The sequence below is a fragment of the Pipistrellus kuhlii genome, unplaced genomic scaffold (genome assembly GCF_014108245.1).
Source record: "Pipistrellus kuhlii isolate mPipKuh1 unplaced genomic scaffold, mPipKuh1.p scaffold_m20_p_3, whole genome shotgun sequence".
NCBI lineage: Eukaryota > Metazoa > Chordata > Mammalia > Chiroptera > Vespertilionidae > Pipistrellus > Pipistrellus kuhlii.
The window spans coordinates 9,901,270-9,965,452 of record NW_023425529.1 but is presented as its reverse complement, the minus strand read 5'-3'; the positions used below and the strand labels follow the sequence as shown (position 1 = coordinate 9,965,452).

At 42.0% G+C, this 64,183-nt stretch overlaps 1 protein-coding gene across 1 annotated transcript; it reads left to right on the top strand.

Moving 5' to 3' along the window:
• Window positions 1-25,280: 25,280 nt before the first annotated feature.
• On the top strand, window positions 25,281-63,052 carry DRAM1 (DNA damage regulated autophagy modulator 1). The gene is made up of 7 exons (XM_036457724.2): window positions 25,281-25,784; window positions 43,737-43,804; window positions 45,677-45,819; window positions 51,943-52,120; window positions 56,404-56,462; window positions 60,130-60,222; window positions 61,155-63,052. Exons 1-7 carry the CDS (start codon window positions 25,654-25,656, stop codon window positions 61,197-61,199), a joined length of 717 nt encoding a protein of 238 aa, XP_036313617.1. The 5' UTR covers window positions 25,281-25,653; the 3' UTR covers window positions 61,200-63,052.
• Window positions 63,053-64,183: the final 1,131 nt, after the last annotated feature.

Here is a 64,183-nt window from a genome sequence, read left to right as displayed (position 1 = left end):
TATAGTGTAGAAGTATGCAATATAGGTTCAGTGTGGGTGCATGGGTTGGTCAAGTGGAGGGGAGGGCATGAGTAGGTCAAGGGAGGAAAGTTCAGAGGTTGGTCAAGTGAAGGGGGTTCATCTTATCTTGCTTCTGCAGGCGCCAGCCATCTGTCTAAGGCTTAGACTCTAAGCTACGGAAAAAGGTTATAACAATATCTATTCCTGAAAACATGTCCAAGCAGGAGAGATTAGGGGTAGTTCATCCTAACACTTTTCACATTAACATGAAAGCTTCAGCTCTAGCTGGCTTGGTGCAGTGGATAGAGCAATGGCATGTGGACGGAAGGGTCTTGGGTTTGATTGCAGTCAAGAGCACACACCTTGGTTGCAGGCTCCATCCCAGCGCTAGGTACGGGAGGCAACCAATAGATGAATCCCTCTTGAATTGATGTTTCTCTCTGTCTCTCCCCCTCCCTTCTAGTCTCTCTAAAAATCAATGGAAAAATATCCTCAGGTGAGGATTAACCAAAAACAAAATGAAAACTTTAAATATAACAACAGCTTTCTGATTTGTTTTTAAAGTTAATCTTTCGCTAGAGCATAAAAAAAGAGTAATTTAAACATAAATCACACATAATAAACTGTAGACTAAGGAAAGTTCTTTTTTTGGCTGGAAAGAGGAATCCTATAAAAGTTATTTCTGTCCCTTCATCAGCAGGATCTTTAAAATATTTTAAAATTGTGAGATTTCACTAAAAATCCTAACCCTAATATCCATTTTTGTATTTGTTTGTTTGTTTGTTTGTTTACTATTTGATTGAATTTAGATAGGAAGAGAAAGAGAGAGAAGCTTCAATTTGCTGTTTCACTTATGCATTCATTGGTTGAACCTGCACAAATTGGCACATGGGACAACACTGCAACTGGCCAATGACTGTTGTGTTATTGTTTCTTTAATAAATGGAAAATCTAGTTATACTGGGACCACATATCCACATGGCAACAATCTGCTGTGGCTAAGTAGGGACTGCCTGCCCACTTTGTAGGCCAGTGATTCATCTCAACGTTTCACCTCCCCATCCTTGATGTTTAGGGTCAGCTGACGTTTATCATAGTGGTTGCCCTGTAATTTACAGGTCAGGAATGTTTCTTCACACACACTTTATCAAAAGGTAAATAGAAGGCGGAGAGAGCCCTATGATTCAAGCAAAAAGGGACGTGGTTTTGCACTCATGTAGAAATGAAAATATTCATCTGTGTATTTGGGGCACCCAGCCTGAGTCACCCAGTTACGTTACCTGCGTCAATGACATTATCTGCCTGATACTTGAGTATGTGATGATACTTGAGTATGTGATGCCCTAATTAAAGCAACAGCTAGAACTGTTGACTGACGGGTTGAATTTTGTTGAGATTAAAACCAAGGTAAGATTGGTTATAAACAAGATTTATTCTTTCTTCTCCATTCCTCTGCACTTTAAGTACCTTACTTCCAGAAGATAAATCGTGAGAGGATGAGTAGAATCTTGTCAAAATCAGTTAGAATGCTACAAGAGTCCCTCAGAAATGTTAATAGCCCACTTGCAACAAAGAGACAAACTGTAGCGTACTTCAGGGCCTTCCGGTAGGAGAGGGTATTTGGACAGTATCACCTGATGGAATAAAACCAGAGGGCTTTTGTCTCAAAGGCTTTGCAGAGACTACATTCCATTTCAAGAAGCACTTTTTTCTTTCAATATTTTTAAAAATATGCTTTTATTGATTTCAGAGAGAGGAAGGGATAGGGAAAGGAAGCTAGAAACATCAATGATGAGAATTATCCATCAGCGCCTCCTGCACGCCCCACACTAGGGATCGAGCCTACAACCCCAGGCATGTGCCCTTGACCAGAATTGAACTGTGACCTCCTGGTTCATAGCTCAACATTCAACGACTGAGCCACACTCAATATTTTATTGACACTCCTGTTCTGTCTTGCCACCTCTCACGCCAGCAGATGAGGAATGTACCTGATGGGTGAGGTGGAGAGGAACTGAGCAGGTCTGAGGGAGGTAGGAGTTCTGATACTCTCTCTCTACCTTCCAAGCACAGGAGAATCAACACCGCGGGCCTGGGCAGGGCCAGGGCTGGAAAGTCTGTCTCACTCAGGGATGAAATATAACGGCCCACTTGCTCCCAGAAGTCAAACATTCTCCATTTCACTTTATCAGCATAAAAGCTGACGCTTTGATCTCCATCTGTCTGTATCTTGAATAGCTTTTTCAATTGGTTCAGAACTCAGAAGTCAAGGAGAAATGCTTTTATTGGGCCCTAAAACATCAACCATGTGTGGGTCTCCTTTTGCTCAGCCTAGATGAGAAAAATGAATACCCAAAGCAAATAGTCCAGCACAAAAAGGAACCTGCAACCTGGCCTACAAAACATATGCTGTGTATAGAGATGGTGGAAGGCCGAACCATGAGCTGATAAGAAAATTGAACTTAAACCAAGAGCTTTAACTCGTAGAGTAAGCAAAGTTAAAATAACTCCCGACACATCTCTATTTAGCTGACCTTGCTTTATTCAAGGTAAAAGGAAAGAATGTCCATATTGTGAAATGCTTTTGCTTTTCAGCTTTAGGCTCGAAAAACTTGCTTGTTGCCAAGAAGCATATTTTGATTTTGTCCCCCACATTTTTTAAGATAAACACTTCATAATATGCCTGTTGCAAGTGACCTCATCCCTTTCTTTCTTAATTCTAAAGAAAGCAAGGAGAGCTTTTAATTTTTTCAAAAATAGCACATAAAACAGAATTATTAAGAAATTTGATTCCTTCTGATAGAATGCCAAAACATAACATATCCTACTATTTACCTACTATTTATATTTATTTATTTACTTATAGGAAAAGATAGAAATTTATTGAGAAACAAGCACTGACTCCCACATAGGGAGGAGGAGAGAATCCACTGTCCTAGTCTTTATTTAAAAAAGTTTTTTAAAATATATTTTTATTAGGAGATATATGTAATATTTTCAACAATAAAGATTATATATATATATATATATATCATATATATATATATATATTGATTTCAAAGAGAAAGAGAGAGAGAGAGAGAGAGAGAGAGAGAGAGAGAGAGAGAGAAAGAGAAGCATGAAGCATGAATAATGAGGGAAGAATCATTGATCAGCTGCCTTCTGCACACCCCCTACTGGGGATCAGGTCCACAACCTGGGCAGGTGCCCTGACCAGGATTGAACTGTGACCTCCTGGTTCATAGGTTGACCCTCAACCAGGGAACCACATTGGCCAGGCTTTATTTTGTTGTGATTTCAAAGACATCATGCATGTATAAACAAATATACATATCTTACATACTTTATTCATTTGATACTTATTTGTCGGCGTTTTTTTTTTTTAAATCATTGAATTTTACATTTTATTTTATTTATTTTTAATCCTCACCAGAGGATATTTTTTCCACTGATTTTTAGAAAGTGAGTGGAAGAGACTTTTGAAAGAAACCAAGATGGCGGCATAGGGTAGACACCCGAATGCAGCCTACCACAACAAATTTGAATTTAGAACTGAAAAACAGGGGAGGCATTGCCCTGAAGTGCCAGACGGCTGGCTGAGAGGAGGCTCTGCCATCTGGGAAGGAGAGAGAAGGCACGCTGAACCTCAGGAACTGTGAAGGTACGGAGAACTGTGTACGCGAAAAGGCGCTGGCTTAATCCCGGTGCGGAGAGGAAGGGCCGGACCGAGATTGCTGCTGGCTTACTCCCTGCACGCAGAGAGGGCGGGCCAGGCTGAGTTCGCTACTGGCTTACTCCTGGCGCGGAGAGGGCGAACAGCTAACGCAGCTGGCTTTCTTGTCCGAGAGGAAAACAGAATCAGCCTATTGCTCTGATAAACGGCCCCAGGCAGGGAGAGGCCAGACTGTCAGGCAGTGGGCAGAGATCTCTTGGAGGTGTGTGAAGCCAGAGGCCATTACTGCAGAACTTGGGGAGGAGCCGAAGGGAAAACAAAGTTTGTCTGCACCAACCCGAGACTCCGCCCTACCTGTGGCTGAGCACAGAAGCTCTCCCAGAGGCTGGCTTTCTCTAAGGAGGGACTTGTAGGAATCCAAAGCTTGTCTGTGCCTTTACCAAAGAGGTGCACGCGCGCCTGCAACGAATCTTCCAAAATTCTCCACGAACAGGACTTTTCTAAGGTGAGACTGACAGGGAACCAAAGATTGTCTGCGCCACCCGGAGACCCCGCCCTATTCAAGCAGAGTACGGAAACCCTCCTAGCTGAGACACTGCTGATCCTCACAGCCAATTGGCTTGGAGATCAATGCTTCCCAGTGATACCAACAATAAGCAAGGCTTAACAACAAGACTGCACACACAGCCCACAAAGGGCTACACCAAGACTGTCCACTGCAGGTAACTGGGAAGGCTGTGCTACTGGGCTCTACCAGAACACCTAACACACAAAGCTATTCCATCAAATCAGGGAAACAACTAAAATGCAGACAAGAAGAAGGACACAAAGGAAGGAGATGGAGGAAAAGAAAAGATTGGACATTGAGTTCAAAACTACAGTTATAAGGTTATTCAACAATATCCTAAAAAAGGCCGATAAAATAAATGAGACCTATGAGGATATGAAAAGGGAGCAACTAGAAATAATAAGGGATCAACAAGAAATGAAGAAAACATTGTCTGAAATAAAAAATATTATACAAAGTCCTAAAAACAGACTGGAAGATCGCAAGAATCAAGACAAAGATTTAGAACAAAAAGAGCCAGAGGACACTCCTCTGCAGAAGGGAGAAGATAAGAGAATCCAGAAAGTTGAAGATAGTGTAAGAAACCTCTGGGACAATTTCAAGCGAACCAACATCAGAATTATGGGGATTCCAGAAGAGAGAGAGCAAGATACCGAAAGAGTACTAGAAGAAATAGTGACAGAAAACTTCCCCCACCTGAGGACAGAAATAGACTTACAAGTCCAGGAAGCCCGCAGAACCCCAAACAAAAGGAATCCAAGGAGGACCACACCAAGACATATCATAATTAAAATTCCAAGAGCAAAAGACAAAGAGAGAATATTAAAAGCAGCAAGAGAAAAGCAGGTAGTGACCTATAAAGGAGCACCCATAAGATTGTCAGCTGATTTCTCAACAGAAACCATGCAGGCCAGGCGGGAATGGCAAGAAATATTCAAGGTGATGAATAACAAGAACCTACAGCCAAAAATAATCTACCCAGCAAAGCTATCACTCAGAATCAAAGGACAGATAAAGAGCTTCACAAATAAAAAAAAGCTAAAAGAGTTCATCACCATCAAACCAGAATTATATGAATTGCTGAAGGAGGTTATTTAGGAAGAGGAAGAAGATAAAGATAAAAATTATGATCAACAAATAGGTAGCTATCAACAATTGAATCTAAAAACCAAGGGAATTTAAAAATCTGATGAACAATATTAACTGGTGAATATAATAGAATCAGAGGTATGGAAGGGGAGTGGACTGACGATTCTCAGGGAAAAGGGGAGTGGGGGTGCGGGAAGAGACTGAACAAAAACTGTGCACCTAGGGATGAGGACAATGGGGGATGGGGAAAGGACAGAGGGTGGGGTGGGAACCTGGTGAAGGGGAGCAATTGAGGGGGGGAAGAGGATCACATTTGTAATAATCTGAACAATAAAGATTTATTTAAAAAAAAGAAAAAAAGAAAGTGAGTGGAAGAGCCGAAGCCGGTTTGGCTCAGCGGTAGAGTGTCGGTCTAACTGAAAGATCCCAGGTTCGATTCTGGTCAGGATGTACATTGGTTGCGGGCACATCCCCGGTGGGGGGTGTGCAGGAGGCAGCTGGTTGATGTTTCTCTCCCATCGACGTTTCTAGCTCTCTATCTCTCTCCCTTCCTCTCTGTAAAAAAATCAATAAAATATATTTTTAAAAAAAAGAAAAGACAGAGAGAAATATTGATGTGATAGAACACATCAATCCTTTGCCTCCTGCACAAGTCCTGCCCAGAACTCAGGCCAGGAAGGAGCCTGCAACCGAGGTATAGGCTGGAATCAAACCTGGGACCCTTCAGTCCGCAGGCCAATGTTCTATCTACTGAGCCAAGCAGGCTAGGGCATTTTTTGTTTGTTTGTCTGTTTTTTTTCTATCTTTTAGCTGCAGACTATAGATATCATAAAGGAGGAGACTTGCCCATCTTATTCATAACTTGTTCATATTCCCACCTTTAGCATTGTTCTTGACTATAATAGCCCATGGATTAAAAAAAAAGTATTACATAAATGAATATCTTTTACACTGATAAAAATACTAAAATATGTAGTTGGCAACTACTGAAGTTTTGGTGAACTGAATTATAATATATTTGTAAAGAAAACGACATGGAGAATAACTAAATTTTGAAGTGGAACTCACTTTGAATACTGTCTGGACATGAATCAAGTATTTTGGCTTGGGGGATTTCCATAAAAGTAGTTAAGTCATGTAGGTTTTAAAATCTCTGTCGTGGTTATTGCTATTTACTCTCTGTTTGTTTCACTTTTTGCATTACTTCTTTGTATCTTCTTAACTTTTTTCTAAACAATTTTTTTTCTTGCTTAATCTTTGGCTTATTCTATTTTCCTGTGTTTTTTTTTTCTTCATTTCATTAATTTGTGTCTTTATCTTTGTAACTTCCTTTCCTCTTATTCTCTGAATTTTCTCTGCTTTTCTTGTACTAGTTTCTCAAAGTTACATTTAGCTCAATTAGTTGTCTTTATTGCTTTTCATAAATGTTTCAAATCTATAAACTTTCCTCTAGGTGCTAATTTTATTGCATCTCCTAAATGTTGGAATGGGATGCAGGTGCACATTGGGAGTCTCTGTTGGAGACGCCCGGTCTGGGCACATGGTGTCCACATTCAGGCCTAGAGCAGGGTGGTAACTGTGCTCTCTGGGTGTGCATGGCTAAGGCAGAGCACAGCGAATATTCTCACCTACTGGCACACTAACCCACCAGGCAGCAGAAAGAATGAAAACCCCTTTATTCCTGTAAAATCGCTCTGTCGCCCTCTACTGGCAAAGCCTAACATCGTGCTCACTGCAAAGGAAAAATGCTTGGGTGTCTAGTCTGTTGTTATTACAGAGCAGATTCTGAAGGGGTGAATTCGGAACCAAGAGACAACAGCTGATAACAGACCCATCTGCAAAACGAGGTTTGCGGACGAGGTTTGGATTTTCCTCATCGTGTAAATGTACAGGTTTTAATCTGGATGTGTGTGACATGGGGAGAGAGACGGGGGAAAGGGCACCTAATGTAGCTAGTGAGTCGGTGCGAGGGTGTAGTTCCGAAGCCAGTGGCGAAGTCAGCAGCGTCCTTGGCCGCTCAGCTCAGCTGAGGCTCTCGGAGCCCTTTCTACAAATTCAACCCAAAGTCTCTTTGTTCAGCCCTCCTCATGGTTCATGGATGAACCAACTGAATCTCCTTCTGCTTAAACCAGTGAGAGGATTCTTTAATCTACAAATAATTACTCTGACCGAAACATGCTAAGGAACATATGGATGATACTAACTCTTTAGAATTTAATGAGGCTTCCTTTGTTGCCTAGTACCTGGCCAAATTTTGTGAATGTTTCAGGTATGCTCAACAAGAATATATATATTTTCCATCTCTCTCTCCTGCCATCCATTTAACAAGAGACTTCAAATAGTTCCCAGGGTCAATATCAAGCCCACCATAAGATACTTTGCAGAATCTACTTATTTGCAAAAGCTAATTCTTATCCCTATGTTTGAGAGTTGAATCAGTTTCCTGATTACCAAGCCTTTGGAACTTCATGATCTCTGTGATTTTTATTTTTTTAATCCTCACCTGAGGATATTTTTCCCCCCATTGATATTTTAGAAAAAAAAAAAAGGGAGAGAGAGGGAGAGAGAGAAACACTGAGGAAGACACATCGATAAGTTGCCTCCTGCACGCACCCCAAAAGGGGCCAGGGATGGAACCTTGCAACACAGGTACGTGTTCTTAACTGATGTGTAGGCCAATGCTATAACCACTCAGCAACACCGGCCAGGGCTTCGTAATTTTTTTTTTTTTTTTTTTTTTTTTTTTTAGTTTTCTGCTCCTTAGAGCCAAAGCAATGAGCAATCAATATATATATGTTGAGCCCAGCTTGGCATGGCTCAGTGGTTGAACATCAACCTCTGAACCAGGAGTTTGAGGTTCAATTCCTGGTCAGGGCACATGCCCAGGTTGCAGGCTTGATCTCCGGTGTGGGCTGTACAGGAGGCAGCTAATCATTGATTCTCTCTCATGGTTAATGTTTTTTTGTTTTTTTTTTATCTCTCCTTCTCCCTTCCTCTCTGAAATCAATAAAAAAATATTTTTAAAAGACATAAATATGTTGATAATCCAACTGATTGTCCAGCTCATTGCAATGTTAAATGTATAATTAAGTAGGAAGACTTTTGCATCTTGCACAGTCTGCCTTCTTAGAGACTGTCAGGGGTAAGTCTGATATTTGACTATAATAATCTTTTTGACGTACTTTAATTTTATAATAACCATTGTAACCAATCGAAAGGGAACAGTATAAATCCAAATGATGCCAACTAATTTAGTAAGGGCACCAAATTCCAGAGTAAGTTTATCTAAAATACAGGCTTTTCAGGCTAAAAGAGTGGGGAAATGACTACAGTAAGACTCTCTAGAAGGTACCAAGGGGAAGGGTTAGTAAATCTTAGGGTTAGTGTGAATAAAGGGAAACTCATGAAAAATAAAATCCGATTTTCTTCTGTCTTTTCTTCTGCCATCAAGTACAAACTAGCCATAGGGTTCGCCAAATTGCTCCACTGTGAGGAACATACAAAACAAACAAACAAATTTTAAAAGCTGCAATATGAGTTCCCTTGCAATGTGGACCATTCCATTCCTTTCTAGGGCTCATATACCCTTTGAGTTCTTAACTTAGAGCAGCATCATTACAGTTGCACTTGAGATGACATAGAAGTGCTTTTACTCATGTTTTCCATCTCACTTCACATTGATCACTTCATACTTGAAATAGGTAAAATCATACTTTTTGACTTTATTTTCACTTCACAGTGTACAGATTCACTGCTAATTAATTTGGGAACATTTCCTGTAGATAAACTGGAAACATTCTTTTTATATTAAAACAAATTTTTCTCAAATCTATATATATAAAAACCTAAGTGACTGACTGACTGTTCAACTGATAGCCATGACACTCACTGAACACCAGGGGGCAGACACTCAATGCACAGGCATGGAAACATGGAAGAGACTGATGAATCTCAGAAGGAAGGGGGAAGAAATAAGAGTGGGAAGAGATTAACCAAATATCTTATATGCATACTATAGGCCTGGGGTACCCTCAGTCTGGCCTGCAGGGATCAGGCAAAACTGGCTCAGTGCACAAAAACGGGGTCCCTCAGCCTGGCCTGTGAGAATCAGGCTGAAACCAACTGTTCAACATCCCCTGAGGGGTCCTGGATTGGGAGAGGGTGCAGGCCAGGCTGAGTGACCCCATTGGTGCATGTATCCCTGCACTGGACCTCTAGTATTATATAAACAAAAAGTCATGGGTCAACACCTCAGTATCCATTGAGCAATCATGCAATGTATTTGTTTCTATTTCCATTTTCTATCCTAATTCTTTTTCAATTTCTTTCAATATTCTCTAGCATTTAAAAAAAAAAAACACACAACTTCTTTGAGGTATAATTTTACATATCATAAAGTTGATTTAGTAAATATGTAGAGTTGTTCAAAATTGCCATACCCAAAATTAGAATTTAAAATACTATTTCCATCACTCTAAAAGTGCCTTTATAACTGCTTGCAGTTAGTTCCTCCTCCCACCTCCAGCTCTAGGCAACTACAGATCTGCTTTTTGTCTCTCTAAATTTGTCTTTTATAGAAACTGGATTGGAATCATACAGTGTCTAGAATATCTAGTCTCTTGTGACTGGCTTCTGTCACTTAGCATGAAGCTCTAGATTCATTCATGTTGTAGCATGTATCAGCAGTTCACTCCTTTTCATTGCTGTGTAGTATTCTATTGTATGCTTAAAACATTTTTGTTTATCCATTCACTGGTTGATAGATATTTGAATTGTTTTCAGTTTGGGGCTATTATGTATCATGTTGCCCTGATAAATTCTATACATATCTTTAAGTGGATGTATATTTTTATTTCTCTCAGGTAAACATGGAGGAATGGAATTACTGGGATGTATAGTAAGTTTATGTCAACTTTTTAAGTAACTTTAAACCATTTCCAAAGCGATTCTGCCATTTTACATTCCCACCAACAATGCAGGAGGTTTCCAGTTTCATCTCTTCCTCTCCAGCACTTGGCACCATCTGTCATTTTCATCCTAGTCACTCAGTGTAGTTTTGACTTGCATTTCCTTCCTTTACATAATGACTAATGATATTAGCATCTTTTCAGATCTTTATTAGCCTTTTGTATGTCATCTCTACTCAAACATTTATTCAAACCCTTTGTTCATTTTTTATGTTATTTTTTTAAATATATTTTATTGATTTTGTACAGAGAGGAAGGGAGAGAGATAGAAAGCTAGAATCATCGATGAGAGAGAAACATCTATCAGCTGCCTCTTGCACAGCCCCCACTGGGGATGTGCCCGCAACCAAGGTACATGCCCTTGACCGGAATCGAACCCGGGTACCTTCAGTCCCCAAGCTGACGCTCTCTCCATTGAGCCAAACCGGTTTCAGCTGTCCATTTTTATTTTTATTTTTATTTTATTTTTTTCTGGTTACCTCACAATTTTTTTAAAATTTTAAATTATTATTATTATTATTATTTACATATGTGTCCTTATTCCCCCATTATCCCTCACCACCCACTCCTGCCCCACCTCCCTGTTGTCTGTGTCCATTGATTAGGCTCATAAGCATGCATATAAGTCCTTTGGTTGATCTCTCCCTTTTACCCCCATTTCCATTTTTAAATTGGGTTCCTTCTTTAATCTCTAGCAACCTGATTGCTATCCTTACTCTGTTAAAACTGCCCTTTAAAATAATGAAATACCACTTAAATAATGAATCCTAACAAATACAGTACTATTTTTTAATTCATCTTCTCCTGACCTTTTGGTAGTACTTGATAGTGTCTTCAATAGCCCCTTCTGAAATGTTGTCTTACTTTGAGAACTCACATTTTCAGGTAATAGTTCTCTTCCTGGTCTCTCCAGTCCAAACTCTGCTCTTCTCCTTCTAACTTTAATTCAATGGCAGTTATAGTTTCTTTAAACGAGATATCTAACCATGTCTTCAGGGAAATAGTGCAATCAGAACCTGGTGAGAGCTGGAGCTGGGGGAGGGGCTGCCTGGTGGGAGTTGTAGTTATGCCATTGGAAATGCAGCTGCTGTGAGAAAGGATGCAGGGAGGCAGAGAGAGCAGAGAAATACCCCAGACTTTTATCTACAATATTTCCACCCCTTGATTTCCTAATGGTGCCTATGGTTGGTTGAAGCCAGAGGCTAAAAGAGGAAGGAAGGGTAAAGCCAAAGGAATCACCAAAGGGGAAGGGAATTAATCTGGGAGAGATGAAGAATAGCCAACAGAAGACCCTGTTGTGCCTTCCCATTCAGTGTCTAAAACAGATCTCATCTCAGTGGCTAAGTCATCTCCCTGTTTTGATGTCTGTGTCTCTGTCAATGGTACCGTTACTCTTCTAGTCTCCCGGGCTGGAGCCTTCAGAAAGCACTCCAACCCCCATTAAGTGAGCTGCTCTGTTCATAAATGCTCCACTCTGTATTTGACATTAACTATCTCATGAGGTTGTACTTGATGACTGCTATGATCCTCTATCAATGTGAGATTCCATGGTTTTATGGTACACAGAATTGTACCATGATTTCATTGAAAAACCCTCCAGTGTGAACTTGTCCCTTGAACAAGACTGCAAGCATTTTTTAGGGCAGGGTCTGTTCGTCTTATTTCTTCAAATCCTTTTTGTGCCCATCAGTGTTACGGCCTCAGCAAATGTTTGTAAAATGAATAAACGAATGATTCAGACATGGACCTAAAACTCGCCCCACAATGACAGATTTTGACAGCAAGTAGTCAACACATGTCACCACTAAGTGGCAGCATCCGCAGTGATAATTTCCAAAGATGGCCCAATTCAGGCAAGCACATTGCGGGACTTCACTCATTCAAGCAATAGCAGTATGGATAAGAACAGAACCAGTTAGTCAAACTGTTCTTTCTGGTGAAAAAATACCAATGAATTACTTTCTCTGCAGATAATTCCTAGTACATATAGTTAAGAACCAAAAGTGTCTGTGTGCTTAGCAAATATTTACTTTCATGTATTATTTACATGGATATTAATATTCTTTTTAACTAAGTTTAGTTTTCTTATTATGAAAGTGTTATATGCTTAATATAGAATAGGTCAATGGAGATAAAAATCTTTCTGTTCTTTTCCTCTGTAAATGTTTCACCTTGCCTTTTACTTTTGCAAACTGACCTGTAAATTATATTGTCCCAAAACAAATCATGCTCATAAAAAATAAAAACAATACCCCGGGGCCAGTGGGGCTTGGTTGGTTGAGCATTGTTCCATGCACTGAAGGGTCTCTGGTTCAATTCCCACTCAGGGCATATACCCAGGTTACAGGTTCAATTTCTGGAGACAACTGCTCCATGTTTAACCCTATTTAAAAAGAACAACTGTAATTTTGCAGATGAGACACAGAGAAATTAAATAACTTGCCCAAGATCATAAAGCTAGTAAATGACAGAGTGGGAGAAAAACACAGGCGGCCAAGCACCAAAGTCCACAGGTTGTACCATTATACTACTTCCTCTCCTTTATGCCCATAATATATGGTCTACCCTATTCCTTTTACAGGTGCATGATATTCCACAGAATTATTTTAATGCAATATATTTAATGATGCCCTTACTGTTCTTATTCTTTTCTTAAACTCATTGTTTATTTTTCATATTAATTTTTTTATAAAAATTTTAAAAATATATATTTTATTGATTTTTACAGAGAGGAAGGGAGAGGGATAGAGAGTTAGAAACATCAGTGAGAGAGAATCATCGATCAGCTGCCTCTTGTACACCCCCCACTGGGGATGTGCCCGCAATCAAGGTATCGATACATGTCCTTGACCGGATTCGAACCTGGGACCTTTCAGTCCACAGGCCGATGTTCTATCCACTGAGCCAAACCGGTTTTGGCGATTTTTCATATTAATTTTTATTTATTGATTTGAGAGTGTGAAGAAGGGGGAGAGATAGGGAGAAACATCAGTTTATTGGTCCATTTATTTATGTATTCATTGCTTGATTCTTATATGTGTGCTGACTGGGGATCAAACCCTCAACTTTGGCTTATTGGGATGATGCTCTAACCAACTGAACTACCCAACTGGGGCTGACTATTCTTACCTTAAATTTTTGTGCATGTTTATAAATATTTGTGTCAAGCGCTAACTAGTGTGCTCAATGGGTAGAGCATTGTCTTGCAGACTGAAGGGTCCTGGATTTGATTCTGGTCAAGTGAACCTATTTGCATCTCTATCCCTGTAGAGGAGGCAACCAATCAATGTGTCTTTCTCATATCAATGTTTCTCTCTCTGTGTCTCTTCCCCTCCATTCTCTCAAATCTTAAGAGTAGACTTGAGTCCAAAAGCTATGTATATTTTAATTTTGATAAATATTGTTGCATCCCTGCAGCACCCTGAATAGGCCTAGAAACACCCTGTAGAGTGGTGTTTTCTTTGTTTCCAAGCAAATAGCCAGGCCCAAGCCCCCTTTGCATGTGGTTCATCTCTCCATTGCAAACTGTAGTTTTCCCCTTTTCTGATGAAGCCTCTTGAGTTTCAATAGGGAACAGAGGCTAGGTGCAAAGCAAAGATCTTCATCTATAATTTCTTCCCCATATCTTCCTCACCCTGTACCACAAGGCCAGAGGAAGGCTTCTTAAAGGGTACCAGAAAATGCCACCCCAAAATATGCCTTTTTGGCACTTGGATTATTTTGAGCTAATGGGCATTGAGAACCGGCAGATACAGGAAAAGCTTTAGAAATTGGGCACAATTTTTCCATCTGTAACGGAAATTTACAGAGTGTTACCAGAAAGGGGACCTGGCCCTTGACGGGTCTGCCTCGGGCCGGTGGGTAGTGTTCTGGATTTCACGCAGGAGAAAAATGTAGCAACACAAGTCCAGGTGAATTTTCGAGGCTGTGCATTAAAGCCGGGGACAGTGAAACAAGAAAGGGCTGGGGAAATGAGCCGAGGCTGGTCTGCTTTGGCTCACTCCGAAGGCAGAGAAAAGGGGGCCTTGGGGACAGGTTCAGGGGGTTTGCCTTGGATGAACTGCTGCTGCTCATTGCTGACCCGGTTGCAAGTCTCATGGGGTCCCTTAAGTTTAGGAGATGTGTACCTGTGGGGGGAGAAAAAAAGGGGGAACTTGCCCTAGGATCTTCATTTTGAGGGTTTTTTAAAAATATATATATATATTTTTATTGATTTTTAAAAAATATATATTTTATTGATTTTTTTACAGAGAGGAAGAGAGAGGGATAAAGAGTTAGAAACATCAATGAGAGACTCACTGATCAGCTGCCTCCTGCACACCCCCCACTGGGGATATGCCCCAACTAAGGTACATGCCCTTGACCGGAATCGAACCCGGGACCCTTCAGTCTGAAGGCCAGCGTTCTATCCACTGAGCCCAACCAGTCTCGGCTATTTTATTGATTTTTTAGAGAAGAGAGAGGGTTAGAGAGGTAGAAACATCGATCAGCTGCCTCCTGCACACACACACACACACACACACACACACACACACACACACACACACCTCTTACTGGGGATGTGCCTGGAACCAGAGTACATGCTCTTGTCTGGAATCGAACCTGAGACCTTTCAGTCCACAGGCTGATGCTCTATCCACTGAGCCAAACTGGTTTTGGCCATTTTGGGGGGCTTTAAAGGCTGGGCGTTTAGGGGGGTTCATGAGGGAGGATCTCAGTAGAATACTCATCAGCCTCATGCTGATGTACCAAAGTGAGATTTATTCTTTTAACTCATCTGTCCTTGGATGCTTTTAGCAAAGGCATTAATTAGATTTCTGCTATCTGTCTCCCTGAGTAGGGTGATTTAAGCTTTTACCCTCTGGTTGGGGAGGAGAAGTGCAAACCATTTACTCTTAAGTGTCCTTGGTTTAGGAAAGATAGGACTTACCAGATGTCTGAAAACTGCTTGGCATCTAGATTTTCTAGATGGCAGCTAGTTGCTGTGTATCTGCCTCAGTTTCCCTACGCCACTGTCCTGGTTTACTAGCCTGTCTCAAAAGGACTTTTACATTTGTAAAAGGTGACTCTCCCTAGCAGGAAGAGAAGGAGTCTGAATAACACAAGTCTTACTAAACAACCTTAGTTACCATATTTTTCCTGCTCACCTTCCCATAACCTGCTTTCCTCCTCCCCTCCCACAATGCAGGCGGCCAAAACTCTGTTTTCCTTGTTTAGCCTAAGATGGTATATAAGCCCAAGATCTAAGTAGCACCTTGGGTTTCTCATGAGTGAGTGCTCCCATGGTTTTGCACGATGCACATGTTGATAAACTTGTTTTCCTCTTGTTGATCTGTCTTTTGCGGTTTCATTTATAAGGCCCCAGCCAGAGAACCTAAAATGAAGAGGAAAAAGTGTTTTTTCCTTCCTTATATTCTGTAATCTAAAGCTAGTTCTTTTCTTCTCTTTCTCTGAGGCCATAAACACTTCTCAGCCCTAAAGTTAAGAATGTTTATAAAAGAAGAAAATAGAGTACAGAGGGGAAAAAAAAAAGTATTTGGGAGAGGTGTTTCCGTAGTAGGCGATGGGAATAGCACCAGGTGTCTGACTGGTGCGGTCAGTCCAAACCTGGATTCAGCAACCTCAGGACTTGAGTTCTGGCTAAGAAAAGAATTCAGAGTCTCTAAAACCCTGTCTCCCCACAAGGGCCTTTGGGCCTAGGCATGTGGCAGCTGGCCTTGGTGTATGCCGAGACTTTTGCTGAATAGCCCCAGAGCCAGCCCTGGTGCTGAGTTTGAATTTCTATCAACCTAGTGAACACACCTCTGTCTGGTGACTCACTGAGAACCAGCTTCATGCAACTTGTTTACCACCAGAGGCTCTTACAGTGACTGAGCCTAATAGGTAGCCAGCAAGTAGAGGCAGGTCTCAAGGGACCTTGGGCCTCTTGCTGACCTGCCCCTGGGCTTGTTGCTGGTGAAAGCTGGTCTTGGTCCATAACTAGGCTCCTCCCATGAACCACTCAGGCCCAGAAGAGGCAGCTACAAGCTATGCAATGCTTTGTAGCTCTCTAAACAGATAGCCCAGGGCTGGTCACAGGCAGCATCTGACTTTGACCTGCACCAGTGTCCCTTCCAAGAGGCTCCAGAATGAACACACCAAGTGGCAGGATGCAGAACAGATGAGAGCATGACCCAATTAGCTCCACAAGTGGCACAGTCAAAGGAAATCTCGGCCAGTACCAGACCCTGCTGGGGCAAATTTCGCTTTGTGGGATCAGTCCCCCTGCCCCATGCCCCCTAGCAACTTGTGCACTGTTGATGAGGCCAATCTTCATAGTCAGCCAGTCTGAGGGTTAACCCCCACCCACAAATGGGCCAACAGCAATCAAGACTCAACCACAATAAAAGGGCTCATACAACTCACACAAGGGACATTCCTGGAGCACCTAGTTCAGTTTATCCGGGAGACTGTGTCACTGAATTCCACAGGACACCTACTACATAAGTCCACCATACCAAGAGTAGGAGAACAGCAGATCCAGCTAATATCTAGAAACAAATACAAAGAGGAAGCCCAAATGGGGAGACAAAGAAATATGCCCCAAATAAAAGAACAGGAGAAATCCCCCCAAAAAAGAGCTAAATGAAATGGAGGCAAGCAATCTATCAGATATAGAGGTTAAAACAAAGGTTATTGCCTGGCTTGTGTGATTCAGTGGTTGAACATCAGCTTATAAACTAGGAGGTCATGGTTCAATTTCTGGTCAGGACATATGCCCATGTTGTGGGCTCAATCCCTGATCATGCAGGAGGCAGCCAATCAAAGATTCTCTCTTATTATTGATGTTTCTATCTCTATCTCCCTCTCCCTTACTGAAATCAATAAAGATATATATACATATTTAAAAGTAATCTGCATACTACAGAGACATGTCTTGGGTGACTCATTTTGAAACCCCATGAGATTATGAAACCTAGATTATGGTCATTGAGATGGAAACTCTGCCACCAAAGAGCCATGTCAATTTGACATTACTCTCTGGTTTTAATTTTTTTATACATACAAAGGATAAAACCAGGTGACCTCTAAGGACCTTAACTTAGGATCTGTGATTTTTCCTGGAATACTGAGATGGTTTATTTTCTTGAAATGTGTTGCTGAGCTGTTCTTCATGGGTCACATGTTAATCCCTTACTGGAAACAGAACATATCACACAGCTATTATGTGCTCTTAAGAATGGGGTTATTAAAGTTAGCCAGAATGTTCGGCCCAGACACATAAATTGCATGACTGAGATTGGTAAACAAAAATTTCCGGTAAAGGAAACACATTTTTGCTTCTATTTATGTCCTCCTCCTCTCCCTCTTGCTCCATGACCTTATTTTATCACTTACTTCCTCTGCTAGAGTCTTCAAATCCTACCCCAGAGAAGATTCTGTCCTAACTCAGAAATGTGAGCATTTTGTATTCTTGTAATACTCTCTATCTATGATCTTAGAACTGCTTTCACTCCTCAGTCCAATGTCCCACTCTACTGAGATGTTTCTCAGAAAGATTGTGGAGTACTACTTATCTGCCCAAACTACTTTTCTTGTTCTTAATTTCACTGCAGCATTTACTCCATCAGTGATTTTAATGGTATCCATCAAATAATGTCCATCGCTGTTCATCAATGCTTTCCAAGTCAGTTTCCAACTGCCCAGCAGTTGGGTATACTGCATGCATATTACACAATTTATTACATTGATGTATATCTAAAAATGAACTCATAATCCTCCAGACTTATTCTGTTTCCTGGCTCAATTAATGATTAATATGCACTGAGCTTCTGAAGCAGGAAATCAATGCCATCTTAATTTTTCTATCTTTCCACTCATCCAATTGGCTACCATAATTCTTTTCTCCATCCACAATCTGCTGACTTAGGCTAGGTCATTAGCATTCATATATATATGAGTTTATTTGGACCAAACTGAGGACATATGCTGGGGAGTATGATCTCAAATGCTCTTCATTAGCATTTCTTAAAAAGAACCACCCATCATCAATCCCTAGTGTTAGCTCTAGTCCATCTCCTCTGAGACCTGTTGGAGTTTTCACCACAGATAATAATTCTGATAAAATTTCACTTCTTGAAGCCTGTTTCCAAGTTACATCCAAACTCCTTAGCATATTGATGCAATGCGTTTCACAGAGTCTTCACCATAATCTCTCCAGCCGTATTTTCATGTATTCCAGTCACAATGGACCACTTTTCATCTCCTAAGCAAACCAAGTTCATTTGAACATCATGACCTTAATGAAATTAAGGCACTGGCTTTTCTCTTTTCTAAATGTATCATTTTCTTTTTTTTTTGTTTTAACATATTTTATTGGTATCAGAGAGGAAGGGAGAGGGAGAGAGAGAAACATCAATGATGAGAGAGAATCATTGCCTCCTGCACAGCCCTTACTGGGAATCAAGTTTGCAACCCAGGCATGTGCCCTGACCAGGAGTTAAACTGTGACCTCCTGGTTCGTAGGTTGCTACTCAACCACCTAGCCATGCTGGCCGGGCCTGGGTGTTCTCTTTATGTATGCTCAGTCACAAAACACAAGGTCTGACAAATTGTATATCCTCAAACAACATTTGTCAAATAAATTAATCATGAATCCTAGAAGGTTGGTTCTTCAATAAGACATTATTTAAAAAGTAAAAGAATTATAAAAAAAAAAAAATGCCTCCTTCAAAAATTTACTCCTGGTGGTGAACACACAATACAATATGCAGATAATGTCTTATAGAATTATACCCAATATAATTTTATTCATCAATGTCACCCTAATGAATTCAATTTAAAAATTACTTTTTTTTTTAAGACAGGGAAAGCAAACAATTGCCTGCTGGCCTGCAGTTTCTGTCATTATCCTGTCCATTTTCAAATCTTACCCAATTCATGCCAAAAGAAGAACAACTGACAAAACCTTTCCCCCATTTCTGTAATATCTTTACTAGGTTGAGAAATAAACTCATGAGATTACTGTAAACCTGAGCACCATACTTCAGTTTTTCCATAGATAATGACCACTACAGCATGAGCTGTACCTCATAAGAAAACCCTATGAAGGATGGTCGAAGAATATAGAGATTTAAGGTTAGCTAAACTGAGAAAGACAGATCATGTGAGTTCCCATATTTGCAAATTAATTTAGAAACTATTCATATGGGGAAGGAGGGAAAAAAACCCATCTCTTAAAATTTTAAAGGAAATTTTCACTCTCATGATCATAATGGAAATCCCCCAAAATTCTCTGCAGCGTTGTCTTCTTCATCTCTGGTAACATAAAAACTTCTGGCAAAAATATTATGAAGAAGAAGTATTTGGTGTCGCTGCCCAAACTTATAACTTGTAACAATCAGGTCAGCCACTTGAAAAAGCATCACTCCCATTAAGGGCTCTGATTTCTCCCCCTTTACATAACAGAAATGTCTAAACCTTTACTGTTGTGTCTTTCTCATTTCTGTACTCAATGATATGGAGTTAATTGTGCCTCCTATGAGATGCTAATATGGTTATGGTATGCACTATTGTATAAAGACCAGATTCTCTAGGTAATAGTATTAAATAGTATTAACTAGTTTCAAGTATTCATTTATTTTTTAATAAATATGTATCAACCATTTATGTTGTGCTAGTGGTTGGCACTGGGATAGAAATATAGGAGATTCAGTTCCTTTTCGCAAAGAGTTTAGAGTCTAGTAGATAGGCTGACAAGTTAACATTGTGAAATACATAACAGAAATAGCCCAGGATGCTGTGGGGTAGAGAGGAGTGGAACAGATGTCAGATCTTGGGGGTTTTATGGAAGACTTCCTGAAAAAGGTCATTGCTGAGGCAAATTCATTCAGCATATCTTATCTAATAAAAGGGTAATATGCAAATCAACCAAATGGTGGAACTACCGGTCATTATGATGCACACTGACTATCTGGGGGCAGATGCTCAACAAAGGAGCTGCCCCCTGCTGGTCAGTGTGCTCCCATCAGCCACAAAACAGGCTGATGGCTGGCTGGCCTCAGCCATCAATCCAGCCATCAATCGTACATCCCCCGAGGGCTCCTGGACTGCAAAAGGGGGCAGGCTGGGCTGAGGGAACCCCAAACTCCTGCCCAGCACGATGTCGGGCACCGGGGCTCTAGGAGTTAATAAGCACCTGAGTGAAGCCCTGTCCACGCCTGGAACATAGCAGAGAAGAAAGCAAAGCCCTGCCCTCGTTGAGCTCACATTCTAGAATGCCCTAAAGAAAGTCCAACAGGGGAACAACCAAAAAAGAAAATGAACAATTTGTCTTTAAAGGTGAATTCTGTACAAGTGAGGATGACTGAGGCACCGGAAAAAAAATCTGGCTCATTGTGTCACCTCTGTTCTATTCAAAGCATGTCGAGGGTTTGTTGAAATTTCCTGCCTTTGTGGATAGTGGGGACTGCTCTCCAACCCTGGGAACAGGGCCCAGAATACATCACAGCTCAGGGGTCCCTACCATAATAAAGACACACACACACACACACACACACACACACACACACGGGGTGGGCCATTCACATGGTGACAGATACCTCAAATCATAACATCCATTTTGTGACAATGCCCCTTTTCCAAAAGCAGGAATATGCAGGGAAGAGATTCTATCTAACCTCTACCCTGCAAGAGCATATTTTAAGTGTATTCTCACCACTAAAGGGAGAGTAGACCTTACGCACATTACTTTTTTTTAAAAATATATTTTATTGATTTTTTACAGAGAGGAAGGGAGAGAGATAGAGAGCTAGCTAGAAATGTCGATGAGAGAGAAACATCGACCAGCTGCCTCTTGCACACCCCCTACTGGAGATGTGCCCGCAACCAATGTACATGCCCTTGACCAGAATCGAACCTGGGACCTTTCAGTCCGCAGACCAATGCTCTACCACTGAGCCATACCGGGTTTCGGCCTGCACATTACTTCTAAAGAGATGGTACGCATTACTATGTTTGCCATTTTTTTTTCGGAGCAGTGGTTACTCACATTCACTCATCAATTCACTTGGCTGTTTCTAAGGACTCAGAAAGAGGAGGATGCTGACATGCCATCTAGAATGATCCCCGTGACCCTGCCATTCACTGAATAGTATACTATTTTGATTTAACTCTAAGTATATTGAATTACAATCATCTTTCATTCACGTTAGTTCTCCTATATTTGTTTGTTGTGCACAGAAGTGTTAACATCTGGCTGACCCTCTCTGTAAAACAGGAAATAACACGTCAACTCACTATAGATGAGTTAGATAAGGTGGGAGAGTCAAGTGAGGTGACTTAGGTTGACAGTCTCTATCCATAATACGTGGAGTGCAAGGTCATCACAGGCATTGGTATCCAGCCAGCTGATAGGGGTAGATAGAGAGAGAAGGGATACTCATTTATTCACTGCCCACACTGGGTCCCGCGTTCTATTCCGGTCAAAGACATGTACTTTTGTTGCAGGCTTCTCCCTCGGCCAGGCCCTGGTCTGGGAGTGTGCAAGAGGCAGCTAATCAACGTGTTTCTCTCACATCGATATTTCTGTCTCTCCCTCTCTCTTCCACTCTCTGTAGAAGTCAATGAAAAAACATTCTTGGGTGAGGATAAAAACAACAACAACGAATTTGTATAGAAATGACATGACAAAGAAAAATGGTTTTAGGCTCCAAGGGAGAGCTGGGGAGGGGCAGGGGCGGTTGGGAAGGTAAACAAATGTGGGGAACACTAATGGAGCAAGGTTTGCAGGTTCCTCTGGTGCCTTCTCTGGGCTAAGAGTCTGGAGCAGTCTCCAGTAAAGGAAATACACACCCTACTTTTAGACAGAAAGGCAGATAGAGAGAATTCTTCCTGCTTTTCCTGCTTCTGAATTGCTTTCAGCCCCAAAACATTCTTATGTCAAAGTTGCATACTTTGGGGTGATATATTCTCGTTTCCTTCACCAGTTTTCTAGAGCTTTAACATTTCGTACCATATGAACTTTTCTATTCTGAGGTGAAGGTGTTAATAAGGTCTACAGTATGGAAAGCTTTTAGAAGCAGCAGCTCTGTGCCTCCCAGGGCTGTTTGATACCATATGTACGTGTATACAGTTATAGTTATCTTATTTTTTAATATGTTTATATTGGTTTTAGAGAGAGAGAAGAAGAGAGAGGGAGAGAGAGAAACAGCATTGGCTGCCTCCCACTTGCCCTCTACTGGGGATGAAGCAGAAACCTGGACATGTGCCCTCGCCAGGAATCTACTAATCTAACCTCTGGGTGGATGGGTTGACGCTTAGCCACATGGGCCAAAGCTATCTACCTGTTTTAAATACATACACTGCATCCATACTTATTTTAAACAACAAAATACCGATTGCCATTATAGTCACACAATTCTTGTAATTGTGTGAAAAGTGATGAGTCAATTCGATTACCTGTGAATTATGTAGGCAACAGAAAGATAAGATGAATGGGTGAATTCCATTTGATGACATAATTCCTCTGCCTCAGGGAGGGTTTTTAAAATCAGGTGAGTCTAGTAGAGCAGGAAAAGAGAAATGCAAGGGGAGGGCAAGGCCAGGGAAGAGTGGTTTTCAGAACACACAAACCATCGGCTAGTGAGGCTAAAGAGTTGAGCGTTGACCCATGAACCCAGGTTCAATTCCTGTGCCTGGGTTGCAGCTCAATCTTTGGTGAGGAGCAGGGAGGAGACAGCTGATCCATGCCTTCCTCATGGAGGTTTCTATCTCTCTATCCCTCTCCCCTCCCCTCTCTCTACAAAAATCAATAAAGACACATTTTAAAATAATAATGCAAAAAACACACAAGCCTAGGTAGAGATGTACAATGAATCACCATGAACGACAGCTTTTGTGGTTTCTACGCTTATTTTTCAATTATATTTGACAATTGACATTCAATGTTATTTTACATTATTTGCAGGTTTACAGCACATGACCCCCTCTGATTATTCTAATAGCCACCTGCCACCATACACAGTTATGGGCTCTTGTGATATTTTTTCTTTTTGTCGATTCTTTTCCAGCTTGTGTGATTTTTAAAAAGCCTTAATTTGAAGCTTCTGTGTTATTCAATATGGTGCTCATTCCCCTCACAGCCACAATGATCTCCTTAAATACGAGTCTGTCCATATTCCTACACTCTCCTCACTACCAAAACCCAAACCAAATCAAAAACAAAAACACAGCCTGACTGGTGTGGCTCAGTGGTTGAGTGTCGACCTATGAACCAGAAGGTCACGGTTCAATTCCCAGTCAGGGCAAGTGCCCAGGTTGAGAGGCAGCTGATCAATGATTCTCTCTCATCATTGATGCTTCTATCTCTTTCTCCCTGTCCCTTCCTCTCGGAAATCAGTAAAATATACATAAAACACCACACACCAAAGACTCTTAGCAGGGCTCTGCTGACTTGGTCTCTGTCCACCCCTCCATTCCCTGCCTACACTTCTTTGAGTGCTTTTCTTTAGTTTCAGGAAAACTAGCAACTTCACATTCTGCTTTTTTCTCCTGTTTCTTTGGCCTAGAATGCTAGTCTCACCTTTCTTTGCCTGGAGAACAATCCTTTACTTTCAAAAACTCTAATATCTGCCAGCAAACCTTCCCAGGTTCTTCATCGTAGCTCTGTCCCTGCCTCTCATCTCTCTGCATATTTCTTTTTAAAAAAAATCATCTCCAATCTACTCAATATCCCATACAATTTTATTTTATTCTGAACGTCTGTTTTCTTAAACCTCATAGGACTAATCTTTGTATCCCATCCCCTGGCAGGGTGGGGCGCCCGAGAAATGTGTATGCAGCTGAAATGAACCCACGTTTGCTCGCCGATGACCCAGTGACCCAATGACCTCCGCCCTGGGCTCAGAATCCCTAAACACCACCTCCAACACTCCACGCTTGTCAGTGCCTGCCGGACACGAATCCCTATCGCCAGGTCTGACATGTATGAAGTCACCATTACTCATCTCACTTAGGTCACGGCTACGCGCTGGGGCTAACCCTGATCCGTGAGGGGAGAAAGGGAACTGTCATTTTTAGGAAACCAATAGTCCGAGCCCGCGCGGGTTTAAACAGAACCAGCTGCACCATACTCCTACCTGCCCCACACTCTCTAGGTTTTCGTGGGGACACCATCCGGGTGGCTGTCACTTCTGAAGCGCTTGGCCTGGCAAAGCCCTCACCCAGCGGCAGGAGCAGGAGCAGGGGCAGGAGCAGGGGCAGGGGAAGGAGCAGGGGCAGGGGCAGGAGAAGCAGCAGGAGAAGCGGCAGGAGCAGCAGCAGGAGCAGGAGCAGGAGCAGGGGCAGGAGAAGCGTCAGGAGCAGGAGCTGGAGCAGCAGCAGGAGCTGGAGCAGCAGCAGGAGCTGGAGCAGGGGCAGGGGCAGGGGCAGGAGAAGCAGCAGGAGAAGCGGCAAGAGCAGCAGCAGCAGGAGCTGGAGCAGCAGTAGGAGCAGGAGCAGGGCAGGAGCAGGAGAAGCGTCAGGAGCAGGGGCAGGGGCAGGGGTAGGAGCAGGGGCAGGAGCAGGGGCAGGGGCAGGGGCAGGAGAAGCAGCAGGAGAAGCGGCAGGAGCAGCAGTAGGAGTAGGAGCAGGAGCAGCGGCAGGAGCAGGAGAAGCATCAGGAGCAGGAGCTGGAGCAGCAGTAGGAGCAGGGGCAGGGGCAGGGGCAGGAGAAGCAGCAGGAGAAGCGGCAAGAGCAGCAGCAGGAGCAGGGCAGGAGCAGGGAGCAGCAGCAGGAGCTGGAGCAGCAGCGCTGCGGGATGGGGCAGGTGTCCGCCCTGGGGCTCCCCCCCTTCCCCCCCTCCCCCGCGGGTGAGGCGCCCGGGAGGAGAAGCCCAGGTGCTCCAGGCCGGTACCCGGAAACCCCGAGGGAAGGAGGAGGGAAGGAGGGGCGGGCGGGAGGAGATCGGGCTCTCTGGAGTTGGGAGTTGTGCAACCGCGGAGCAAAGAGCCAGACATTTCCGCCCGCATCCCCCGCGCAGCCCGCCCGCCCGCGCCCACCCCGCCGCCTCCGAACCAAAAGCGAAAGGAGCCGCGTCCCGGGGTGGCGTCGGGGGAGGTCCGCGCGCTCCCAATTCGGCTGGACGCTTTGTGACTTCACTCGCTTCGCAACAAGCCCGGGCCGCCGGCGCCCCACCCACTCACCCACCCTGGCCCGCTGCCCCGCCGCCCGCAGCCGCCTCCGCTCCCGCGTCTCCCTTCCCTTCCCTGCCCTCCGGCCCGGAGGCTCCATCGCTCCCCGCCGCGCGGTGGCCGCCCAGAGGGCCCGCACGTGGCGCCCCCGCCCCCGGAGCAGCCCGACGCCCGCCGGCTGAGCGCAGCGCACCCAGGGCAGCGCGATGCCCCGCTTCCTTAAGGGAATGGCCTTCGTCCCCTTCCTGCTGGTGACCTGGTCCTCCGCCGCCTTCATCATCTCCTACGTGGTCGCTGTGCTCTCCGGGCACGTCAACCCCTTCCTCCCCTACATCAGGTAGGCTGGGCGCAGGGTGGACCCGGCAGAGGCGCCCCTGGGTGCCACTGAGGCAGAGGCTGGGACCCAGACCGAATGAATGGGATCTGACTGCGAGGACAGGAGAGGCTGCCCCCTGGCAGATGGATAGAGGCAGGGGGTGGGCAGCTGAGCAGCCAGAGGGGTTCGGGATAGACAGAACTTTCAGACTGGGGATGGGACAGAAATCTCAGGAAGACACTTTATTTTTTAAAAGAAATTTTTTAAAAATATATATTTCATTGATTTTTTAAATTATTTTTTTATTTTACAAAGAGGAAGGGAGAGGGATAGAGAGCTAGAAACATCGATGAGAGAGATACATCGATCAGCTGCCTCCTGCACACCCCCTATCAGGGATGTGCCCGCAACCAAGGTACATGCCCTTGACCGGAATCAAAACTGGGACCTTTCAGGCTCTATCCACTGAGCCAAACCGGTTTTGGCAAGAACAAGACGCTTTATTTATTTATTTATTTATTTATTTATTTATTCATTTATTTTTAGGGGGGGGGGGTCATCAATGGATGCCATTTATTGAGAGGGCAAGTTGGAGATCCAGGTGTGAGCTAAAACCGCTCGATATATTTCACTTCTGCTTCCCAGCATCCTCGTGAACTGGATGTCTGGTTCATGGTTTCAAGAAAGGAAACTTAAAGTTTAAGCAGATGTTGAAATACCGTCAGTGTGACACTGATGTCACAGCTAAGAAATGGTGGAAGCAGAATTCACACCCAAATGGCATCCCGTGCCCAAAGTAACACTCCAGGTCTTTTGGGAGTTGGCTTAAGCTCCCCTGGATGGAGCTGGCCAAGACCCCCACCCCACCTCCCCTGGGTTCTGTGCCCCCAGAGTCAGAGCCCTCAAGCTGTCAACAACTTGTGACATCTCCTGTGTTGTCATGATGCTGTTACAATTTTCCTGAGTTTTGGGCTCCACCTTGTTAAGGTCAAGTCTTCATTGCCCAGGACACAGGTCCCGATTCTCTTCCTGTGACTCCCAACTCCGTGTCTTGTCCACAGCAGTCTTTTTTTAGAACAATTCATCTCTATCCTAGAGGTGTGGCTTCTCTGGGTCTGTATTGGCTGGTGAGGAGATCATAAAGCTGGTGACACCAAAGTTTGTAGAGATGATACAGATTATAGGGGCTTTCTCTCCTGCAGCCCTCTGCCTCCTGTGCAATATTCTGTAATATTTTCTTTGTGGGTGAGGAAGGGGAAATGAAGGTGAGGCAAGAGGGGAATAGGGACTAGGGTTTAGAGATGCAAGGAAGAGAGCATTAAGGAGATAGGGCAAATCTGCAGTCATTGGAGGGGAGAAGGGTGTTTCCTATACAGAAAGAGGCTCCATGCCTCAAGCAAACTCTAATCTGGCCTTGTGCTCCCAAAGAAACCTGGGCTTGGTGTCTCATGGCTCATCTCAGTCCCAGTGCCATTGTCTTGCTCCTTAAAAAAGAAAAAAGCTTATTGATCTCAGAGAGAGGTAGGGTGAGAGAGAGAACATTAGTGATGAGAGAGAATCATTGATCAGCTGCCTCCTTCTTGCCCCACACTGGGGATCCAGCTGCAACCCGGGAATCAAATTGTGACCTTCTGCCGGACTGTCTAATTCCTGTTGATTCTGAAGCAGGATAGATCTTCTTAGACCTGTGCAAAAAGCTTTTCTCACTGCAATGGTTTAAGTGTGTGTGTGTTTAAAAATTTTTTAAGTAGGAATTATTTGAGCCAAACTGAAGACATGCTCTGGAGCAAGATCTCAGATGCTCCCCTCCCTGCAGTGCTGTGTGTGTCCTGGACCTGAAGGTCAGGAACAGATACACATTGGCCAGGCAGCCAGAGGCAGGGTTTGAGTCTTTGTAGACATGTCTGAAATAGTTGTGATTAATACCATCACAAGGTGAATTTGAAATGGAAGACGTTCAGAAATGGGGAAATGATGCCTGCCGAAACCGGTTTAGAGCTTCGGCCTGCGGACTGAAGGGTTCTGGTTCGATTCCGGTCAAGGGCATGTACCTTGGTTGCGGGCACATCCCCAGTAGTGCAAGAAGCAGCTGATCGATGATGCTCTCTCATCAATGTTTCTAATTCTCTATCCCTCTCTCTTCCTCTCTGTAAAAAAAAAAAGAAAAAGAAAAAAAAAAAAGAAAGAAATGGGGAAATCAGCTGACAAGGCGAACCACTTGTGAGATGCTTAAATCACAGACTTGCCGGGAAAGAGGTTGTACGTTTAACAAGGAAAAGAAGCCTTTAGGAAGAGCAGAATGACTGGAGAAAAAGGCGTGAGATTGTTCCGTTGTTGCCAGGATTCATCAGCCTACACACACAGAGCAAACATGTGAATTGTGTGCCCACATGTGCCTGGGGCTTTTGGTTGCCAGAGCTCTCTGTCTCCTAGAAAACCAAGTCATTGAGGAAAAGGCAAGATGTACGCAAGAACTAGACACCAGGGCCTGATTGGGCATGCCTGAGTGATCAGCTTTGTCTAGAAATGTTCAGCTTTGTCTTCTATGATTCATCTCTGCTGTCAATACCTCTTACTCTTCCTCATCCCCCTCCCTCCATTTCCTCCAACCACACTGGCTTCCTTTCTGTGTCTTAAATGTGCCAGGCCTCCCTGTATCTAGTCATATTATCCACCTTAGCATCTATCATCTTCTAACAAACTAGGTGGTTTATTTATTATGATGGTCACCTGTCTTCCCTCTGGAGTATCTATATCTATATCTATATCTATATCTATATCTATATCATCTATATCTATATATCATCTATATCTATATCTATATCTATCATCTATCTATATCTATATCTATCATCTATATCTATATCATCTATATCTATATCAGACTGATATGCTAAGTGTCTGTCTGACTGGTAGCTATGACAGGCACTGACCACCAGGAGTCAGATGCTCATGCAAGAGCTGCTGTGATGTGCATTGGCCATTTACAGAGAAACAGCATTGTAGGCCTGGTGCTCACGAAGCAACACTTGGCTTCCCCAAAGTGGGACACAGGCCCCGCCACCACCCTGGAGCCTCAGCCCACCAAATCCCAGCTGACCTGCCTAGACCCCATGGTGCAAAATGTGGTCCACAGTACAGCCCTGCCCAGAAACAGTGGCTGTGGGCTCTAGGTAATGATGTCACATAGCAACGCTTGGCTTCCTCTTTCTAGCAACTAGCCCCCTTGCAGTTTCTTCAGCTCAGGAACACAACTTGCTTTATAGCCAGGTGGAAACATTTTACACTTTAACCAAATGTCTGTGAAGTGTTTTCCCATGCCTCATCTCATTTGATCCTCACAGAAGTCCTGGAGTAGGTAGATCAGAGACTTGGTAGAATCCTGTTTTCTTTTCATTAGCTGAAAAATGGAGATTTAGAAAGCTTAGAAACTTAACCCAATTGAAAAGAAGTAAGAAATTGTAGACCTTGAAAATAACTTCAGGTTTTCTCACTGTGCAGAATGTAGTCAAACACTGCTGCATATTTTACCCTTTGTTCTCCCTTCATGATCTATAATAATAATCTGCTTGTGTTGATATTTAGTGCTGTGTTGCTGACAATTATCTGAAAGAGAAGTTGGGGTGTTTCACTGGGCTGGGAAAAGTTTAGCTAAATCAGAAAGCAGGTCTAATTAAACAAGTTAATTCTATATCCATAAAAGGCTAAGTTGACTCACGCGTGCATGATAGATATAAAGCTCTTGCTGGTGCCAATTGCATGCATGTGTTTTGATCTGTCATTGTTTATCATGAATTTGGTTGACATTTCTATTATAGAGAAAGGGTGAATAGTGATATTAAAGTATTTCTTCTAATTAATTTCCTTTCAATGTTCACGAATTTGTGCACCGGGCCACTAGTAAGATTCATGAAGGCTCTCAATTTTAGTTGAATTAATATTTCTCAGACACCCACTATGGATATTGTTATTATTCCTTTAGAGAAAGGCAGATAGTTTTAGGGGAGGCTTGATCAGGTAGGTCATTGGTGGTTGGGATGCAGATAGTCCTTGATTGTGGGGTTATGTCCTGATAACCTATTTTAAGTTGAAAATATTGACAAAAAAAAAAAATGTAGAGACTTTTTTTAAATTTTAATTTAAAAAAAATTTTAATTGTTTTTCTTGTGTTGTAGAGAATTTTAATAAGTTTATTTGAGCCAAACTGATGACATGTGCGGGGATCAAGATCTCACTGCTCCTGAGAATAACAGTTTTGCAGTTTCTTTTATGCATTTGAAATTAAGGAGAGAATTTAGTAAGATTACATGGAGGTGGAAGGAAATAACTCAGAAATTGGACAGTTAATTAGATTATGTTCTCTTTTAAGGGTTGATGCCCCCTTCAAGATGCATTGTTTCTGGTATTTCAATGGTGTGTTAATCCAGATGTGCAATGGACAGGGCTGGTTTAAAACCTTTTATTAAAGGAGTTCTATGCCTGGGGCATGACTGCCCACCATGACCTGCTCATTTAGGAATTTATGATCAGATCAGCTTGTGAGATTACTTTCCATAGAATTCCCCCTTTTTTTGGTCCAAAATATCTTAAGTTGGAAATGCTCTTAATACACCTAACCTGCTGAACACAACAGCTTAGTCCAGCCTACCATAAATTTGCTCAGAACACATGCATTAACCTGTAGCTGGGCAAAACAATATAAAGTGTTGAATAGCTCATGTAATTTATTGAATACTGTACTGAAAGTGACAAACAATGATTGTATGAGAACTCTCTGTTGACTGTTCACACAGCTGAAAGCACACTTGGGCCTGGAGAATGTTTGAAGCATTGAACTAAAATAAGGAATGCTGGCCACAGGGTACACTGCAGAGTGTTAGTTGTTTACACTCAAGATCCTGTGCCTGATGGGGAGTTGGGCCCACCACTGCTGTCCAGCATCTCCAGGGTATCCTACTGAATGTTGCTAGCCTGGGAAAAGATAAAAATTTAAAATTTGAAGTACGTTTCCTGTTGAATGTCTGTTGCTTTCACACCATGGTAAAGTAAAAATAAATAAATAAATAAATAAATAAATAAATTTAAAAAATCATAAATAGAACCATCATAAGTCAGGCACTAGCTGTATTTAAGATAGTCCTTTCAGGTGATGACCAATGGATGTTCTGATTTTCTTCTTAACAATCTTAAATATTTTGTCAGCCAATTGGATGTCTGATTTAAAAAAAAACAAAACAACAAAAAACAATGTTGAACACTTTGAGTAAGACTCATTGCATTTTTAAACAAATATATTTTTATTGATTTCAAAGAGGGAGGGATAGCAACATTAATGATGAGCGAGAATAATTGATTGGCTGCCTCCTGCATGTCCCACCCTGGGGATTGAACTATCAACTGGGTCACGTGTCCTGACTGGGAGTTGAACAGTGACCTCCTGGTTCATAGGTCGATACTCAACCATGCCATCTGGGCAAGCAATTGCATTTTAATTAAGAGCCAGAACCCTGGGAGGACCTCTATCCAGTAGGACATTCAAACTGAGTTTCCTTACCATATATTGTCTTATCACATTGTTACTCTTCAGGATGTTGGATAAATGGACAAATAGGCCTTAGACATGTAAAAAGATGCTCCATCTCATGAATCAAATAAGAATTCAAATTAAAACGCACTGATATAATTTTTCATCTACTAGACTGGCAGAAACCCAAATGTGTGACACACTCTATTGGTGAGAATTTGGGGAAACAGGCTCTCACACTTTGCAGGTGGAAATGTAAATTGATTAAATCTCTATAGAGGTACGTTGGCATTATCTATCAAAATTTCAAAAATAACATTACTCGCCGAAACCGGCTTGGCTCAGTGAAACCGGCTTGGCTCAGTGGATAGAGCATCAGCCTGCGGACCAAAAGGTCCTGGGTTCGATTCCTGTCAAGGTCATGTACATTGGTTGCGGGCACATTCCCAGTAGGAGGTGTGCAGGAGGCAGTTGATTGATGTTTCTCTCTCATTGATGTTTCTGACTCTCTGTCCCTCTCTCTTCCTCTCTGTAAAAAAATCAATAAAATATTTTAAAAAATAACGTTACTCATAGCATTGTTTTTAATAGCAAAAGGTTGGAAACCATACAAATAACCATGAGTAGAGGACTGGCTAAATAAATATACTTTATCCAAAGAAGATTTCAAAAAAACCTCTCTATATAGAATACTCTTTAAATTAATACATTGATATAGAAAAATCTCTGATACATTGTTACATAGAAAAAGCAAGATGCAAAACAAAATATGCTACCAATTAGTGGAGATGGTGGGGCTGGAGGGGTAAAGGGCGGGGTCATACACATTTATATTTGCTTACATATAGAAACTAATGAAATGGTTTATCTGTGTATGATGGGCAGAGTAGGTCATGGTCAAGAAAACCTTAGCATATAAGAAATAAGGTGGAAATAAGACCTGTTTTCTTTTTTTTTTAAATTAACCTTTTTTACTTTGCAATCATTGTTGATTTACATGCAGCTATATAAAGTAACAGAGAAAGATCTTATATATCTTTTACCCAGTTTATCTCAAAGGTAACATCTTGCAAACGTGGAGCACATTTTTTGTATGTAGTTATTTTTTAGCCAAATGGATGGGTTTCTGGTTAGAAAATTAAAATAGAAATATAGGATTCAAACATCTACTAAATGTAACAAGTTGCAATAATACAGTGTGATATTTCTGGATTCTGAGGCCATTCATGCAAGGACGTCAAAACCAAGGGCAAACAAAGATCAAGATGGAAGGATTAGTTTAGATTTTTACAAGGTTACTCCCACATTCTTAAGCACCATCAAGGTTAATTTGTTACAGTTTCTTCTATTTCCTCTATGACCAAATCCCCCTCAGGTTATGTGGATCCCTAGTTACTTATCAACTCCTCTTAGCTTAGAAGCTACTCTCTTTTACAACTTCTTTGGCTTGTGTCTCATGCTTCCAGAATGTTCTGTGGCCCTTGGTTTTGCCAATTCTGCATCCTGGTTGAATCCTTTTTTTTAGCCTGCTCTCACTTTTCGTCAAGTGCTGTTTGCTGTACCAGATGTGGTCTTTGGTCACTCCGATTGTTCTTCCTCACGACCACAAACACTGCTCAGTGACTGATGGCAGAAAACTGGGCCATCTAAAATTAAGCCACTTAGAAGGGGGAACAAAATGATACAGTAAACAAAGTAAAAGAGGTTGAGCCTTTCACTTGGTTAACAAAATGTAGGTTATAATCACAGTGTGCTAATTCTTATAATGTACAAAATTCATTAAAATGAACGCTTCTTATAATGAACAAAAAAATGAAAATGCAAAATTCTTAAAATGAACAAAAATATGAAAGTAATTTAGGTGCTGATTTTTAAGGGAGGAATACATAATTTTCCAATACTGTTTTATGATTGCACCATACAAAGTCCTTGATTTCACTTTTTTTTTTTTTTTTTTTTTTTTTTTTTTTTTGTATTTGGTAAGTTCCATTAAAAAAACAAAACAAAAAACAAAAACAAACTTTTTTATTGATTAAGGTTTCATATTTGTCCTCATCCTCCCATTCCCATCCCAAACCCCTCCCCACGATGCCCCCACTCCCCATTGTCCATGACCACTGGTTAGGCTTATATGCATGCATACAAGTCCTTTGGTTGATCTCTCCCCCTTACCTCCGCCCTCCCCTACCTTGCTCATTTGTGTTTTGAAGGGACATAGGAAGAAGGTCATTTCTGCAGAAATGTTTTGACTTCAGCTTCCCAATGATAATTCTTACTCTTTGTATAACGATATTGATCTTGTTTGCTGTCTATCTCTCACACAAAAGTTCCATGAGGGTAGAGATATAGGGTCTCGTCACTGCTGCCTCCCCAGCATTTACGACAGTGCTAGAAACATAGGGGATGCTTAGTAAATATTGACTGAACCCTAAGATCACTTACAACAGAAGGGCCAGTTTTATTTATGCCCATTTTATTAACCTGGTCAGCTTCTCTTCAATTGTTAACTGATTCTGCCAGCATTCGCTGTTGATTAACTTTGGTTGTGTTTCTAGCTCTCTTCCACCCCATTTCTACAGACTTCATGAAATTCTCCATATTTTACATGGTTAGCAACTTTGTAATCATTCTACAGTAACTTATTTATCATCTCCTCCAGATGATAAGCCACTCTCTTTTATGTCCTCTACTTTGGCTAGGTTTCATGCTTCCAGAATATTCTGAGTCCCTTGACTTTTAAAGATTTGCCAGTTCTGCATGCTGGTTGCTTTTGAGTAGCCTAGTCTCACTTTTTGCCAAGTGCTGTTTGCTGGACTGAGTGTGGTCTTTTGTCATTTTCATTGTTTCTCCTCAACCACAAGCCCTGCTCAGTGATTGGTGGCAGAAAACCAGCTCGCCTAGTAAATATTCACAACATTTGGTAATCACTGAGAGGGGTTAATACAGTGTGCGGGACAAAGGAACAGCTTTAGAGCAGACAGCTTTGGTTATTATAGAATACAAGCCTATCATGTGCCCCAGCTCTGGGACTTTGGACAAGTTACTTCTTTCTGCCTCCCTATGGTTTAGGAGTAGCACCTCCCTCACGAGTTAACACATGAACCCACTTAGAGCTCATTAACACCCTGGGCCAAGGACATAATAAATTCTCTGTGAACAATTGCTATTAGTGTTATCAAGAGACAAGTCCACATTGGTCTGGGTAGGTGCTAGTGTTAAGTAGGAAGGGATTTTTGGTTGAGGGCTAAGTTTTATAAGTGATCGGTGTATGGTGCACATTACAGAAACTTTCTTAACCAAACTCAACGTAAAGAATTTGCTGGTTTAACTGATAACCCCATTCTCTGAGAAATACACTGACCGAAGCCAGTGGACCCTGAAAACTGTGCCCAGCGATGGCCACTCTGAGCTGCTTGCTTGCTTCTTTCACCTGTTTCTTTGTACCCTTATCAAATGCCAGCTGTGCTTGTTCCCAAAAATATTTATACCAGTTGTGTGTGTGTGTGTGTGTTTTGTAATGGTGTGCTTTAACTCAATATAAATAAACTGTTGGTCTGTAAATGCAAAAAGAGAATTGAGTGTTTTGGAAAGATCCAAGAGACTGTCGTTTGCTCAGTAGTGTTTACAACAAATGTAAGGATTTATAAAAATGTGAAAACAACAACACTAAACTCGGCCAGTGTTGCTCAGTGGTTGAGTGTTGACCTATGAACCAGTGGGCCAAGAGGTTACGGTTATTTCCTGGTCAGAGCTCATGCGTGGATTGCAGGCTCAAGATCTCTAGTTAGTGAGTCTACAGGAGGCAGCCAATCAGTGATTCTCTCTTATCATTGATGTTTCTCTCTTTCTCCCTCTTCCTTTCTCTCTGAAATCAATTAAAAAACAAACAAACAAAAGCACAAAAGGATTTTGCACTCAAATTGCTTCAAAAATGTCATAAGATTTTTCTTCACTTTAAAGAAACCCAAACAAAATGAGATGATTAGGAGTAGGTGTGGTGTATATATCAGCAACACGTACATTGGATTTATACTCATGTAATAGTCTTGGCCTTCATCAATAAATAGGCAAGTGAATGTGTAATTCTGTTTGTGTTGGGTATGTATCTATATACTTTTTGATGACTTCCTGCTTAAACGGACTTTTTGATTACTAACTACAATGCATTTCAGACAACAGTGACCTTTGCTTTCCTGTTCCACCTTAGCAATGGGTCCAGATAATAAACACTCAGAGAATGAGGTTTGTGTTCAGAGAGCCATGTATTCTGATGTGATGTGAATGCCATCCAGTGCAGTGATGATTATCGCCTAGTGTTTCTAAGACAATGTCATGAGGACAAAAGGTAGGCATGCCATTTAAAACATTTAGCTAATGAAAGTATAATTCTTAAATGATAATTTATAGTTTATTATTTTCTTAAAGAAAATATGACCCAAATTTTTTAATTCTAATAAAAGTATAGCCTGGCCAGCATGGCTCAGTGGTTGAGCATTAACTATGAACCAGGAGGTCACAGTTCAGGTCACATACCCAGGTTTTGGGCTTGATCCCCAGTAGGGGGCATGCAGGAGGCAGCCAATTAATGATTCTCTGTCATCACTGAGTTTCTCTCTCTTTCCCTCTCAGAAATCAATAAAAATGTGCGCGCGCACACACACACACACACACACACACATATATATAAAAGAAAAGTACAATAACAAAATAGAAGATCCCAAACTTCTTCAGCTTGAAAATTAATGGACGTGATGGATACAGCATTTGGCTTCTAAACAAGCCAACAGTAAATTTACCCTCTGTTCACTTTTTAAATTTTCCATCGTCATTTGATTACATTTCAGCTTCCCCTCACTACATTAAGTAGAATTGTGAACATTTTTCTTCTGTGATTCCAACTTTTAAAAAGGCATTAGGGTATTGCTTCAAAAGTCTTGACTGATTCGAGCTGACAAATTTAAACATAATGCCTCAAATTTAACTTTAAAAAAAGTATTCACTTAATAGTCCTTCTAACCTGACAGTAATTGCATTTCGCTCCATCCAGAACATGCATTGTAGAGTTTTTGCACGCGAGGACAACTTACTAATGACTCTAGAAGGAAGAGCTGATACCAAGCTGGTTGTAAATATATAAGGCTGTAAATTCATATGGAAATATGAACATTATAAAAAGAAATGGAAAAGGGCATGGCAGAGAAGAGTTCCTAAGCTGTGTCCATTGGAAGTAGACAGCTCTCGCTGAAACCGGCTTGGCTCAGTGGATAGAGCATTGGCGTGCGGACTGAAAGGTCCCGGGTTCGATTCCAGTCAAGGGCATGTACCTTGGTTGTGGGCACATCCCCAGTAGGGGGTGTGCAGGAGGCAGCTGGTCGATGATTCTTTCTCATCCATGTTTCTAACTCTCTATCCCTCTCTCTTCCTCTCAGTAAAAAATTAATAAAATATAAAAAAGGGAAAAAAAAGAAAAAGAATAAAAGGAAGTAGACAGCTCTCAATGCATGCATGACCGGCTTCCCCATTAACTACTAGTATCTGTGTGACCTTCTAATTAACTTCTAAAAGTGAGTTACTCTTATAATAATAATAAGTACTTTTCTTATAATGTTGTAAAGGCTAGATGAGATGTGCCTGGCTGGGTGTAAGCACTGAGGAAGTGTTAATTGTTTTTCTTCTTTTTTTACTCTTAGCAGCTGTAGTCCAAGTAGGATGGGTTTCTAGAGACTTCCCTCAAAAAACTTTACGAATCAGCACCTTCCTTTTCATGACCACCCTGATCCCAACCACTATCATCTCTTTATAAATTCTTACTCAAATCCAGTGAAATGTATTTATGCACCACCTTCCATATCTCTATCATAAAAACCCTGTGATCATGATGCCACCATGGCAGAAAGACCACAGACTGGTCACCAGGAGGCTGAGTGCACAGGCTCAGGAAGGGACTTGAAGCTGGCGCGAGTGGGTGGGGCTGTGAGTATGGCAGGATGCCGGCTGGTGGGCGGGGCAAGTACAGGTGGGTGAGGCTGCGAGCAAGGTGAGTGGGCGGGGCCTCTCGAATTCCTGTGCTGGGCTTCTAGTATATATATGTGTGTGTGTGTGTGTGTGTGTGTGTGTGTGTATATATATATACATATATACATATATATATATATATATATATATATATATATATATATATATATAGACTCTGTGCTGGGATTTGTAATAGCTATAATAATAAAAGCATAATATGCTAATCATTCTTCTAGATCACATGTGTCAAACACAAGGCCCGCGGGCCAAATCCGTCCCTCCAGGCCTTGCAATGTGGCCCGCACCGCACTGTCATCACTGCACTCCGCTGCGTTTCCATCACAATGACAGTTTATGACTGTTCAGTAAACCATTCGGCCCGCGATTTAGGCTGGATTTTAGATTTTGGCCTCTTCTCTGATTGAGTTCGACACCCCTATTAGAATCTAGATGAAGCTGGGGCTTCGAGGGAAGCCAGTACCAGCAGCCGGGGGAAGGAAGGCCTACTCTTGCATGAATTTCATGCATTAGGCCTCTAGTAAACTTTTTTTTTTACAGAGAGGAAGGGAGAGAGATAGAGAGTTAGAAACATCGATGAGAGAGAGCCATCGATCAGCTGCCTCTTGCACACCCCCTACTGGGGATGTGCCTGCAACCAATGTACATGCCCTTGACCAGAATCGAACCCGGGACCTTTCAGTCCGCAGACCAATGCTCTACCACTGAGCCAAACCGGCTTTGGCTCTAGTAAACTTTAGTAAGGCATAATAAACAGTTCATAATGGCTGTTGAGAGGCAAAATAGTAGAATAAAGGGTGGCTCCTCAAGCTTGCTCATTTATCATTCAGTCAGGTTACCCAATCTCCATCATGTAACACGATGGCACTCCCTAATGATCTCTTGGTCTACTAGAACATTTGTCTCTCAATAGTCTCTTCATTACATCCTTTAAAAACATCAACCTTGTAATCACTTTCCTGCTCTCAGCCCTCAACAGACACCCAGCATGCTGAGAATAACATTCAGAGACCTTACCACGACCACGACCCACGGCGGCTGTCTGTGACCCCCATTTGCATCCTTGCTCACTTCCCTCCAGCCACAACCACTTCCTTGCAGTTCCTCTAACATGTTGCCACCTGAAGGCCTTAGATTTTGCTGCTCTCTCTGCTTTTGATTTTCCTGGCCCAATATTCCTCTATTCAGACCACTATTCAAGTACCCTTCCCAGAATACCCAGTCTTACTAGATGACTCACCCATCACCCTCTGTCTTCTTGTCCAGCTTTTTCTTTTCTTCACACTATCCCTCACTCTGAGACTATTTTTTAAAAATATATTTTATTGATTTTTTTACAGAGAGGAAGGGAGATAGAGAGTAGAGAGTTAGAAACATCGATGAGAGAGAGTCATTGATCAGCTGCCTCTTGCACGCCCCCTACTGGGGATGTGCCCGCAACCAAGGTATACATGCCTTTGACCAGAATCAAACCCGGGACCTTTCAGTCCCCAGGCCAACGCCCTGTCCACTGAGCCAAACAGGTTTAGGTCCTGAGACTATTTTTATTGCCCGCCCCCCCCCCCCAAGAGTATAAGTTCCATGGAAAAGCAGCTTTTTTTTTTGTTCTCTTTTTCATTTACAATTTTATTCGTGCCTACAAAATGGCCTGCTAATGTAGAAAGCAATCAGTAACTATGTTGGATCCACGTGCCCTTGAATTTTTTGTTAGATAGTAAGTTTCTTGAAGATAGTAAATTATCTTTTCATCTTTGTAGCTCCATCAACTGGTTCAGTTCCCAATATTTTTTTTAACAAAATGTTGTATGAGTGAACCCAGAGCCAAGGTCGGCAAACTGCGGCTCGCGAGCCACATGCGGCTCTTTGGCACCCTTGAGTGTTTATCTTCCACAAAATACCACAGTCTAGGCGAGTCTATTTTGAAGAAGAGGAATTAGAAGAAGTTTAAGTTTAAAAAGTTTGGCTTTCAAAAGACATTTCAATCATTGTACTGTGGATATTTGGCTCTGTTGACTAATGAGTTTGCCGATCACTGAGGTCACAGAGGAAACTCAAATTGATAGGAAAATCGCATGTGTGTGGTGTGAGGAAAGGGCAAATGGTTTGCATTGATGAGTAGGAAATTCTTTTTACATTTAAAAATAGTTGGTATGGCTTTAGGTTGTCTCCCATTCTAGAATAATCATCTCCAAGTGAAGCTGCCAAAAAGGTAGCCCTAATAATAGGAAGTATTTAATAAGATGTAATGCCTTTTATTATCATACTTACTCCTTTTAAATAATTTACTTATTGTGAAGATAAAGGAAGCAATAGTCTCCTTTTCTAGTGGTGTATTAATTGTTTTTAGGTTCTAAATCCTGATTAATCTACCAAGCAATGGGCCTGATTAATCTTCCAAGCAAAACACCTTCGTCTGGGCATGCAGATAATTTTGCATCTCGTCATTTCAGTCTCCCTAATAAACCATGACTCAAGCTTTGGAGTAATTGATCCCATGTGTCCAATGATTAAAAGAACAGCATTTAACCAGGCTGATAGTGTCAGACATGTTTTCTTTGTGTTGTTTTCATTCCATTTCCCCCATCAAGTGATTATGCACTGGCTTACCACCATAAATTAGTTTGGAGAAGGATGTTAAACAAATAACTTGGAATTTTCCATGATGAACTTAACTTGTAGAAATGTAAACAAAGGAAACATAGAAGAAAACTAATTTCCTAGGCACAACTTATCTTAGAAACTACTGTGTACACATGACACCCTCAACAGCTGCTAAGCCACATGCAAATGAAGAATAAGTTCCTAGCCCCGTTTTAATATTTAGGAAGTGCCTCATTTGCAAGATGACAAGTGAGGAGGTGGGTGGAGCTGGGATAGGGCTGGAAACCCATATTGCCTAAGCCACATTGAGGGTGCAGCTATGCTTTGCCAGCCGGCACCTATGGTGAAGCAAAACTGGTACTCAGATGCCATCATGCCTGCCCAGGCATTAACAAAGGGCTGCCAGGACATTGCCACACAGTTCATCTCCAACGTGGACATTGATGTGATCCTGGGTGGAGGCTGCAAGTATACACATTTCCCATGGGGTCCCCAGACCTTGAATACCCTGGTGATGCCAGACAGCACAGAGTCAGGCTGGTCAGACAGAACCTGGGTCAGGAGTGTCAGGCCAAGCACCAGGGTGCTGGGTGTGTGTGGAACTGAAGGGTGCTCATTCAGAGTCACAGGACCCCTCTGTAACACACTTTTTGCATATTTTTGAGCCGGAGGACATGAAATATGAGGTTCACCAAGCTGGACCCAACCCTGATGGAGATGACAGAGGCAGCCTGAGTCTTCTGGGCATGAACCCCTGTGGCCTCTACCTGTTCCTGGAGGGGGATCCCACATCGATCATGGCCATCATGAGAGTAGAGCTCACCTGGCACTGACTGAGAACATCAGTTCTTTCTTTCTTTCTTTCTTCCTTCCTTTCTTCCTTCCTTCCTTCCTTCCTTCCTTCCTTCCTTCCTTCCTTCCTTCCTTCCTTCCTTCCTTCCTTCCTTCCTTCCTTCCTTCCTTCCTTTCTTTCTTTCTTTCTTTCTTTCTTTCTTTCTTTCTTTCTTTCTTCTTTTCTTTCTTTTAATTTTTAAAAATATTTTATTGATTTAAAAAAATATATTTTATTGATTTTTTACAGAGAGGAAGGGAGAGAGATAGAGAGCTAGAAACGTAAATGAGAGAGAAACATCGACCAGCTGCCTCTTGCACACCCCCCACCAGTGATGTGCCCGCAACCAACGTACATGCCCTTGATCGGAATCGAACCTGGGACATTTCAGTCCGCAGACCGACGCTCTACTGCTGAGCCAAACCGGTTTCAGCATCTTCCTTCCTTCCTTCCTTCCTTCCTTCCTTCCTTCCTTCCTTCCTTCCTTCCTTCCTTCCTTCCTTCCTTCCTTTTTTTTTTTTTTTTAATTTCAGAGAGGGAGGGGCAGAGACAGATAGAAAACATCAATGATGAGAAAGAATCATTGATCAGCTGCCTCTTGCAAGCCCCTCACTGGGCATCAAGCCTGCAACCCAGGCATGTGCAAGCTGGGAATCAACCGTAACTTTCTGGTTCATAGGTTGACAGCCACTCTGGCCAGTCATGAGACCATCCATTTCAATGATGCCATGGGCAGTGCCAGCCAGCTCACAAGTGAGGACACGCTGATCCTTGTTATCAGTGACCTCTCCCACATCTTCACTGTTGGTGGCCCAAGGTAGATGCCCTTCTGAGCCTGACAGGGTGCTTGGTGGATGCGAGGAGGGGACAGGAACCGGTAATGAGAAAAAGGCAGTGACAGCTCTATCTTTGGGCATAACATTTGCTAGAAAATTCATTCTCACAGAGAAGTCAAGCCTCCCAACCCAACTCCCACCCACATTGACTTCCTAGCTTTCTTGGCCCAGTTCATCACCGAGGTGACCTCAACACCATGTGTTGGTTGTACTGGTTATGGGGCTGCCCCACTCACACCAATGGTCTTGTAGTTGGTCTTGACCCCACACAGGTAGGCTGTGGCAGTGTCTGCACTATCTGGCACGTGTTTGAACTTGTTGCATGTCTTAGACAGAATCATGTGTGGGAACTGATCCATGACCAGGGGTCATCCAAGGTCCGAGCTTGACGTTCATCTGTTCCTTTAAGATCCAAGCTACTGTCACTGTGGACACCCCCATTAAGAAGATAATGAGGTTTTTGGCAGCCATCTGGTGGATGCAGCTTCTCGATGATGTCCAGGGTCTGAGTTGCATGGTGGTTCCAGAAGGCTGGCTCTTCCTTTTCAATGGGAGGATGCCCAGGAGAGCCATAGCCTCAGGCCCAGCGGTAGCAGCCAGGCCTCTATGTCTGTGGGACCATGGGAAGGTGGCAGAGCTGGGATTCCAGAGGGACTGGGACCTGGTGAGGCTGGGCCTTGGGCAAGGCTGAGACACCAGAGTGCCAGCTGCAGGGCAAGCTCTACTCTTCAAATATTGAGTGTTTACAAAGGCTTCTGCTTTCCGCACACACAGGCTGCTTGCGGTGTTCTTCAAACACTTTAAAGTGTGTCTTTTCTATGTGGTCTTTCAATCCTTAATTTCAGAGTTGTTTTAAAACATGGGGACACTCGAGACGGGTACGAGTTGTTTCATGTTGGGAGTTCTTTTCCCATCAGTTTTCAACTGTTGCTCTACACGGGCAGCTTGACAATGTAAAAATTCAAACCTTGGCATTGAGCAGTAGAAAACAGAACTTTTCACCCACCTGGTGTGGCTCAGTGATTGAATGTTGACCTTGAACCAGGAGGTCACAGTTTGATTCCTGGTCAGGAGCTGTGCAGGGGGCAGCGGGTCAATGATTCTCTCTCATCATTGATGTTCTTCTCTCTGAAATATTTAAAAACAAATAAGAAAAAGGAAACCTGTTGCCCATGTTTGTCTTCCCTGTCAGGTGTACATCTCCTAAACTCTAACGATTCCCAAAGGACTTGCAACCAGAAGAGCAATGGGCAGCAGCAGCTTGTCCCTATCTAAGCCCCTGAGCCTGCCTCCAAGGACCCCTTTTCCCTGACTCTCCAGCGAGCTGACAGCAGTCCCACCTCGGCTCACTGCTTTCCCATTGGTTTCTAGAGAGCCAAAGCAGCCCCGCCTAGGCTCTCTCCTGTTGCTTCTTTTATCCTAAGCCCTTTCTCATTTCACTGTCCCTAGCTTCAATAAATGTCCTCTCAAAATCACCCGGAAAAAAGAAAACAACTGCCAAACACTACTTTTCAGCTCATTTAATGACTCACTTGGTAGACTGCACCTGAAAAGTGTTTTATAATGTTCTTATTAAAATAATTTATCACAATTACTATACACTCTCAGTACACTATTGTTTCCATAAAGTAGCGATAGGTATCAATAATATTGCTCAGCTTTTTATCCTTATATTTTCAGCACTGGAAACTTGTGCATAAATCAAATTGTTAAAAAAATGTAACATGTTTATATGTATTTAATATCCCAATGGTAGATATTTTACCTGTGATTTTAGACCATCATACCCTCCCCTCCAAAATATTATAGTTACATTCAGTTCTTCACTAAGAATGGACACACACCCATCAAGTCTATTTATCATAGCTGGATTATTTCTGAAATGCTACCACCATTCACTTTAAGTATTTCCTACCTTTTACAATAATAATAAATAAAAAATCGTAGAAAAAAAAAAAGCAGTTTAGATTTTTTTTTTTTCAGAGCCAAAATTAAAACACTTCAGAACAAAATCAGGACCAATCTTTACAATTCAAAGTGACTAAAGACCCAAAAGAAACACATCATGAAACCTGCCTGATCATGCCTATCCAGAGGTCTGAACTGAATCCCTTTTTAATGATTTCAATATTTCTTCTCTTTCTCAGTGATACAGGAACAACACCTCCAGAGAGTGGTATTTTTGGATTCATGATAAACTTCTCTGCGTTTCTTGGTAAGTACACAAAAATTATTATAAATAAATGAAAAATTCACAATCTCATGTGCAGGAGAATATGTTATTTACAATGTGTGTGTATATAATTTTTTATTGTAATTTTAAAATAGACTTTTTATTTTCCGAACAGTTTTAGGCTCACAGCAAAATTAATCCAAAGGTGGAGATATCCCATATAGTGCCTGCTCCCAGTCTTCCCCATTACCAATTTTTTTTTGATGAACCTACATTGACACCAAGTCCATAGTTTATATCAGGTTCATTCTTCGTATGTATCATTTTTTAAAAGTACTGTACAACCTTTTTGCCTGGCCAAGGTGGCTTGGTGGTTGAGCATCAACCTATGAAACCGGAGTCACGGTTTGATTCTTGGTTGGGACGCACATGCCCAGAAGGCAGGCTTTGTCTCTGGTGTGGGGCGTGCAAGAGGCAGCAGATCAATGATTCTTTCTCATCATTGATGTTTCTCTCTCTCTCTCTCTCTTGCTTCCTCTCTGAAATCAATAAAGATATGTTTTTTAAAAGAAAATCATTAAAAATAAACAAAAGTTCAACTGTTTTGCCTGTCCCTCTCTGTTGGTCCAAGCAACTGGAGTTTTACTCTGCTTTGAAAATCCAATATGACTTGAACTCCAAAGTTACTTGTGACCTCATACAACTGTTCTTCAACTTTCCTGGCAGTTCACCATGAGATTATGAAATGAATTTTAAATTTAATTTGATTTTTAAATTGTGATTTATATACAATACATTTGTGTAAGCCAAAGACACCGAATAGATAAACTGATGTTTCTCAGAGCATGTTCTGAAGGCAGCTCCCATGAAAAGCAGCTGGGGTGCTAGTTCCAATGCAGGTTCCAGGGCCACACCACAGATGGACTCAATCAGCACCTCTGGGAGAACCAGCAGTTTAGGGGATTTGGATACTCCCTGAAGCTTGGGAGCCACTGACGAAGGTGTTGTCTCACCTGTTAGAGAGATGGGGAAGGGGGAACAGGCATGATTTTCCTCTTCAGTCCCACAAGTGTCCCTGGGGAACAGTTGAAAGGCTACAACCCCCTCATGAGTAATTAATGTAATAATGGAAAAGCTTACTACTTGGGAGTGATCTTGGTCTGCAGATGCAACACAGAGAGCTCTCTCTCTTAGTCCTTTTAGAAGCCTCCATTCTATGAAACAAGCAGGTGTTTGCCAGGGATACTCCTGTCCCTCTCTACCTGCACAGGTGGGAGGGGACAGTGATGCTGGAAACTCAACTTAGTGAGTTGGCACCTTTGGAATGTGTTCATCCTTGGCAGAGAGAAAGTTTCAACTTGGCATGTTAGGCACAGTTTTTTGACCCAGTAATACCACTTCCAGGAATTTGTCTTTCAGAAGCACTGAAAGTGTGCCAAAGACAAGGATGTTCATTGAACATTGCTTGGAATAGGAGATTCACAGAAACGATGTAGAAATCTGTCATTGGGAGGAGAATGGAATAAATGTGGCATCTCACTATATACCAAGATGGGACTCCTAAGCATGATGAGATAGACCTATTTGCACTGACATGGCAAGATCTCCATGGCACATTTTTAAGTGAAAAAAGGCAAGTCACAGAACAATATGTGCACAATAGCGTTTATGTAAAAAAGAATAACAACCAAGAGGGTGTGTGTGTGTGTGTGTGTGTGTGTGCATGTGTCTTCCCACCACATTGTGAGGAGAGCAAAATGGGATGAGGAAGGAGAGGGGTGGGCATATCAGGAGAGTATTGCAATTAAGAAAGTGAAAATACAAACTAAAAAAAAGAAAAACAAAATGTTTCTGTGTTTTTCCTTCAAAAACTGTCAAATAAAAAAAATTCACTACTGTGTCTTTCTTCCTTAGGTGCAGCCACAATGTACACAAGATACAAAATAGTAGAAAAGCAGAATCAGACTAGCTACTTCAGCACTCCTGTTTTTAACTTGGTGTCCTTAGTTCTGGGACTGGCGGGATGTATCGGAATGGGCATTGTTGCCAATTTTCAGGTATGGCCTGAAGTTTTTTTGGTTATGGGGGTGATGGAGTTTGTGTGTCTGGAAGAGAGAAACAAGAATACAAGAGTCAAGCTTGTGCCAGTATAGTTATCAACTACCCTGTTTCTCCGAAAATAAGACAGTGTCTTATATTATTTTTTTTTCTCCCAAAGTTGTGCTAGGTCTTATTTTCAGGGGATGTCTTATTTTCGGGGAAACGTGGTAGTTGATGTGTTTATTAAAATGGATTCATTTGCTTTTGAAAAACAAATACCATTTAAAACACAGTCCTATCTGGTGTTTGGGAGTGATTTGGGGGCATGTGTGCATGAGTAAGAGAGAGAGAGACAGAAAGAGAGAGAGAGAGCACTTTGAGCAAAGCTGAAGGCTTTGCATTGCTCCATGTTCTCCATGATGTGGTTGATGTGTTGGGAGAATGACGTCAGCCACTGAGATGACTTCACTGTGTGTGAAAACATTTGTGTATGGGTATGTGTGTGTCTCTATGTGTGTACTGATTTTATGGTTTAAACCTCTGGTGTTAAAGTCAAACAACGGCACCCGATTTCTTCCTTTCCCAGAACAGGACCTAGGTGCCTGGAAGTGAAATAATTTGCTCAGGGTTCCTTAGCTAATGAGTTGCCGAGCCAAAATGTAGCCCAGCTAGAGCCAATTAACTTACATGATGGCTACTGAGGAGTCTGCTTGATACAATCTTATGGTGTCAGGTGTTCGGAAAACACCCTACCTGTTTTCTAAATTGTGGATTCCTGTTCATTCTGAGATCTCTTTCAAGAAAACATGAGATCTACTTAGCTACGAAGGCAATGTTTAATATTTTAAAAACATTTGTTGTGTTTAAATTGATACTAATTATAATAGTAGCCAGCCCCTAGAATTATTGCAAGGATTGGGTGAGATAATGTATGGTAACCGTGGTCTGCACTTGGGGGTCATCATGGGTTAACCATTACAGGCTAACACTAGGGTGGTCCTGCTCTCTCCATCACTGTTGTCTCCTGTGACAGCCGAAAGGCAGTTACTCCAGGACAACTTTTGTTCAGCCCAGGGGTACTCCTTTGTTTAACTTAATTTACTTTACTATGATGACTATTTCTAATGTGTTATTTTTAAATGCATCTTTATTGTTGAAAGTATTACAGATGTCTCTTTTTTCTCCCATTGACCTCCTCCTCTCCACTTCCTTCCCCTCCCCAGGCTTTCTCTCAACTATTGTCCATGTCCTTGGGTTATGCAAGTGGTCGGCAAACTGCGACTCGCAAGCCACATGTGGCTCTTTGGCCCATTGAGTGTGGCTCTTCCACAAAATACCACGGCCTGGGAGAGTCTTATTTTGAAGAAGTGGCATTAGAAGAAGTTTAAGTTTAAAAAAGTTGACTCTCAAAATAAATTTCAATTGTTGTGCTGTTGATACTTGGCTCCGTTGACTAATGAGTTGCCTGACCAACTGGGTTATGCATATATGCATATAAGTTCTTTGGCTGATCTCTTCCTTCTGAGAATCCTCATGCTATTGCATGCTTCCATGTCATATTATTTTGTTCATTAGATTCCACAGATGAGTGAGATCATGTGATACTTGTTTTTCTCTGACTGGCTTATTTCATTCAGCATAAAACTGTCCACGTCTCTCCATGCTATCTCAACAGTTAAGAGATTCTTCTCTTTTACAGCTGCATAGTATCCCACTGAGTAAATGTGCTACAGCTTTTTTATCCACTCATCTACTGATGGGCACTTGGGCTGTTTCCAGATCTTAGCTATTGTAGGTAATGCTGCTATGAACATGGGCGTGCATATATTTTTTTCTGATATTGATGCTTCAGGCTTCTCAGGATATATTCCTAGAAGTGTTATCATTGGGTTAAATGGCAGTTTCATTTTTAATTTTTTGAGGAAACTCCACACTGTTTTCCATAGTGGCTGTGCCAGTCTGCATTGCCACCAGCAGTGTAGGAGGGTTCCTTGATTATTAGAGGAAAGACTAGGTCTCTATGGTGTGGAGCAGTGATTTTCAACCTTTTTAATCTCAGGGCACACAAACTACCGTATTTTTCGGACCATAAGACGCTCCGGACCATAAGACGCACCAGTTTTTAGAGAAGGGAAATGAAGAAAAAAAGATTCTGAAACAAACAGTGTCCTAAAATATTTTATGTGCATTAAAACTCAACATCACAGTCATAAACACATGTAATCAACCCTGTAAAGTAAACAGCAGCATTTAGAACCATTTTAGAGCCGGGCAAGCACACAGAGACCACACAGAGCCGGGCAAGTAAAAAAACTTTTTTTTTAAAGTATATGTGTAGGCTATATTTGGACCATAAGACGCAGGGACTTTTCCCCCCCACTTCTGGGGGAAAAAAAGTGCGTCTTATGGTCCGAAAAATACGGTAATTACTAAAATTCTTTTTGCCAATCTGATTTAAAAAATACTTTAGATTCATTCACATTGGATGGCTATCATTGTGTTGGTTAACTTTTTCTTTTCTTTTTTTTTTTTTTTTTAACAATTTAAGGGAAAAGAAGTCAGTGTCCCTGACTAAATAGTCAGGCATTCCATGTTTTAAAAATTCTGTCATGGCACGCCAGTTGAAAATAGCTGGTGTAAAGAGATAGAGAGAGAGGTGAGGGGGAAGAGAGGGAGCTCACTTTCCTATCCTATTGTCCCTCTGTGGTGAAATCAGACACTCTGTGCTGCAAAGCATGGTTGCCCATGACATTTCCTACATGGTAGAGACTCTGTGACATTTCCTTATGTTTTATGACTGTATTCATTTTGTTTCTCATAACACATGCTGGAAATTTTCTACGTGATATAACAGCATTCACAGTGCTCCAACTCATACAACTCTAATGACAACCTTCGAAGATAGATAGTATAATTTTCCTCATTCTCAATGGAGAAGTGGAGGCCCAGAGAGGTGAATACTTACCCAAGATCATAGGAGTAGGAAAGGCAGAGTGGCCCTTGCATCGAAGCAGTCTGTCCTGAACCTGTAAGAGGTAACCTCAATGCTACCACAAGGAAATTTCTGGGAGGAAAAAGCATGTCACGATTCACAGAGTTGCAGCATCAGAAAGCATGATGAAAAAGAAAGAAAAGGGCAGGTGGACACCTGGAATGATATCCTTTGTCTCATAGGCATGGATAGAAATTATTCAGCAGGGAATAGTAGGCACTGTCTGATATCCTAATTAATTTATCCTCCAAATCATTCAACATCGTTAGTGATACACCTGTCCATTTTTAAGCCACTAAGGGCAGACTTTCGGAAGAAAACATAGATGGCTAGATCATTGGATTCTTGGTTCTCTTAAAGGCTTCCATGGCGAGAGTGCATTTTCACAAAACCCAGAAATAGAATCGGTAACTTTCCTGAGAGCAAAGTGTTTGCCTTGTCATTGTTCCCATCTTGACAACTTCCTTGTTTGACATCCTGCAATTCATTTTCGGCAGGCCATGAGCAAACCAACTTGAGCTGTTACCTTTAGGAGAAGGAGAGATGTGAGGGCAGGAGAGAGCCTTGGTTTTGGTGGGATTTCCCTGAGTAGGAAGTAAATTGTGTTCATCGGAAGTTCACAGCTCCTTTTCCCAGACTGGTGGGTGGGATGGCTACGTTTAGGTATGGTTAGAGTCAGTTTCTGCCTCTGCTGTACTTTTCCTCGAGAAGTATCCTTTTTGAAAAGTCATGTTTTCTAAGGTTGAACACCCTCAATATCCTACTTTTCTCTCTTTTTACTCACTTTTTCAGTTAACCAGAGAGTTTTGCAAAAGAGATCCCAAAAGGCTTCCAGGTTTTCATCTTATCCTCAGTCCAAGATTCATGTCAGATCTAAGAATCATTTCCCTTCAAAAGGCATTTTTGATAAGAGAGTTTGTGCTCCACAGGCCAAATACAGCTCCATGATCTGGAACTGTCAGGGTTAACATGGGGCCTGTGCAGACTGCAGATTAAGATCCTAAAGGAGTGTTGACTTGGGTCTAGGCTGAGGAAGCAAATCCCCTGACAGTGCTGGTGGGAGGGAAAAAGTACGTAAATTCAGAATGTTGACTTAGCGTGGAAAAAAAAAAAAAAAAGTGGAGTGGAAAGAACCAGGATTCTCAGAAGATTATTCCTGGAAACGACTCAGCACTAGATGCCTTGCTTTTTGTTTATTTTCCTTTGGCCAAATATGCCTAACATTCAAGGGGTAAAAGAACTTGTTTTACTTAATTGTTTTTTGTTTGTTTGTTTTTTGGTTTAATATTGTTTTCTCCCAAATGTTGAGATATCATTGACATATTACATTGTATTAGTGCAAGGTATATAACATAATGATTTGATATGTGCATACAATATATTGTGAAGTGATTAAACAGTAAGTTTAGTTAACATTTATCACATCCCATAGTTAATTTTTTCCCATGTGAGAAGCACTTTTAAGATTTACTCTCTCCGAAAAAAAAAAAAAAATTACTCCATTAACAATTTTTGGAAATACACCTTTATTCAATATAGTCACCACGCTGAATATTACATATAACTGAAAAGTTTTTACCTTTTTATTTTGTAAATTTAAATATTTGTATTGATTTATGAGAGGAAGGGAGGGAGATATTCAATGATTCAGTGAGATTCATTCAGAGATTCAGTGAGAAAGAATCACTGATTGGCTGCCCCTACAGGCCTCCCATGAGGGATTGAGCCCACAACCAGGGCATGTGCCCTGACTGGGAATTGAACCATGACCTCCTGGTTCATAGGAGTATGTTTTCTGTGAACAGTCTGAATGAAGAACACAGTAGGGCTATGGAAACCTGGGTGGTCAAAGAAAAGTCTGGAAAACAGGTGTAGACAATGAGTTGTGGCCAAAATCAGGTTTTTGTGGACAGTACTTAATTTAAAAAATATATATTTTATTGACTTTTTACAGAGAGGAAGGGAGAGGGGGAGAAGAGAGAGTTAGAAACATCGAGCAGCTGCCTCCTGTACACCCCCCACTGGGGATGTGCCCGCAACCAAGCTGCATGCCCTTGACTGGAATCATACCTGGGACCTTTCAGTCCACAGGCTGACACTCTATACACTGAGCCAAACCTGTTTTGGCTGTGGACAGTACTTTAACTTGCCCGTTTGCAAAACTCAAAATTGTAAGTTCAAGTAGGGACTTAGTCATTCAATCTAAATGTCATTGTTATGAGGGAGGGAAGGGAAGTGCCCATTGAACATTTGAAAGGAGCTTAAAGAGAGCTCTTTGATGGCTCCGGATGACCACATTTGGGGTAACACCAGGCTTTTTGCCTAGGCTGGATAGAAGGGCTGCCTTCATGTTGAAATGACTGGGGGCCAGGGACTTGATTTGAAGTTGTCTTAGCATTGCAAAGAGCAGTTTTTTTAGATTTGGGGTAGCTTGGGAAGGACAAATAGAGATTAGTGGGGAGCAGGGAGCCTAAAAACCCCAAGCACCCTTGGCACTTTTGCACACTTTTGTATGCAGTTTATCAAATAAGCTGCATTGCAGACCTGCAAAGCAGAAATTAACACACCCATTTTACAGATCAGAAATTGAGGTTTTAAACTAAGGTCTCAGTGCTGGAATCAAGATCTTTTTACTCAGGTCAGCCAGACCCCACAGCCCACCATACCTCACTTTGTTCCTCTAAGGTAGACCTCACTCTGTTTTCATCCCACATGCCCAAGTTTGTGTGGAACATTTATTTCATTGTGAGGGAAGGCTTTTCTCTTGGTAATCTTGTTCAAGCAGCCACATTTTCTTTCTTTCTCATTAAAAAAAAATATATCTTTATTGATTTCAGAGAGGAAAAGAGAGGGGGAGAGAGAGAAACATCAACGATGAGAGAGAATCGTTGATTGACTGCCTTTTGCAGGCCCCACACTAGGGATCGAGCCTGCAACCCAGGCATGTGCCCTGACCAGGAATCAAACCCGGGACCCTTCAGTCCACAAGCAGATGCTCTATCCACTGAGCCAAACCAGTGAGGACCATCTTTTCCTTTTGGGGCCATCTGTGACACTGGATGGCTTCCAATAGCCAAAGAGAGGGAGTGCTCAGATCACGGTGTGGACAGACCCCCTTGGAATAACATACGTGTGTCTTTCTCCCTAGGAGTTAGCGGTCCCTGTGGTCCATGATGGCGGTGCCCTTCTGGCCTTTGTCTGCGGGGTGGTGTACACACTCCTGCAGTCCATCATCTCCTACAAGTCATGTCCCCAGTGGAACACCCTCTCCACCTGCCGCGTGCGGATGGCCATCTCTTTCATTTCCTGTGCAGCCGTCATCCCTAGTATCCTTTGCACATCTGTCAATGTCCTTACAAGCTTGAGACCTTCCCCTACCTGCCCCCCCCCCTCCCCCTAGTAAAAAAGTATATAAAAAAGCAAAGGTTAACCGCCAAGTTTTCATATACTTCAGCAGAACCATTGGGAGAAACATGTAAATGGTTGAGAATATGTCTCAACTTGGTCAGCTTAGATAAAAACAATGTTGGGGGAGAAGACTGGTATGAAAGGAGGCTGGGAAGATGTGGGGAAAACATCAGTTTCTGTTTGCTTTTCTTCCCCCGGGGGTCAGTTTTAACAGCCGTGTAAAATATTTGGTTTTCTTTGGAGTGCTTGGCCAAAGACATCAAATATTGACATTGTACTTAAAGGAGTAGCTCTGTGAAGTCCTTGGAGCTCAGACTTTTCCTTCTCAATGGCTGTAGGTGATTTGATGTTTTCATTTACTTGCCCACATGAAGAGGTTTTTAAAAGCTCTATATTATCTATTTCCAAGTCTATTAAAGTACAGGTAGCCTTTTCTTTTTGCTACTGATTTTATTTTCAAAAATTTATCTTGTTTTGTAATTCAACATGGAAAGAAAAAAAATGTATCTATCACATTTGTATGTTCTGATTTAGAGGAAATGAATCTCTCTCTCTCTCTCTCTCTCTCTCTCTCTCTGTCTCTCTCTCTCTCTCTCTCTCTCTCTCTCTCTCTCGGCAATAAACAAAGAACATAAAAAAGCTGAGGTCTCCAAGGGGTGGAATATTTCCCATCTTTTGAAATACCATCTGCACTCCTATCAGAGAAAGGTGCAAAGTCATGAAAAAGTATGATTATGTTACAGGAAAATGGGAACTATTCTGTTAGCCATGTTGTTCGTTTGGGTTGACCTGTGGTATAAAGTGGGCAAGCTTGAGTGACAGCATACCATGTGCTTCTGCTATTAAGCTCTGCATTGCTGTTTTGAGATTAGAAGCTATATAAAATGCAAAGCCTGTGCATGGTCTTGGGAAAGCCATCACCCTGAAATGACACACCTGGGAAAGTTGATGAATATTCTATTGAGATCCTCCCTAGGACCTCCCCAAAGATCCCTGCCTTTAAAGAGGAGATAAAAACCCTTGGATGGAGGACCCAACTCTCTCTCCCTCCATCGTACCCATCCTCCCTCCCTCTCTATCTCTTTCTTGAGCATATCAGCCCTTTCATTTTAGGGAAGGACAATTTTAATTACAAAATTTGTAAGCACAGAGGAAACAAATCTTACCAGTAGTATTGAGAAATTTAACGACAAAATATATACCCTGTTCCTAAGATGGTTCCTTCTTAGTTTTCTTGTCCTGTTTATGGATTGGAGCCATTTATACTTTCTCTTCAAATATATTCCCTTCAGACTTTTAGCCTGAACCTCCTTCCCTTGCTTTTATCTCTGGAGACAGATCTCTAAATATTAAAATCAGAGAGAGAGTTCTAGCACAATAATCATTTCAGGCCTCAGAGTTTCGAATACTAGGAGTTCCTGTTTCTAGAAGTTCTTAGCCATGCCAAGGGGTTGCAGCCCCACACAGAAGCAGAATATGTCTCTATCACACATTACCTTGAACAAATTCTTCATATAGAAAAGTCTTTGGCATTAGACATGGTATTTATATTCTTTCACCAAAATTTCAAAGCATCTTTAAAATGCCTTTGTGTCTCTTTACTGTAGTATTTCTTTGAAACAGCCTCATTTAACTACTGAAGAAACTGAGGCACATTAGAGTTAGGCTTCTAGGCCTTTCCTGGTGAACTCTGTCTTGTGCCGGCTTCTACAGTGTTACCTTCACAAAATAATAGCACAAGTTCCCTTGCTTGAGACATGTACTCTGAGACTCCCCAAGATTTCGCTGTTTCCTGTTCCCTGCTTTTGCCCCTTGCCCTTCTCCTGGCTGAATACCACCCCTTCCACCTTGTTTTCCTGGCCAATACAGTAGTCACAGGCCACGTGTAGCTATTGTGCACTTGAAATGTGGCTAGTCTGTGTTGAGACGGCTTATGGTGTAAACCACACCCCAGATTTCAAAGACTTAAAAAAAAAAAGAGTAAAATATCTCATTAATAATTATTTGTATCATTACATGTTGAACTGGTAATATTTTTTATCTATTGTGTTCAAGGAGCTATGTCATTAAAATTAAATTTCATTTGTTTTTTTAATCTTACAATGTTGCTGCTAGCTGAGAAACAACGCCAGAATGTTACTGGCAAATGGACCTCGGTTCAGCAACCTCATTACTTGAGTTCTGGCTAATAAAGATTTCAGAGCCAAGACTTAAATACAAGCAGAAGTTTATTTAGAAAGTCACAGAGGTAGAAGTGGAAGAAGTGAGCCAGCTGGGCTTCGTGGGCTCAGAAACAAGTTACAGAGGCAAAAGAAGGGCCCTTGGAGCATAGGAAAAACAAAGGCAGAGAATGCACGTGGGGGAAGGAGAGGGGGAAGGGCTTGGGGGTGTTTCCCAGAGATCAGGGTGGGGAAAGGCCTGATATGCTCAAGAAAGAGATAGAGAGGGAGGGAGGATGGGTACAATGGAGGGAGAGAGAGTTGGGTCCTCCATCCAAGGGTTTTTATCTCCTCTTTAAAGGTGGGGATCTTAGGGGAGGTCCTAGGGAGGATCTCAATAGAATATCCATCAGCTTTCCCAGGTGTGTCATTACAGGGTGATGGTTGATAGGTGCCAGAGCAGGGAGTCAGTAGCCATCAAAGCTGGTCCTAATGTCAGCCATGCATTGCCCCTCCTGGCCTTCCTGCTTTTCTAGGCCTGGAGCTGAGTCCTAGATGTTATCTCCAGTTTGACCAAAACTATGTCTCTGTTGTCAACACACTGAGGCTGTGCTTCTAAAATCATTTGAAACGTGTCAGAACCTCATTGTCTTGAGGACTTAATGCTTAAGGGAGTGGTCATGCAAGGAAGGAGTCTTATGAGACTATTCTCCCCCCACCTTGTTCCTCCTCTAAGTGTGTGTGTGTGTGTGTGTGTGTGTGTGTGTGTGTGTGGTGGTGGTGGTGGTGGTGGTGGTGGTGGTGGTGGTGCAGGGGGCGGGGAGGTGGTCTGCCTCATGACTAGTGAGACATGAAAGGCTCAATAGGGAAGGAAAAGTCACCCTGGGGTAAGGTCTCTGTTTTCCTAGTTTTTCTGGTTGCTAGGTACCCCGGGCTTTCCGCCCTGGTGACATTCCATACCTGGCCTATGGCTCCTAGTCTGCTCATGCCTGTCTAACTGCCTTCTACACAGTGACTACAGTAGAACATTCAATGTTACACATGTGGCTGGCGTTGTGTTTCTGTGGGGCAGCTCTGCTCTAAGAGGGCTCCTCAAACTTCATAACTTAGAGTAATTTCAACTTAGGGAAGGCCTCCCTGACACCTCAAACCCCCTTCCACCCTGAATTAATACTTTTCCCTCTGCCTCATCACAGTGCCCCGATCTTGTCTCTCACATGGCACAGCCCTGGGCTTCCTTCGACAAGACTGTGAGGTTTCTGGGAGTTCAGACCAAGTCCGTTTAGCCAGGGTTTCCCCACCTCTTCCTTTTCTCCCTGCAACATGGCGTCTGATGCCCAGAACAGGGAACTAAAAAAACAAATAAATGAAAGAATTAAGAGGCTTTAAAACTATTAGAAACAGAAGTGCGGTCATAAAAGGGTTAGAGAACCTGCTATGCTTTATTTAAAAGAACGGAGAAGGGTTCAGCCTTGCAAACTATGGGGGTGGGGGTAGGCAGAGGAGGTGCTGACCCCGAATTTAGAGGAGGCTCTAAACTTGGCATTGAGGCAACACTTTGAATTTTTAACTTTTTAAGAGCATCTCAATTCTCTCTCTTTCCCCTTCAAAGTTCAATCAAATGGATGTCACTACTTTTGTGCAGTCCTTGCTGTCCATCGAGGGCAATGGACTCAGTGCCTGGGATTATTAGGCTGGTCCCATAGTCAGGTGTAGGACATATCTCTTCGATTTTTAAAATACATTTTAATTAATTTCAGAGAGGAGGGGAGAGGGAGAGAGAGAGATAGAAACATCAATGATGAGAGAGAATCTCTGTACTGTTTCCCACAGTGACTGCCCCATTTTACATTCCCACCAACAGTGCACAAGGGTTTCAACTTCTCCACATCTGCATCAACACTTGTTGTTTTCACAACCTAATGGGTGTGAGGTGAAACATGTTTAATACTTTGTAATGATACTATTAGAATAATAATCTAGTCTTAACAATAAAGGACCTATTTTCTGCAGTACTTTCCTTAACACTCTCCTTCTTTTAGTGATTACCTGTGCTTCACTGATTTCCATAACCAAGCTGGAGTGGAATCCACAAGAAAAGGTAAAATTCAAGTCATTTCCAATATGAGTGTCAAGACTGGTGGTATGAGACTGTGGCCGTGTGAAGCCTTCTTAGAAAGAAAGTATCACTGCCATTTCTTAGAACAAGTTGCAAAATATGAAGTAAGTAACTTACTGTCCAACCATTTGGCAATTCATGGGTCATAATAAGCTATTGGAGTAATCCCAAATGATTCCTGGGATTATTTTCGAAATTAAAAAAAAATTTATTGTTGAGAGTATTACAGATCCCCATTTTCTCCCACTGTTCCCCTCCACCTGGTTCCCACCCTCCTTCAGGCCTTCATCACCCTACTATCTGTGTGCATAGGTAATGCAAAAGATCTTTGGGTAATCTCTTCCCTACCCCCCCCCCCAACCCCCGCTTGCCTCTGAGGGAAGTAAATGGAAAGAATATTATTGGATGAATATTAGTTAGAAGAAATGCCTGGGATGGATTGAAGAGAAGGAGCACAGAGTTAGGGTGACAGAAAAGGCAGTTCAGATTTCAAATCAAGATCAGTCTAGATTGATTGGGAGTAATAGGGAGAAAATATTTGATGAACACTGGCACATGACTAACATGAGAATCAAAGAACATGATGAATCAAATAGGACTTCTTGGGCGAACCAAAGAATTTGTTCCCATGAACAGAGAGAAATAAGATCCCTGAGAGGATAGATTATTTCCCGGGGGACGTGGATAGACTTGGTTTCAGAATTGTTGAATCTGGGGCTATAATAAAACATCAAGGAGAAATTTCCAGTTGGACACATGGGACTGGACCTCTGGTGGGATTGAGAGCCATCAGAGCTTAGGGTGGAGTGAGTGGTCATTTCCAGACCAAAGATCACAACACCCAGGACTGAATGTTCAGATTTGAGATGGTCTTGTGCCATTCGATACTTACAGCGGTGGTTCATCTCGATGCCATGTGGAGAATGAATGACACCCTGGAGAAAAGAGTTGGTGAAAGAATAGCAGGAATGGGTGTTTGTTTTATTGGTTTCTTTTAGGAACATTTTTTTCAAGGGAGAGGTGGAGTTACTGATGTTATCCAAAATGCAATTTCAGTTAGGAATGGTGGAGTTAAAAGCCAATTGCAGGAGGTTAAAAAAATGGTGAGAGGAGTCTTTCCTTTATCCAGCTGTCTGTGAACATTTGGAGGTGAGAGGGAGAGGAGTAATGAGATGATGAAGGCTATAGGGGAGAGCGTGGTCAGAGGAGGATCCTGGCATACAATGGGAGCCTGCAGGAGATAGGGAGAGGCTGAAGATGCTGAGGAAGAGAATGATTCAGAAAAGTTTTATAGAACAGTAGAGGCCCAGTGCATAGTGGGGTTCCTTGGCCTGGCCTGTGCCCTCTCGCAATCATGCACCCCTCAGGGGATGTCAGACTGCCGGTTTCAGCCCTATTCTTGCAGGTCAGGCTGAGGGACCCTACCAGTGCATGAATCCATGCATCAGGCCTCTAGTATGCATATAAGATCTTTGGGTAATTTCTTCCCCCTCTCCTCCCTGCTCAGAGATTCATCAGTCTGTTCCATGATTCCATGCTTGTGTGTTGAGTGTCTGGCCACTGGTGGTGAATGGGCATGATAGTTACCTGTCAAATGGTTGCTTATTGCTTCCTGAGAGTGAGACCTCACAGCAGAGCAACCTCAGGTGTACTTTACTTTTCAACCACTCGGGGGAGACCTTCCCCCACAAATCAAACAAAAATCAGTTGCTTGGAAGGGTTCATCAAAACATATCCCCAGGCTGGTTAAAAAGCCTTTTTGCTTTTCAATTCTCATTTCATCTTAAAAATGTTAAAAGTACCTGGTTTTATATTCACTCCATAAATTACCATGCCGCTCTTAGATTGCATTCTGTTCCCAATATCAATAAATGAAAAGAAAGCCCTTTGCATTAATTCACTGAATGGAATGAGCATTTAGGTGCTGCCTCGAATGAATGTGCACTGCTTTAGGGCTTTCATAATGGGCTTGTGCATTGACTAACTTGGTAGGGAGAGTGGGAATTAGAATGGCATGGTCTCATTTTATGGAGCAAGGAAATTAGAGCTTTGCCTGTACTCACACATGGGTAATGGAGTCTGGACTTCTGGGTCAGCTTACTTTCATTAACATCATGCTAAAGAACTTTCTGCCAACATTGTATAAGCCATCTTTATTGTCCCGGGATGATAAGGGCATGAGGCAGATCCCCTGGTTCTGTCACCAAGAGGGGGCAACTTCTGTTCTCTACCCCCTAGTGTGAGGTGGTCAGGTTCTCCCCAATGTGACCTGGATAAGGAGAGTGGGTGGATGGTGATGTCCTGGAAGGGGTAGAGTAAGAAGAGGTGCCTGAGAGTCTGATGTTCCTCAGTTAGTCTTTGCGGATGGAAACTGGATCAAAGAAAACAACTGTCCTCATAAACCTGACTTGCAATCCAGTACCATTTGTTTATTCACACTTGTAATCTATAGCAGAAAGCAAAGCAGGGGGAGGGAGGTAAAATAACAAAAAGCCACGTCATAGTTTGAAATCAGACTTGGCAGTCCACAGGCCTGATTTGGCAAATGGGTAATGTCAAAATGCAGGTGCTAGTTTTTACTTAGACGGGGTTTAAAAATGCTTTTTAAAAAGTTTCCAGCATTTCAAAATCAGGAGACCACACACACACACACACACACACACACACACACACACACACTTCTGTTTTCACTTTTTACTAGCAACCCTGGTGTCATATTTTCCCATTTGGTGAAAATGCGATTGAGCTGGTAAGCATGGACTTCCTCTGCACTTCCCTCTCTCTTTGCAACTCTCAGTTCCATTGATTTTTATTAATCTCCTGGCTCCCTTAGGCAGCTGACCTTGGACCCCCGTGAAAGCCATTCTCATTCTTGCTGCCCATTCTTTCATTTCTGCCCCCAGGAAGGTAGTGACTGTGTTCAGATGTCCTGTTAGCATTTGCTTTGTTGCTATGCTTACATATAATGGTAAGCCGGGCTATTGTCTGAACTGACATTTTCTGTAGCAGCAGAGACCACAAAACCCAGTGGTGACAGTTAGCCAATTTCCTCTCGATACATACACTTCATCTTTGGAAAACTTGGGGGTTCCCAGCCTCTAGAGAGCAAGTCCTGCTCTGCATGGAAAGTTCTGCCTTCTGTGGAGTCCACATTGGCTTCCCAGTCTTAGCCATTTTTGGTCCTTCTTTTGCTTTTTGAAACTCTATAAACAAGCCTTTAAAAACAAACAAACATTTTGATTAATTTCAGAAAGAAAGGGAGAGGGAGAGAGAGATAGAAACATCAACGATGAGAGAATCATTGATCAGCTGCCTCTTGCACGCCTTACACTGGGAATGGAGCTTGAAACGCTGGCATGTGCCCTGGCCGGGAATTGAATCTTGACCTCCTATTTCATAGATCGATATTCAACCACTGAGCCACGCCAGACGGGCTATAGACAAGTCTTAAAGCCTGAGCATAGAGGAGGGAAAAAGTACTTAGGGAATAATTGCACCCACGTTCTGACTGGACAAGCACCCTGCCATTCACCTGCACAACCTTGCTGCTGTGTTTGCTCCAGGGGTTGACTAATGCTCCCGGACAGCCTCTTCTGCTCGGAAATGAATCCCTTTAGACTAACTTGTGTTTCCTTCCTATTGCTGTTAGGATTATGCATATCACGTGGTGAGTGCGATCTGTGAATGGACAGTGGCCTTCGGTTTTATTTTTTACTTCCTAACGTTCATCCATGATTTCCAGGTAGGTATTTATTAATTTCAATGTTATAAATTGCTGACAGGATGGGAAATATCCATAGAGAATTTTTTGCATAAAAAAAAAAGAGAGCATGATTTGCCTTTCTTTTTACTATTATGTTTTCGGGAAAAAATATGTATTGTGCAACTTAGTTTATTCCCAGAGGCATGTGGCTTTAACAGCTCTCCCAAACAATGAAGTTCCCAGTGTCCTCTGCCAGTTGATGTTTATACTTATACATCCTGATTTTTTTTTTTTTTTTAGGAGGTCTCATTTACTGGTTCCAAATAATATGTCTTTTTATGTTGTTTTATTTATTTTATTTTTTATTGTTGACACTATTACAGATGTCTCACATTTCCCCCCTCTTTGCCCACAGCCACTCATCCCCCCCCCAATGGAGATACGTATGTCTTTTTATTTATTTAAATTTTTTATTTTTTGATAGAGAGAGAGAGAGAGAGAGAGAGAGAGAGAGAGAGAGAGAGAGAAAGAGAGAAGAGAGAGAGACATTGATTTGTTGTTCCACTTGTTTATACATTCATTAGTTGATTCTAGTATTTGACTTAACCAGGGATCAAACCCACAACCTTGGTGTGTTGAGACACCGCTCTAACTGATTGAACTACCCAGCCAAGGCCATATGTCTTTTGAAAAAATAAAAGTATGTTGTTGCAAAATGTCCCCAAGGCAGAGAGAAGGTGGAACCTTGGTAGATTTGGCCACAGATAAAAATCTTATATTTTGAATCAAATGAGTTGGGACTAGCTAAAAATGTATAGAAAGCCAAGAAACTTCTCGAGGACTCAACTCAAGCTTAGCACCAGTCACAGGTCATGTCTTTGGGGCTGCAAAGCTTTGGGCACTTGAATAGCTGGTACTGGACTTGCTGACCTTCTTTTAAACCTTTCTCTGCTTTTTTTTTTTTTTAATAGAGTGTCACCCTGAAGATATCCACAGAACTTAATAATGATATCTGAAGAAAGAGGAATGATATTTTACTCGTGGCAAGTCGCAAGCAGTTTCTAGACGTGGCATGGGGGACAGATAGGGTATGAATGCTGCCCTGCGGCAGGCAGGCATCTGTGGCACATTCAGGACTTGAATTTCACAAAGGATTCTTAATAGTTGTCCTATTTCTAAAGGAATGTTTTCCTAAAGAGTGTAGAGTACTTATGACGTAGCAATGTTTTTATAATTTTCTAAACTGGTACTTTTTTTTATATTCACAAGTTCATTACACGAAAGATAAGGTGTTATGAAAAATGGAGAGCTCTTATTTTTGTACAGGTTCTGTTTTGTTGTTTCTTTGTGTGTGAGTGATTTCTGGAAATACACTAAATGAGGAGTTTATTAACAAGTAACCTTGGGATATTTTGAGAATAAACTGTGTAATTTCACATGAGGGTGTTTGTACAATTCAATTGTTAGTGATCATCAAGATTTAGTTAATAAAATAACACTAACTGATTTTTTACATGATCTAAATAAGTAAAATGCTTCTATCTAAAAGCCTTAATACCACTGTTCACATTAACACTCCACAGCAAACCTCAGTTTTGAACTTCTGCCTTGCTCCCAAGAGCCAGAGGCTTTTCCTTTGTTGCTGATTGGCAGTTTGCATTGGGCATACTTTAAAAAAAAATATTTATATATACACGTGTTTTTTTGTTTTGTTTTTTTTAATTGATTTCAGAGAGAAGAAGGGAGAGAAAGAGAGGGATAGAAATATCAAAGATGAGTGAGAATCATTGACTGGCTGCCTCCTGCACACTCCCTATTGGGGGATTGAGCCTACAACCCTGGCATGTGCCTTGACAGGGAATCCAACTGGTTCATGGGTCCATGCTCAGCCATGGCCAGGTGGGATGACTCAGGAGCGCTGGTTAGAAATCAGAAACCTTTCAACAGCAGAGTAACATGAATGTGAGCAGCTAAAGGGAAAACCTCCCCGGATTTGGGTTGAGCAAAGAGGGATATTCATAGGAGGCGGGATTATGGGAAGGAGACTTGCACTTACTACCAAACCTCTGCCAAGTTACGACAGACCCAGGAATGGTTATCAGGTCCGGCTGCGGAGCACCGAGGGGATACATGGTTTGTTCCATGCTGTGGGTTCCCATGATCACCCTGCAACTGGAAGATTGATCAAAGCTGCATCCAGCAATTGTTTTTTTCTGAAGGGAGGAGGAATGCCACGTGCCTTTACCATGGGAACTGTAGTTCATGGTTGGTCTCACTTTGGACAGTCTTGTTATCAGCACTTCATTGTGCATGGTCTGCCACTTTTCCCACATCTCTCTGTGAGAGTAGATTGGGAGCTCCTTGAGGGCAGAGTCTGTGCCTTACTCGTGATCCTTATAACTCCAGCATTTAATCCAGGCGCCTCCTGGTACAATGTCGGTGCTTACTAGTCAGTCATTGACTGCAAGAATGAATGAGTGAACACGTAAAGGAATGACTAGGGATAGTTGTAGTGCTGCCTACTGAGATTTACTCTGTTCTCCAGTTAAGTGATGAATCCATAGTTGTTGACTGTTTATGTTTCATGTACTGTAAACATTTTAATTGTTTGAGCTTCTCTAGTCTCTGACAACTTCACTCTGGATAGTTATCACAGAAATTGTTACTGGGGCTAGACAAAATGGTATACCTGGCCTGGCCAACAAGAAGGCCAAAATTCACTTCAGACAGCCACTTTCTGTTGATCCCATACAACCTTTAACCTTGGTCTGTTCCACATTTCGGTATTATTTCTCATTTCCAAGAACTTGCATTTCCTTGCACTTCATGGCTGAAAGAATCAAATAAAATGAAGTATTTCTTTATTTTAGCAGTTTGTGTCTCTGTTAAATTATAATATGTCGTCTGGGTACAACAATGATATTTATCAGGGAAACAATTCTAGTGCTTTTGGAATTTATGAAGGTTTAATTTAAACCTTACCTTTTCTTAACTTATGTAACATTGCATGAATGGTTTATCTTTGTAGAGGTTTATCTTATTATTTTATTTTTTAAAGTTATGGTTCACATTCAATATTACTTTATATTAGTTTCAGATGTACAGTATAATAGTTAGATGATGGTATAATTCCCAAAGAGATCCCCTCAATCTTTCTAGAACCCACCTGGCATCTTTGTAGAGATTCTTGAACATTAGTATCAGGAATCTGCATCATTCAAGACTTTCAGTTGAAATACAACTCAAATTCATTAAAGGAAACGGGGGTATCTATTCACTCAAGTAACAGAAGTACAGAGATGGAACTGGCTCTAGGAATGGCTGGATTCAAAAGTGCCACCAGGACTCTCTTTATTCTCTCCTGTCAGCTCTGTTTTCCTCTCTGTAGCCGTCATTCTCAGGCAGGCTTTCCTCTGGTCGGAGTGAGATGGTTTCTGGAAACCCCAGGCCCACAACCTGTCCAGTGGGAAGGAAGGACTTCTCAGTACAGTAGTTCCAACAATAGCTGGTGTGTTGAAACTCGTTGTCTGCGATTGGCTAGCTTGGGTCACATGCCCATCCCATAGCTGTGGAAGGCAGGATGCTCTGATTAGTCAGATCTGGGTCACATGTCCACCTCTGGAGCAGGAAGGAGCCAATACCCATCCAAGCTATTAAAATGATGGTGGGTGAGAAGGACTTGTATACATGCATATAGGTACAACCAATGGACACAAAACTCTGGGGAGGGAGGGAGGGGGGCAAAAAAAAATTAATAAAATATGTAAAAAAAAGAAAAAAGAAAGTATATCTAAGATGCAGGAAATTTTTAATTACAGTAAAGAGCACATTAAAAATTGTAAAAAATAAAAATAAAAAAATAAAATGATGGTGGGTGAAAGTTGTTTCTCAGAAGAAAGGGTTGAGAAATGGATCTTGGACAAACACAAAACAAGATCCTATTGTGAAATTAAAGCCCCCTTGCCCCACCCCCATATGCCAGAAAAGCCAACCTAACTTC

Bases quoted from the DNA above. Each gene is read 5' to 3' on its own strand.
- DRAM1 (XM_036457724.2), top strand. From the start codon at position 25,654: ATGCCCCGCTTCCTTAAGGGAATGGCCTTCGTCCCCTTCCTGCTGGTG. The intron at 25,785-43,736 runs GTAGGCTGGGCG...TCTCTTTCTCAG, and splicing joins CCCTTCCTCCCCTACATCAG to TGATACAGGAACAACACCTC. The intron at 45,820-51,942 runs GTATGGCCTGAA...CTTTCTCCCTAG, and splicing joins GCATTGTTGCCAATTTTCAG to GAGTTAGCGGTCCCTGTGGT.